The following is a 71,201-nucleotide window of genomic DNA, read 5'->3' as shown; positions in this document are numbered from 1 at the left end:
TCGGAGAAACTGACCTGGGCATTAAAATATTATTAAAAAAATTATTTAACATTTTTTAAATGCCAAAATTAAAAAAAAAATTAATTACTTAATTTTAATTAAAAAATAAAAAAACAAACAAAAAAATTTACTTCCTTTTAATTAAAATGATTTTTTTTATTCCATTTTTTTTTTCAGAAGAACATATTCTTTTTTTGATGAACTCAGAAGAACATATTCATGTTCTTTATGTTCTTCCCCGTATATGATTCATATTCTTACCAAACACAAAAAACACAAACTCAAATTTAAACGTTAACAAAAGATCACAAACACAAAGAACACAATAACAAACATAAACCAATTAAAAAGAGTAATTAAAATTTTTTTTTTCTTTTCATTATTTTCGGAAGAACAAAGTAACATGTTCTTCATGTTCTTCGGGAAAGAACATGAAGGTTGCCTAGAAAATTAAACATGCAAAAATTCATTCAAAATCCCTTTCCACCACTGAATCCTCCAACAAATCAAACCCATAAACCCATAAAAATAATTAAATCTACATGAAAAAAACAAACCCAGCAGCAACCCGAAACCACCAAACCCAATAAATCTCATCGGCCCTTCTTTTCACTCTCATCCATTTCTCTTTTTTCTCTCTAGACCATTCCCCAAAATCAAATCTCTCTCTCTCTCTCTCTCTCTCTCTCTGGTGAGACCCAAATTCCCAATCGATCTGCAAATGCTGTCTCGGAACAACAAATCGATGATGATGAACACTAGGCCAGGAAGAATCGGCGGCGACTTTGACGAATTGGAGATGCTGTCGAACAATCTCTGGGTCGGTAACCTAGCCAACGTCATTGCAAACTCAGATGTTATGGATCTCTTTGCCCAATACGGTGCACTCGATAACGTCACCTCCTACTCTTCTTCCAGCTATGCTTTCGTCTTCTTCAAGCGAATCGATAAAAGCTAAGGCCGCCAAGGATACCTTATAAGGCGTCGATCTCCATGGCCACCCTATCAAGAGTGAATCAAACTCCGAGGCGGGGAGTGGATTGGGTGGGGCCGAGGCGGAGGAGGAGGAGTTAGGTTCGAAGATCGGGCACCAGGAGCTAGGGTTGAGCTTGTCCTCGGACTTGTGAGGTGAGTGGGGCTCGGAGCCGAACTCATCCCACTCGAACGAGTCATGGGAAGTGGTGGGATCGGGGGGCGAGTCGTCGGAGGAGGATGAAGTGGTGTCTTTGAGATCGTGTTCTTTGATTGCTGGGTTGCTGGGTCTTTGAGATCGTGTTCTTTTGGTTGCTGGGTTTCGTGTTCTTTGATTCAGTGGGTTTCTATTCTTTCTACAGTAACATTAAATTGAGTAATTAATTAATTTTTTTTTTTTAATTTTGGCATTTAAAAAATGTTAAATAATTTTTTAACAATATTTTAATGCTCAGGTCAGTTTCTCTGTTAGTTGGCTGAGGAATAGTGCTTCAAGGACTTAAATGTCCCGCGTTAATTAGTTTAGGGACTAAAAGTAATAAAAATAAAATGTAGGGACTAAAATTGCATTTACGCTTTAATTTTTTTTAATTTAAATGCTGACGTGGCATTTTTTAATGCCAAAAAACATTTTTTATTATTAATTTATGCCACATAGATATTAATTTAGTATTATTTATTCCTGTTATTTGCCATGTCAGCTTTCTCCGTTTCTGATATAACGGCAGGGACTAAAACGGAAAGTGTTTTTCAGGATGGGAATTAAAAACGGTAAAAATAAAATGTAAAAACTAAAATAAGAATCACCTGAAAATGTAGGAACTAAAAAGTACTTTTTGCCTTCTTAAAATAGAGAAGGCCTAAAGACACCATCAAACTTGTTTCCCTCTGGACGACAAAGTCTTTTTGCATGGACACATCTGATTACAAGTTTAAAACTAGTTAAAAGTCAAAAGAGTTGCATTGCCCCCTTTTCCTAGTGTCATCTAAAAGAGTACAAAATGTGCAGTTAAATTGAATTACACTGTCGGAGTAGCCTTGTGCACAAGTCATTAGATCATTCACATCAAATTTCCTAAAAAATATTTACTCTTTAGCAACTCAAAAAGACATTTTATCTATTTTAACGACTCATTTTACAATATACCAAATATCAAAGGTTCTATTTTTACATTCATTCCATTAAAATAATGTAAAAAATTTATTAAAATAAAATAAAACTTCCCCACAAAAATTAGCCACTACATCCACTTGAATAAAAAATTTGTTTTTGTTTTGACTTTAAGTTACAGAGAGCTGCTATCTATAACTCAAATTCAAATTTTTTTAAGTTTGCCTTCTTTGCTGTAACACATTTTTTAGTATTGGTTGCTAAATTGAATTTTTAGTCAATTTAGCACCCTTATTGCGAATGCTCTAAAGGTTGTGGCTTCTGTCTAACCATACACCCATACTAGTGTTAATTTGGGACCATACAAATTGTTGCTTTATCACAGTTATAAATCTAGTTTGTAAATCTATATATACCAGTTGCTAATCTTTGTGATTTGCATTGTATTAGTTTTGTATCTAAAATTGACATATAGATGTTGTAGGGACTCAATTTGGAAAAGCCTTCTAAAATGAAAAGGACAAACGGTCCAACAAGCCCAAACAATAAATTTTTAGAGAGTGGGTGTAAGAACTAGCTCTAAATGATAGGAAAAGCCTCTCCTTCTCTGGTTCTTTTTTTTTTTTTTTTTTTTTTTTTTTCTGTCCCCCTACAATGTCGTTCATTTTCATGTTATATACTACGTTCCTCCCCTTACTTTCGCCGTACACGTGTAGGTTCTATCCTGAGAACTTCTTTCTGTCCCATCTCCCCCTCTCTAGAATCCTCAACCAACCATCATAAGGCTGCTTGATCACTGTTCAGGCATCACCTCCACATTAATGCGGCCAGAGAGTTAGCTGGGAAACATTTAATGTGGAGGTAGCAACGTCAGAAGATATTTGTTGCCTCCACTATCCTGTATCCGTTTCTCAATTATAATACAACCTTATGGACTACCTAGGGTAATCAGATAGTTACATCCACCTCAGACTATCGTTCTGAGGTGAATCTTCTCCTCGGACACATTTTGGATTCTCACGTGCAATCCTCGGCTCTTCTTCTTATATTAGTCGTATTATGCTTTTATTAAATCATCATCGGACGGATTGCTGTCCTCGGATTGGGCCATTGGGCCGCAGGCCCATTCCCTACAAACTTACCAATACCACCTTATATAGCTGGCCCCACAGATGTATTTATATATAAGGTTGACAATGTTTGGCACAACCCTTGAACATGACACACGTATTTGCAAGGTACTTATAGTGTAAATGGGTTCATGTCAAAATAGGTCGACTTGCTTTGATATGATTAATAATTGGATTAATTCCATAATGATATGCTTAACCCACAATCAATCTGAAATGTGCTAGTTCATTGTTTGTGTCAAGACAGGTTGATCAATTTTGACACACTCGTTTAACCTGGATAAATAAATGTCATTTTATCCAACATAAATTTGAATATTTAATATACAATTGAGTGATTAAAAGAATTTTAATGATCGTGTAGATATTCTTCATTGAAACTCTAAAATTCCAAACTTTTTTACCAGATGTTGCTTTCACACTTGCCTGTTGCTCGTGAAATGAATCAATTTAAGTGTTGCAAGCCTCGTGAACTTTGCTGTAAGGTTTCCTTTTGTTTAATGCATGTTTTCTCTGGTATCAAAGAAAAAAAAAGTGTTGCAAGCCTTCTTGTTAATCGCTGCAACTCTTTGGTGGTCTTAGGGGTTGTGTACTTGTGTCTATATAACAACTTGTTATCTTTTCGACGTTGGCTTTGATCCCTCTTTGCGAAACTATAAATATGAGAAATTACATGATAAGACCCTAGAGACAAACTTAGAAGGTTAAGCTTCTTATGATACCTCCTCAGTCTTCTAACTCTTAACTAAGATATCATGTACTTGTAGGCTTCTATATTCTTCCCAATCATAGTTATCAAAACTGAACCGAGTATAAAAAATCAAAATAGTGGGACTTTTTTTTGATAACTATGATTGGGACTTGTGAAGAGCAAACGAAATCAAAATAATATAGAAATTATGGAATCTGAAATTCAAATCCTGTGCAATTATTGTTGCATGCGATTACCATGTTGGTGTGGGATGTCAAAGTTTAAAAGTTAAAAAAAAAAAAAAGAGTAAAAGGTTGAAAAGTTAAATTTATTTTCTAACTAACTAACTCAACCACTTCCATTTGATAATTGATATCATCTACTCAAGTTTCAAAATTATGATTATAAATTGGATAAAAAGAATAATATTGATAGTTGCTCATATTATTCTTTTTTTTTTTTTTGAGAAGATGCTTATATTATTCAATGTGAAAGAAATTATATACGTTGTTTTCACACTTATCAACTTTATCAGCCAAATCTTATCGTCAAATATTGCTCCTCTTCTTTACAAGGAAAGAAAATGAGGTTCCAACTCTAAAAAAAAAAAAAAAAAAAAAAGAGGTTCCAGCTCTTCCCCCCGGTTAATTGTTATAACTTATAACCATCAAGCCATATCAAAAAAGAATTCAAGTTCTCAACCACCATGGTTCGGTTTATTGGATTCCTTGCCATTCTACCCAAAATATTCTTCCCATGGTGGCTTATACTATCGTATGTGTGTGTTTTGAAAGAGGTAAATATTGTCGGAAGAGAAGATGTGGAGTTCGAATAATAGATATAAGGAATTACAAAAAATGTCATTATCATTAGACTATTACCATAGTATCTATCCTATGCATCTATGTATTTAGTTTTAAATTTTTTTTAGATAAATAGATAGTGGGGAGAGGAAGATGGGGTTAAAATCATTTACAGAGAAAAAAAAAAAAAGCACAAGCATTATGAAGGATGCTATTACACATGAAAGTTAAGTACTATTTACTTTGTTACATATCCAATAAAAAATGATTTTTTTTCCCTAAATATATAGTATGATAATTATGATAGTTATTAATAGGTATTTTATATGATTGTGTTTGTATATTGAACCAGAATAACACTCCCTTTTTTTAACTATCGGTGGGAAAAAATTTAAATAGATGAAGAATGTGTAAATTTGGTCTTTTTACTTTTTAGTACAACACTGAAGTTTTTGGAGAAGAAAAAGTTAAGGATATTACTGCAACTGCAACAACATAAAAAGTTCAAGGGTCTTAATACATTTTATTTTTAAAATAAATTTTAGATTGATTTTCTACTTATTAATATTCATATTATAAATTAAAATTTTCCTTCATACAATAATTTGAAATAATAAGAAACATTAATAATGCTTTAGTTATGAAATAATAAGAAAATGGTTTTTATATATTCAATTTTTTTTCTTCTTTAAAATATCCTTGAAAATGCTCAACTTGCCAATTGATAATGATGTCGTATAGAGTATAGAGTAAAAGAGACCTGGTCGTTGGAATTTCAATTTCAATTGCAACAGCAGCTGCACCTGAAAGTTGTGCTCACACTCATAGTCACAGCTCACAGGCTCATAGCAAAAGCAGTGTATAGTGTACCCTTTATCAACAAAAACCCCAATTTCAAAAAGTACTTTTCTCATTTCCGCGCCCACATAAAAAAAAAAAAACAAACACAGACACAAAGGCACATAGTAAACTAAAAACCCTTCTCACACTCCTCACTCGCTCATAAGATTTGGAAAAAAAAAAAAAAACGAAAAATTTCACTATTTCCTTGAAAACCCATCTACAGCAATGGAAGAAGAAGACCATCAAAAGTGTCAGATCTGATAAAAGAGCTAGTCCTTCGCTTACTTTCCCAAAACCCCACCTCCGATTCCCAACCCGTTGACCCAAACACCACCGATTTCGCCAACTCTCTTCGCTACGCATTTCGCATTCTCTCCAGCCGAATGACACCTTCCATTGCTCGGACGCCGCCGCCATTGCTGAGTCCATCAAGCGCCGTCTCGCCACTCAAGGTAAGTCCTCCGAAGCCCTCACTTTCGCCGACCTTTACTCCAAATTCGCTTCAAAGACTGGACCTGGTAGTGTTAATAACAAATGGGCTGTCCTTTATTTGCTCAAAATCATTGCCCATGATAAGAATTCCGCGAGAACCCAGTTGTTGGATTCTTCGGTTTTATTGCCTAGTTTGTCTGATTCGAGGGTTTCAAGTAGAAAACAAAACGGTTGGGAAAATGGGGTTTTGTTGGTTTCTAAAGACCCCGAAAACCGGCGTGAAATTGCGTTTAGGGAGTTTGTGAACTTCGTTAAGGAAGAGAATGAGGTTCGTGAAGAGTTTTGGTGAGGGATGTGTTGTATGCTTGTCAAGGGATTGATGGGAAGTATGTGAAATTTGACAAAACTGCTGATGGGTATGTTTTGTCTGATTTAGTTAAGGTTCCTAGAGCAACCCGGATTATGGTCCGAAGCTTTGTGAATTGGGTTGGTTGTTTAGGAAGGTTAAAGGGTATATTTCGGAGAGTATGGATCGGTTTCCAGCTGAGGATGTGGGAACTGTAGGGCAGGCCTTTTGTGCCGCATTGCAAGATGAGCTTTCGGATTACTATAAGTTGTTGGCAGTGCTCGAAGCACAGTCGATGAATCCTGTTCCGTTGGTTTCTGAGAAGGTGAGCTCTGAGAATTATCTTTCGTTGAGGAGGTTGTCGGTATGGTTTGCTGAGCCGATGGTGAAAATGAGGTTGATGGCTGTTTTGGTTGATAAGTGTAGGGTTTTGAGGGGTGGGGCAATGGCTGGGGCTATTCATTTGCATGCCCAGCATGGTGATCCGCTGGTTCATGAGTTCATGAGGCGTTTGCTCCGGCGGGTTTGTTCTCCACTTTTTGAGATGGTGAGGAGTTGGGTTTTGGAAGGGGAGTTGGAGGATATTTTTGCTGAATTTTTTGTTGTGGGTCAGCCAGTGAAAGCGGAGTCTCTTTGGAGAGATGGTTACAGGCTCCATGCTGGGATGCTCCCATCTTTTATTTCACAATCTCTTGCTCAGCGCATTTTAAGGACTGGTAAGTCAATCAATTTTCTTCGTGTTTGTTGTGAGGATCGCGGTTGGGCTGATACTGCAACAGAAGCTGCTGCTGCTGCTGGGACCACAACAAGAAGAGGGAGCTTGGGATATGGTGAAACTGATGCCCTTGAGTCTTTGGTTGATGAAGCAGCAAAGAGGATTGATAAGCATTTGTTGGATGTTATGCACATACAGTATAAGTTCAAAGAACATTGTCTTGCAATCAAGCGGTATTTACTGCTTGGACAAGGTGATTTTGTTCAGTATCTAATGGATATTGTTGGGCCAGAACTTTCAGAGCCTGCTAACACCATTAGCACTTTTAAATTAGCTGGGTTGCTTGAAACTGCAATTCGGTCTTCAAATGCTCAATATGATGACCCAGACATATTGGATAGGTTGAGAGTTAAGATGATGCCACATGGAACTGGAGATAGAGGCTGGGATGTATTCTCATTGGAATATGATGCAAGAGTTCCACTAGATACTGTGTTTACGGAGTCTGTTATGGCAAGGTACTTAAAAATTTTCAATTTTCTGTGGAAGCTTAGGCGGGTGGAGCATGGGCTTATTGGTGCATGGAAGACAATGAAACCAAATTGTATTACTTCTCATTCTTTTAATAAGCTGCAACAGGCAGTTAAGTTGCAGTTGCTTTCAACATTGAGGCGATGTCAGGTTCTTTGGGTTGACATGAATCATTTTGTAACAAACTTGCAGTATTATATTATGTTTGAAGTCTTGGAGGTGTCATGGTCGAATTTTTTGAGCGAAATGGAAGTAGCAAAGGATCTTGATGATCTACTTGCTGCACATGAGAAATACCTACATTCAATTGTAGAGAAATCCCTCCTTGGAGAACGTTCCCAGAGCCTTTGCAAGTCACTCTTTGTCTTGTTTGATCTTATATTGCGCTTCCGAAGTCATGCTGATCGGTTATATGAAGGGATTCATGAGTTGCAAGCAAGGTATTGATCTTTCTGTATCATTGTTGTTATATTTGTAGACAAAATGATTAATAACTAAAGAATTTCATTTGATTAAGCTAGCATAAGTTGGATCACATCTTTTTTGCAGAACTATGGAATCCTCTTTGCCCTCTCGAGACAAGAGCAAATCACGGAGGCAAATAGGTGATAAATCTTCAGACCCTGGGTCCTGGATAGGTGAGGCAGGAAGGCCCTAACACAACGTGCTGGTGAATTTCTTCGCAATATGGGACTAGATTTGGATGCAATAGCGAAGGAATATTCATCACTGCTTGAGGGCTTCATTTCTCAGTTGCCTGTGCAGCAACATGTTGATCTAAAGTTCCTCCTGTTCCGGCTTGACTTCACTGAATTTTATACCCGGTCGGGTCCTAGTTTATAAGAAAAAATTGATGCATTTGAGTTCAAGGAAAGTTTCCACTGTCAAGGCATTAATAATGTGCTTCAATTTGCTAACGACTCCCAGCCATATCACTGAACAATTATGCAGGGCTGGCTGACATCAGGATGTACCAGTTTGTATATAATTTCTTGAACTTAGGTATGGAAACACTTAGCTCCTTTTTATTATGTAATTGTGTGTGTGACTGTGCGGTTTAAAAATATTTGTTGGGGGTTCTGATACAGGTATATCTTACTTTTCAGATGGTGTTGCTTTTCTGATGGCTTGTATGGAGGTTTAAATTGACTTGAAGGTATTTTGCTAATATTAGACCAGGGTGTGAAATGTGGTAGCGTATACGTTTTGTATCTGATATCTGAATGATTTTCTCTTGGTATTTTCTTGCGGCTTTTGTAAGCATTCCGTTCTGAGCTTGTATATTTGTACCATAATTTTTCTATTGGTTGAATGATAAGCAATGTCTGCTATCTAATGTTTCGCATGTTCATTTCTTCTATTCAATTACTTTTTCTTCTTATTCCTATTGTTATGCTGTGTAGGGAATTCATTTACTATTAGATTTTGTCAGTCAAGGACTTGCTAGTTAAGTTCTGTGCATTTTTATGTGTGAATCCATGAGTCTTGGAGAAGAAATAACATTTTATTAGGTAGAGTATTTCTGGATTTATTAAGGATGGAAATGGGGCTGGTTTTTTGTGGGAACCTTATTCCCCACCTGTCCCGTCCAATCAAGCCCGCTCCTACCCCCACCCTATGTGAGAGAGGAGAGAAGAGAGAGAGAGAGAGAGAGAGAGAGAGAGAGAGAGAGAGAGAGAGAGAGTTGATTGCATGACGTAGGATAGATTTGGAAGTCTATCTAAATGTGTATATGTGTATGTGATGGGTTTAAGGGTTAGGAGAATTTGTTGATTGAGGGTTTAGAGTTGTTGAAGAAAGTGTTAGGTCTCAAATTGGACTAGAGTTTGATAAGATGGGGAAAGGCAAGAATACTATTTCTTGAAGTTGACAAATTGCTAGAAAATTTTGGATAGCGATGGTGTTTAGGAATAAAGGAGTGGTTTGATGAGTCATTTGGTGGCTATTTAGGAGGGAGTACGTGGGCTTTCAAGCTTTTGATTGGTAAGGGAAATGGTTTGATTTAGGGTTATAAGAAAGAAGGAATGGAGATAATTTTATGATATTCATGGACTACTCAAATGTTACCGTGAGAAAGTGAAGAAAAAATAGAAAAAAAAAAAAAAAGAAAAAAAAAGAGAGGAGAAAGTTCACATTAGGGACTAGATCTTTCTTGTACTAGAAGTATTAGGACCAGGGGTGTATAGGTCATCAATATCACTGATCAAAGCCGATGTCACCAAGCCACACTGCCTACTTTAGGCAGTCACCGACATGCTTTAAAACTATTTGAATTTTCTCCAATTGGACTTCACACATTTGACCCAATAAAATAAATCTTAAGTGGACAAAATTCTGAAGTAGTGACAAATGAATCTTTCATATGGTGTAAGCCCTAGAGAAAGAGACTGAAAATGGTGGTTGGTGGTGGTGTGCTCCGAGAGGGGGGAGGGGCGGTTGGCAGCAATCTGAAAAATAAGGAATGGAGAATAAGAGTTTGAGTTTGATTCTTTTAAAATTATATAATGAAAATATTAAATATATATTTTTAGGATTAGTATCAAGATACACCTAGTCAATTTGTGTAACTCTTCTTAATATAACATCATTTAATAACTTTTTGTTGGATTAATATTTTATAAATCCTGCTGTTGGATTATATGTTCCCTAAGTTCTTAACTCACATTAAATTTTGTGTTAGTCAGGTGTTATTTGCATTTTGATCCATAGACTGATGTTGTGTATATTATTTTGAAGTTGAAAAAACTTTTTAACTTTAAATTATAGTCATTCATCTCAAATCGTCTTGATATTTTGTGCATTTTATCTATTTGAGTTAATAGGTAAAATATATTACTACCTTGAGTTCATTACATTTTGTCAATTCTATGTTATGAATCTTTCTATTAGAAGTCATTTTACATTATATTTGAAAAAAAATGTGTGGTTTACATTAATTAGGCACGCTTTTGTGATTTACACCTAGACTTTAGGAGGTCTATGCGCTAAATTGCACTTGACTCTTTTACCTATGTCAATTTAATTATATTTCATTAGCAGACAATCACATGACCTTAAAATATGGGATTGTTACATATATTGCCCTTCAACTTTGATGTGAAGTGTTAAAATATTCCATTCAGACATTTAGTATATTTTTCAGTTATCATACCATTAGCTTTGAAGGCTTGGTTTGTCAGAAAGGGGCTGTTCAAATTAAAAGTCCATGGACAGTCCAAAGATTAGATTTGTCAAAACTTCTTAAAATATTCTATTTGGGCATTTAGTTTATTTTTCAGCAATCTTACCATTGGCTTTGGAGAGGAAGTAGATGATCTATCTCTCTGCAGGATAGTTAGAAACGCTTTGAAGGGGTGGCTTTCTCTAGACCAGGTGGACCAAAATGTGTCTCTAGTGAACCTAACTGTCTTATTGACTATTGCATGAGATGTGTGAATCTAGCAATCAATTCTTTCGTCATTAATTATCTTCTTGTAATTGTCCCAAATCTTTTGACCATACTGCATTATCTAGGAGCATACCTCTCTCACTAGACATGAAGTGAGAGACTGGCTTTTTGGCTATCAATAAGATTCATTGTTATGCTCGGTTGGCTAATAAATTTGCATGGTTTGTTCATGCCCAGTTAAAGACCAGCTTCTCCATGCTGTATGAAAACAGGTTCTACCATATCTTCAGTTTGTTCCACAGAGAACACTTTTAGTTTCACTTTTCAGTTCATTTTAAAATTCTTAGATACTCATCTGAACTGCTTGTATTTCATACCAGCTAGATGTACAGTCCATTTAAGCTTTGGTCAATTTACTCTATAACTCGACTATTACTTATTCTCTAAATATTGATACACTGGTATTCAGATTACTTTCGTTTCTTTCTTTTAAAGAAACAAGTGTAGTAGTGACTTTACGGTTTTACTTTTATTTGTAAATATGTTTGTTTATGTAGCTTAGTCTGGGCATGCTTGGAGTTATCCAAAAAGAGCTTAGGATCGATCTGTTACCACTACTTATCATTTTTGTTTAGAAACCTTAACATTAAAAAAAAAAATAATAAAATAAAATAAAATAAAAAAGAAAAAAGAAAAAAGAAGAAGAGAGGCTAAAGTGCAAAACAAACTCTTGAAGTTTGAGGATATTTGGATTTTGCATTGTACTTCAATTGGGTAGCACCTCTTAGTGTTTTTCAAGACATCTAGGGTTCATATTCCATCTCTTCATTGTAACTATCAAATTATCAATAACAAAAAAAGCAATCTTACATTGATAAAATCTTTTTTTTTTAATAGAAAGTTTAGAAATTCCATTAATAGATAATGAGTTACATCACAGGGATTACATCATCAACCAATACAGAAGAAAACTTTAAAGGCAACTCCTCTAATCACACAGTGAAATCAGAATAAGCATCAGCAGATAAAGCCAAACTCTGGTACCCTATTTCCAGAACTAGCAACCAAACTAAATTGGGAATCTTCCAAAGAAGACATTAATTAAAATCAGAAGTTCTTCCACCAGGTCTGCAATAAAGGGCAAAAGAATTGCAACTATGCTGCATAAGTCTGTAAAAGCCAACTTCATCACACTCCATGATGCAATTATGAATGCCAACATCCCTAGTAAACCGGATAGCATTGCTCCAGTCAAATACGATTCAAGTTTGGAATTAAATCGGGTCTCCTTGAACAACAGCCCCACCATAACCTGACCAGCTGAGTCCCTTAATAATAACACCCAAACCAGAAATTCATATTGTGAAAATTGTGAAACACCAGTTCAACTCACTAAAATCTGAACCATTGCATTCTGAGATCACGTGGTTATGATTTAGCTGTACAAGAAAAGTGGGCACTACAGAACTTTAGTGGATGGGTGACTGATTCCTCAGTACTTGCCTTTCTTCATTCTGTGATGGTTTCTCATACTGTGACCAATCCATTAGTAAAAATTACCCATCTTCAAGTAAATTGTTCACCAAAGTTCTTGCAAGATGGGTGTTGAAGTTTGGCAGTTTATCTAAAACAAAAACTGTCATGCATACGGTCCTAGATGAATAATTAACTAATAGTGAAAAAATGTAGTTGGAACTTGGAACATAAACTTGCAAGAGCTGGTGCTGGATTGTGCTAATTGAATAACTTGAGTGAGTGATATGGTTTATGTGAAAAACGAGATAATAGAATCATTTTCAATTGAGCCAATAACAAACAAAATTTAAGGGGGGGAAAACGTCTCGAACCTGCTCAATAATTGGTACAACTTGTGAGTTGGTTAGATATAAGTATATAATCTTACTCACATAAATAGCTAAGATCAAATCAGTCAGTCAATTTATACTTCTTCCCTGTGAATGGCTGAAACTTTTGTTGATCTTTCTTTGATGTTTCTGCTTGAACAAAATCGTTTGAGATCTTCATTGGCTGGGTCTCATGAGAACCAAACACAATTTTTCCTGCACGATTATGCGAACTGAACTTTGGTTGAGTTGCCATCCTTGTATCTGCAGCACCCATTGGTTGCTCCTTCTCTTCAGATGATAATTCTGGCACAGCTGGTTCAGTAGAATTTGTCCCATCCAAGCGTCTTGCCAATCCTGTAAATGGTATAAACTTCCTTTCCTTATTGGCCTGCTCCCCTTGATCATTGGCCAATGCATTCTTTGTTGCTGGTTTCTGAGGTTCTTTGTAGTCTAGAGGAGGAGCAAACTCTGCCTCACAATCTGTATCAATAATATTTATAGCAGCAGAAGGCTTGGTCTCTAATATATCAATGTAAAACTTCTTACTGTTGTGGTTGATCATAATAGTATCTCCAATTGTCAGGCAAGAGAAGTTCCTCAATATGTCTTCCAGCATATCTTTCATGCATGGTAGATGAATGAAATCCGTGGTGTGAGGCTGCAACTTCATGTAAGTTCCTTTGTCAAGCTTCACATTCTTCATAATCACAGGGTCACCCTCTTGTAGCTTCATGTTCTCCATCATCCAAGTTGGTAAGTAGACACAATCCTCATTGCCAGTGAACTCCAAAACCCCACAGTGTGAAACTCGACCGGTAGATTGATTTTTGATTTCAAACTGCATAGGGTACCCTACATTCAACCGTAGGAGATGTGTGATAGCTGAAGTTGGCATTATGATCTTGTCACCATTGTCTGGGAGTGACTTTTCAATCTGAGAGAGAGGGTAACAATTGTAAACTTGATCAAATGAGCCTGCTGATGCATCATATTCATCAGCATAATCATCTGAATCAGAGTCATCACTGCTGCTTTCATAGTCTTCTTCTTCAGAAGAAGAATACTCATCAGTGTCATATCCAGAAGACTTATCAAAGAATTCACTGCCGAGTATTTCACATATTAGTGAAGACTGATCATCATCATCGCTGCTGCTGCTGCTGCTGCTGCTTTCATAGTCTTCTTCTTCTTCAGATGAATCATCAAAGAAGCCTCTGCCGACTAATACATGGAAAGACTGATCACAATTTTCTCTACCTCTTTCGTTGGATTCATCAGAAGACTTATCAGACAAGTCACTACTGCCTTCTTTTTTCAGATGAACCAAGTCAGTGATTTCCTTAGCCTGCTCTCTTTTTTCATCAGATTCTTGAGAAGTATGATCCTCCATGGTTATGGTGATTGAGGAAGGAGGCGCCTCTTTTGCACAAAACCTTTCTTTCTTTCTTTGTTATTCACAAGTCTTTCTTTATTTATTTTTTTGATGAGCGAGTCTTTTGACTTTCTTTATTTGTTCTCAAACTTTTAATGTACTGTTTCTTCTTTTTCACTCTTATTATATAAAAAAGTAAATAAATCCCCAATTTAGCTCCATCATACAAATGCGGAGTAGAGATTGGATTTACTTCCAGGAAAATCCGGTACTTAAACAGATATTCAATCTGTTATCTGTGGGTCTTTCTTCCATTCTCAAACACCTTTAATTAAGGTTATGGTTACCGATTTGGTTTAGAATCCATTTGCCTACACGGCTCCATCTATTATTATTTGCTAGGTACGAGGTATGAGGTATGAGCCTATCAGGTTATGTTACTTGCATGATTACCTACTGATTTAGTTATTTTAACGTGGAGCTCACTCATAATAGTTTTTTATTTTTATTTATTTTTTATTATTTGGATATTCACTGATAATAGTTTTTTTTTTAAATTATTTATTCTAGAAAAAGGACTTTTGACTAATTATGAAATATTCTTCTCAAAAAAAAAAAAAAACATCATGGCACATCCTTTTTTATAGACTAGAAGATTAGGAGACAATATAGTAGACAATATAGATTAGGACTTTTGACTAATTTTCTTATCGATAATAGTTATAAGATTATTAAATTGAGGAAAATATTAAAATTAATATTAAAAAAAAAAAAAAAAAAGAGATGAGAGTGTAACAACCATATCTATTGGGATAAAGGGGAAGTGAACATCAACGCGCTCACCAAAAAATGAGGAAAACTCGAACCAAAGGCAAAAGTCTTGTTGAGCAAGGCCTGACCACTAAACTATCTACCGAGTAGGTATTAATTTTTAATATAGATGGTATAAATTGGCATGACAATAATTAATGTCAGCAATGTCACTTCAACATCAAAATGAAAACATGGTTGAATTGTTTTTTTTGCAATTGGTGATACTTCGTTGGTTTGCAAGATTTATGTTAAAAAAAAAAAAAAAAAAAAAAAGGAAAAAGAAAAAAGAGACCAACTTAGGAAACAGCCTGACCTTCAATTTAGCTATACGCCCCAAGTGCATCTTGAATAGAGATTTACAGTATTAACGACCCACCACATTTTGATGTCAAGTTAGTGGCATATTATCAAGGCAAGTTGAGTGTTTAATGCTTACAAACGAATCTATTGACAACGACCGACCAACAAAAAAACCTTGAAATTTTGTCTGTCTTAGTACTATAGAGAAGAAACAACTAGTTTACGTTCCTGTGCAAAGGTAGGATGCACAATTTGGCCAAACCAAACATAAAAAGAAAGGAAGTACACAAACATATATCCAAAAGGCTGTATTCAGAATCAAGAAGGGGAAAAGAATGAGAACACAATTCTGCTTCCCCTGTTCTTTTCTATAAATATTTATATTTATACATTCTCACCATACAAGGTTTCATTTTTTCACTCTTTGGAGTCCAGTAAGAGCTTGTTGCTGCAATGGATAAAAGATGAGGGTGGCCTGAGAGTGTTTTTAGGAGCACTTATCCAAGGGGTACCTGCAATGGCAAATCTCCATAAAGCATTGACATGCTCAGGTAAAGCATATTCAATGCCAACACGTGGACCTATCAGTATCTTTTCAGGCTCTGGACCATCTAAGAGTTCTAAACCACCTGCGCCCACATGCTTTACTCATTTCAGAGCTGCATAAAATCTATTAATGAAGTTCAAAGCTCAAAAGGTATGTGTTGGTAGGCTTACCAGGAGTGTAAAGGCAATGGTTAGACCATTCTGTTGTAAGACCCAATGCCTGACCAACCTAAAAACAGGGAAATATAAATATTGAGTAACTGAAAAACCCAGTGACATGAAAGAGCAGTATATAAAGTCATCAAGAAGACTAATTTAGTTCTCTTCACCCCACAAGTATAAGTGTTTGTGGGGTGTTTTTTTTTTGGGGGGGGGGGGGGGAAAACGGCCAGGGTTCAAGTCTCCAACAGAGAGATTCATACACATATACGTTTAGATTAAGCTAAATTAGAATTTCTATCTTGTATCAAGAAAAAAAAAAAAAAAAAAAAAAGAACATGTCATCTATTCATGTTCAGTTTTTCTAAAGTATGTTATTGCAGCCAAATAATTTTAAGAAATGTAGTCATATTATTTTGGAATTTCTACATAGGCTCACTATCTTTTCTCTCAAAAAAGAAAAGAAAAGATATCATGTATCTAGCATACTGCATATGTAACCATCCTCTCCCATAGAGGTGAGTCTGTAGAAATTACAAAGTATGGTTTCGTGTTAAAGAAGAGCCAAGGCATTACCAGCAGCTATTACTATGGTTCCAGACCCATTTAACCAATAAAAACCTGAAATTTCCAATACTCATCATATTAAGTACAGAAATTATTTACATTGTTAATCATATTTGTCAATCTCAGCTACAAATTTGAAGTGAGGTAACTTTGGCACTTGTGAACTTAAATTATATAATTTATTCAGTTTATTAAACTGGTGAAGCTAATAATTTAGAAGTTCCAAGAAAAAGTGAAAAAGGACCAGACCACTTGATTAATAAAAGTATAATTTAAAAAGATAAAGAAGCTAATAAATATCATAATCTAGCCTTCTTATTGATGAATGTTCATATTAAACTACTGTTACTGAACATCATAATTCTTCTGTTTTAACTCACAACCACCCTGTTGTTGTGAAATTTTTGCAATTTCCAGGTTTTAATTTTTATTTTGTTTTTCTTTTTTTTGGTGTGCCATAAAAGTTTTATGGATCTGTTGTGTCAATTTTAAAATATGCAAGAAGTGAAATTACTTCCATCAGCTTCATTTCTCAACCGAATTCCTCAGCCTTTTGTCCCTTCTATATCAGGAAAATGTTTTGAAAGATGATTGTGTCATATGCACAACTGAAAGCATGGGTTAAATACATCATTTTTACCAAAAGCAAGTATTAAATAAAGTATATATAAAAATAAAAAAAGTAATTATCATAGATAGTTCCATTATATTATAATCATCAAATATTGCAAATGTGACAATTTAAATACTTTCTCTAATTAATGAGGCACTTCATTACATTTTCTATCACTATTTTACACAGACGGTGCTAATTTGAAGATTCTATATCGGTATATCCCTTTAATTCCAAATAAATATATTTACAGATTTCAGTTCTACTGAATGAAAATACTGGACTTGCTCATCTACAAGGTAAGAGCAAGAATTATCCATTACAAACTTGTTATGTGAAAAATAAAATGTAAGAACAGAACAATGCCTAGAAAGAAAAGACAAGAAATTTGACCTTCCCAGGCCCAGAAAGAAGAACTGGCTTGTCAGTTTTCTGACCTCGACGCTGCTGAATGGTCTCCAATCCTGTGGTGTTGTTAATGATGATAAGGAATTCTTTTAGAGGTAGTATGCAAGATCATTTAATGAAAAACCATAGACATAAAGATAGAATAAGGGTCCTTGTACAATCTTATGCAAGGTACAGCTAAGGAAAAACTAGGAGGAGAAAATTAATAAAAAAGGTAGTGGCTAGTGAATAGCTGAACTCTATGTAACAAGGGTCCTTTTTTCCTTCCCCCACCTTCCTTTCCCCCCCCCACCCCCTTCTTTACTTATGTAGGAAATTCTAATTCTCCATACTGTGGCAAAGAGTTGATGCGCTTATCCTATGTAAATTTTATTCAGGAGGGCATCATTACGAGCTATTTAATTAGTTCTACAATAAGTCATCAAGTAAATTTATGTGCAAAATTCATTTACAAAGAAAATTACTAAAAGATATGGGTAGCAATCTCCATATACAACAAATTTTGGGGATGAATAATCATTTCAGCACCTGATCAATCGAACTAATGGGTTTGGTTGGTTGGGGTATGCCCAAGAGAGAAATGGCTGATTACAACACAAGATTACATTAAACTCTGCCGATGATAATAATCATATTAGCTTTAAACATTTAGAAGGAAAAAAAAAAAATTACCACATATGGGAGAACAAGAACGAATTAAGACAGCAGCACCAACTCCTTCCTTGTCAGCCACAACATTCAGCATTGAATGGAGTCCATAACACAAATATACATATGCATGTCCCCCTGCTCCAAACTACACACATACCCAACAAAAAACCCATTTTCAATTACCAAATGCATTCATAACAAAGCGAGTAAAAGACAAAGACTTTCTTTCATATAATGAAAAAAATTTAAGAATTTAAAAATCCCAGAAAGCAAACAAGTTGTTGAAAGTAGTATCTTACAACTGGGGCTGTTCTTGCTGTAATGCCAAATCGACCATGACAAGCCGAATCATTTGGTCTATAAGCTTCTACCTATTAATATCAAAGTCCCAAATATTAAGAATTGAAAAGCAAAATCATGGGACAAAAGTTTTGGTCGGAATTAAGTTACCTCGGTAATCTGAAGAACAACATCGTCCTTCCGAAGAAGTTTGCCAAGCAAGCGTGGAGCAAGTTCTAGAGAGTCAATCTGACAGAACTCAGGGGGCAAGATTGTCAATTTGTCGATGGGTATGTCTAAGATTGGGAAGGGCTTTAGTCTGGGCTCGGGTTTGGGTTTGGCCCGAATGGTGACTGCTTTGGAGCGGAGACTCGGCCGAGTTTCGTGTTCGAGTTCGGTGGCGGAAATGGGTTGCTTGAGTTTTCCAACTCGTTTGAATCGCTGGGTTTTGCTCATTTTCGTGGCTGCGAAGTGTGAAGGAAGCAAAGTGGAGCTATCGAACGACGAGATGATGTTGACTTCTGGGGGGTTTTTGGCGCGGATTCGTTCATAGATGGGCATCTCATATCCTACTGATCCTGTATATTTTTTTATTTTATTTTTATAAAGAAAATAGGTAAACAAGTCTAATTGAGCCAAAACAACGCAATAACACTGTTTATTAATATATATATATATATATTAATTTACTATTGTTTCAAAAATATTTAAAAATGTACCACTTTTTAGAAAGTTTCTTGTAGTACTCGAGTTCAGTAGCGGAGGGAGGGAGGCAGTTGCCCCCCCTGACCTTCTCAGAAATTCTCTATATATTAGTAGTAAACTATTAATTATTAGGAAAAATTACACTTTACCACCTTAAATTATGCTTCAGATTACACTTTACACCCTAAACTATTCGAATGCACAGTTTGCACCCTAAAATATGACCCTTGTTACACTTTGCACCTCGACATTAGTTTTACCGTTAAGTTGAATGGAAATATGAAGCATGTGACTTGCACATGTGTATTGTTTAAGTAAGACAAACATAAAAGACCAAAAAACTCATCTTCCCAATCAATTAAAAACAAAACTTTTTCTTTCATCTCTCTCTCATGCGCATCAGCTCCTCTCCCCAAATCAAAATCCCTACAACCCTAAATTCCCAAAGCAAAATCATCTTCGGCACCACCATTGTTCCACCATTGCGATGAATTCCCTAAAACTATGTTTGTGTTCTTTATAAATCTTTGTAATAGGAAGTGAAATAAACGGAATTCACTACAAAGTTGAAGATTGTTGTTGGTCACCGTGCCATTAGAAGTGCTGGACATCACGTGATACAAAGGAACTTACAAAGTGGCTTGATGGATATAAAAAATCCGAGTGGGACTCACATAAGCAATTAAGATTTAAAAAAAAAACCCGAAACAACATATAGGTAATGTTCCATTTAAAATGAGACGCGTAAACCATTAAAGGACCAATTTCAATTTTCATGGCTACAACAAGTGAACAAAGTATAGTTCCCCATAAAGGTCCAAATCCAAAATCCAATCCCATTACCCAACACAAGTTAGAGATCTCGCGAAGACTAACCCAATATTGTTCCCATCTCCTTGTGTAGATTGTAGTCTACAAATTTTTATATTCTTTATGAATCTATGGTGGTGTTGAGAGAGAGATGGAAAACAAAAATGTTTTTAATTGATTGGGAAGAGGGATTTTTTGGTCTTTTACGTTGTCCCATTTCAGTAAGTCACATGTGCAAGTCACGTGTTTCATATTTCCATCCAATTTAATGGTAAAACTAACGTTAGGTGCAAAGTGTAACAAGAGTTATAGTTTAGGGTGCAAACTGTGCATCAAAATAGTTTATGGTGCAAAGTGTAATTTGAAGTATAGTTTAAGATGATAAAGTGTAGTATTAATAAACGTAGTAAAAGGTTATTTGCCCCTCCTAACATAAACAACTTTTTGGTTTTTACTATATAGTGACAGCTAACTTGTCAACAAGAAGACAATTTTACATTCGCAAAGCACTGAAGCAGCACTTTTATTAAATAATGGATCCCACCCACTAGTGTATTGGCTTTGCACACAACTTTCGCTGAATAGGATTGGGAAAAAAAAAATAGTGATACCAAACTGTAGCACCTCACCGGTCCACTTCTTATTTACAATTTTTTTTCTCTTGAAATCAACCATTTTCGATTTTCATTCTCAAAAAACAAAAAAAAAAAAAAAAAAAAAAATTGAGCTTGTATTGAAGTAGATTTTGCAATTGAGTAAATTTAATTAGAAATGAAAAAAATGAATTAAAGTAAAATTTTATATTAGATTTATGTATGACAATGACTTTGGCATATAGTCGTTTATTTATTTTGTTATTAGTATCAATTAATATTTCTTAGATTAATTTTACTTTCAATCTTGTCTTTTAATATTGCCCTCTCGACTTGAAGTCTTGCCTCCACCATTGCTTGAGTTCCATGGAAAAATTTTCCGGCAAATTTGAAAGCTATTTTTTCAAAGAACTCAAGTTTATGGAAAACTTGATTTCCCCAAACTTGAATACTTAAAAAGTGGTAGATCCTTTCATATTTCCGAAACAATGGTAGATTGATATATATTTCGGCAAACAATGGTATTTGGCCATTTTGCCAGTCTAATTGAATGAGAATTTAAAATTTCTCTGATTATTTATTTTATTTTATTTTGAACTTCAAACCCATGGTCAAATTAGATTACGTAATCAAGTTTTGTTTTTTTTATTTCTTAAATAAGTTTGAATTTGTTTATAAGTTACTCGATTAATTTATTCTCTTTCGATACATAATTAGCACTCTCATTAATATTTTTTTTTATCACTTCACAAATTTATGCTAAATAATTATTAACTAAAAATAGCTCAAATTATACCAAGAGCTATTTTCCCCAATCCTATTGATCAACCGGTACCTCTTAATATTTTCAAAAAAAATTCAAATTATATCATAACTTGATTTATTTACAACCCTAATTTTAAAACAACTATCCAATACATGAAATGATGAGGTAGAACGAGTTTTTACATTAATTATGGGGTATGAGTCTTCAATGATGTGCGTCAAATGAAAGCTAACATACAATTTAGTCAGTTTAAAATGTGGAGAAAAACTTATTCAATATTCCATGAGCAATGCTCACTCCTCATATTAATGGTGAGCCTCACTATGAACTAAACTAGTGAAACCCACAACATGAGAGAATGGAGCATTGCTAGTGTTTTTGAAGACATCTAGGGTCCATGGGTCAGCTTGAGTTTAGGCCTAACCTGTACTCGACTCGGTTGGGTCGGGTGATTGAAAATTTGACCAACACTCGATCGAACATACGAGTCAGACCCCGCGTTTTGGGTCATGGGTTGAGCGGGTCAGACTCATCGGTTAGGCAGGTCTGGGCTTCAGATTGTGCCAAGTTTGTAGATTTGCATGAGGTTTTTTTTTTTTAAAAAAAAAAAAAAAACCCGAAACAACATGTAGGTAATGTTCCATTTAAAATGAGACGATAAACCATTAAAGGACCAATTTCAATTTTCATGGCTACAACAAGTGAACAAAGTATAGTTCCCCATAAAGGTCCAAATCCAAAATCTAATCCCATTACCCAACACAAGTTAGAGATCTCGCGAAGACTAACCCAATATTGTTCCCATCTCCTTGTGTAGATTGTAGTCTACAAATTTTTATATTCTTTATGAATCTATGGTGGTGTTGAGAGAGAGATGGAAAAAAAAAATGTTTTTAATTGATTGGGAAGAGGGATTTTTTGGTCTTTTACGTTGTCCCCTTTGAGTAAGTCACATGTGCAAGTCACGTGTTTCATATTTCCATCCAATTTAATGGTAAAACTAATGTTAGGTGCAAAGTATAACAAGAGTTATAGTTTATGGTGCAAACTGTGCATCAAAATAGTTTATGGTGCAAAGTGTAATTTGAAGTATAGTTTAAGATGATAAAGTGTAGTATTAATAAACGTAGTAAAAGGTTATTTGCCCCTCCTAACATAAACAACTTTTTGGTTTTTACTATATAGTGACAGCTAACTTGTCAACAAGAAGATAATTTTACATTCGCAAAGCATTGAAGCAGCACTTTTATTAAATAATGGATCCCACCCACTAGTGCATTGGCTTTGCACACAACTTTCGCTGAATAGGATTGGGGAAAAAAAATAGTGATACCAAACTGTAGCACCTCACCGGTCCACTTCTTATTTACAATTTTTTTTTCTCTTGGAATCAACCATTTTCAATTTTCATTCTCAAAAAAAAGAAAAAAAAAAAAGAAAAAAAAAAAAACCCCAAAGTTTTTGCTATAAACTCAAATGTCTACATAACATTTTAAAAGCATTCATAGCATTAAGGAACATATACAACTTTATAGTAATATGTCTAAGTCAAATTCTAAATGAGCTTGTATTGAAGTAGATTTTGCAATTGAGTAAATTTAATTAGAAATGAAAAAAATGAATTAAAGTAAAATTTTATATTAGATTTATGTATGACAATGACTTTGGCATATAGTTGTTTATTTATTTTGTTATTAGTATCAATTAATATTTCTTAGATTAATTTTACTTTCAATCTTGTCTTTTAATATTGCCCCTCTTGACTTGAAGTCTTGCCTCCACCATTGCTCGAGTTCCATGGAAAAATTTCCCGGCAAATTTGAAAGCTATTTTTTCAAAGAACTCAAGTTTATGGAAAACTCGATTTCCCCAAACTTAAATACTTAAAAAGTGGTAGATCCTTATATATTTCCAAAACAATAGTAGATTGATATATATTTCGGCAAACAATGGTATTTGGCCATTTTGCCAGTCTAATTGAATGAGAATTTAAAATTTCTTTGATTATTTATTTTATTTTATTTTGAACTTCAAACCCATGGTCAAATTAGATTACGTAATCAAGTTTTGTTTTTTTTGTTTTTTATATTTTTTTATATTTTTTATATTTATTTCTTAAATAAGTTTGAATTTGTTTATAAGTTACTCGATTAATTTATTCTCTTTTGATACATAATTAGCACTCTCATTAATATTTTTTTTATCACTTCACAAATTTATGCTAAATAATTATTAACTAAAAATAGCTCAAATTATACCAAGAGCTATTTTCCCTAATGCTATTGATCAACCGGTACCTCTTAATATTTTCAAAAAAATTCAAATTATATCATAACTTGATTTATTTACAACCCTAATTTTAAAACAACTGTCCAATACATGAAATGATGAGGTAGAACGAGTTTTTACATTAATTATGGGGTATGAGTCTTCAATGATGTGCGTCAAATGAAAGCTAACATACAATTTAGTCAGTTTAAAATGTGGAGAAAAAATTATTCAATATTCCATGAGCAATGCTCACTCCTCATATTAATGGTGAGCCTCACTATGAACTAAACTAGTGAAACCCACAACATGAGAGAATGGAGCATTGCTAGTGTTTTTGAAGACATCTAGGGTCCATGGGTCAGCTTGAGTTTAGGCCTAACCTGTACTCAACTCGATTGGGTCGGGTGATTGAAAATTTGACCAACACTTGACCGAACATACGAGTCAGACCCCGCGTTTTGGGTCATGGGTTGAGCGGGTCAGACTCATCGGTTAGGCAGGTCTAGGCTTCAGATTGTGCCAAGTTTGTAGATTTGCATGAGTTTTTTTTTTTTTAAATTCTATTTTTTACGGGTCTTCTTGGCCCAAATTGATGGGCTTACTAAATTACAAGGATTTATAAGGTCCGTTTGGATACAACTTATTGTTGCTAAAAGTTGCTAAAAACTGATTGTTGCTGAAAACACTGTAGCAAAATAATTTTTAAATGTATAATAGTATCGTGGGACCCATTTTTAATATTTTTTAATAGATAAATAGTACATAAACAGTGCGTGAACAGTGCACGCATTGTCATGAACATTATTTTTTGTCCCACAAAGTCAGCAAAAGCGGGCAAAAAAAAGAAAAAAAGAAAAAAAAAGAGAAAACGCGCAGGAGAAAACGCATCGCAACTTTAAGTGCTATCCAAACCGGTACATAAATTTTTGAACCTTGTGTATATATCAAATGGGCCAATTTTTACATTATTTATTTTAAATTGGACTTTCAAGCTCAACTTGTATTAAGCCACTACACAACTTTGAATCTTTTGGGCCTTAGGTCATATCAATCCAAATTTAATGTTTCCTAGTTGCACATATTGACAAAAGACAACAAAAAATACACACAAAATAGCATGTAAAAACCTAGGCAAAATAGCAAACAAATAAAACACACAATAGCATTAAGCATTTTTTTACCACCTGTTAGAATACCATAAAAAACTCTTTATTTTTCCCGTCTTCTGTCCTCCATAGACTCTCTCTCTGAGAGAGAGAGAGAGAGAGAGAGAGAGAGAGAGAGAGAGAGAGAGAGAGTCTCTCTCTCTCTCTCTCTCTCAGGAAGTTAGATCTATCATCTATCTCTATAACACCATCATCGATTCCTCTCATTCCCCTCTTTCTCACTGAAGATCCGTAGATACCACTCCAAGATTCTAATTTCAATGCCAAGCAGGAACAATTTTCTCACTTTTTCAAGCATAGCCAATCTTAAGAAAAAAGATTTTATTGCAAAAATTTGTCCTCATCATCAGCAGATTTGAACAAATTTTCTTGGAAATCCTTCTATTCCATTTGGGAATAGAAAATTGTGACGATGTCTAAAATGCAGTGAACCCCTTGGGAAAATGTACTAACCTTATTGGAGATGAAAGATGCGGGATTTGGAGCAATGGTAGAGGAAGCCATGCTGTTCATTGTTGTGAAAGATCTTCTGTATTTTTCTAAGGAAAATATAACATACTAAAATAGAGTTCTTTTTTACTTCTGAGGAAATAGGAGGCGGCGCTCGATCACCTTTTTTTTTTTTGGGTAATTTTTTTTTTTTTTTGTTTTTATTTCATAACAACAAGATCTTTGTCTCTGTCTGTAAAAGAAGAATAAGAAGTAATGGTTCTATCAAGGAGGCGCTTGAAACTGTACTCCTACAACTCCATAACTCAAGCTCTTTCAAAACCCCATAACCTAAGCTCTTTCAAAAAATTCAAACCCTAACTTTTTGATTCGTGTTATGTTATGTTTTGGTGGTAAAAGCTGTTTTTTAACAGAAATGCCAAAAGGTAGGTAACAAAGACCAAACGGAGTTAAACACAGGTGGTCAAAATGTTAAGTTTTAAACCACGAGTAGGTAAATTGAAAACGGGCCAAACCATAGGTGGGTTTACTATAATTTTCCTTAATAAATATTTTCAAAATGCCATACCTTAAAAAGACATAAACAAATCAATAAAACTAAAATAGTCATAGGTATAAAAGCCCATCTCAACCTATTTAACCTGCCAACCATTTCACACAACAAGTAACAAATTCCAGCAAATAAATCACAACCACACAACAAGTATGGCAACAACAAATAAGAAGAGCACACACACACACACACGCACACACTTAGTAAGCCATAGAGGCCAAAGGAAGAAGGAAATTACTGCAAGTCTATAAGGCAGTAAACCACCAAGGTAGTAAACTAGTTACAATATTCCCAACAGTCTATATAATTAGTTACAATTATGAAATACCTAAGTATTTTCGAAAAATAGCTTTTCTAAAGCATTAAAGAACAACTACTTCGTTCTCTGTAGTTAGTTCCATGACGTATAGAAAAGAAAACTAAACTATATGTTTTCATTTTTATAAGCAAGAATTGATTTACAGTTAGAAAAACAATATATATGTCCAAAAGAGCTTCTAAATGTATCCAAAAGGCTGCCTCTTATACAAAATGTGACCTTCCTCTTACAATACAAGGGGCAAAAAGATATTTATCAATAATATATAAGGATAAGACCAAAAACTATAGAATAAGTGAATATAGTAAGGGCAGTAACCAAAATCAATAAAAAAGGTAGTAACCAAAATCAATAGAAATCATAGAAAAGGCAGAAACTTACCCTGTTAGTGATCAATCATCAACACTAATTGAGATACCTTTGCTTGAATTGGAACCTCCTACTATTGCTTTATTTATACTAGAAAAGAAAAATAAATGAAGGCAATATAATAAATTTTGTTTAAATATAAGACACATTCAATAACACTTAATAGAAAAGAAGTTTGGAAGTTAAACATATTACCATAGTCATGAAATTCATCCTCTAATGTCTCTACCTCATCTTTGATATGCGAAAAGAAATTGGGACCAAGGCTTGAAGCAAATTTTAAGCAAAAACAAGATTTTGAGTCATGAGAGGAGAGAGTGAACTCTGAAATGGATCAAGTATGCACCCTCCGCTACTAAATGCTGACTCAGAAGCAACAGTAGAAATAGGTATGGCTAGCACATCCCTAGCCATTTTGGATAGCACTTAATACCTATTTGAATTAGACTTCCACCACCCCAATATCTCAAATTTCACATCCCTTCTACCTTCACAATTTTCAGCCAAATATTTTCAATCTCATTACTACACCTTATGGATTGCTCAGCCTCCAAGAAACGCACATATTTAGACCATCACATATGGATTGGTACAACCAATTGCATCACCTTCTATATGTGTCGTCTTACTCCCACTTAGTACTTGCACATTTGGTAAATCAACATAAGAGTAATAATCATACTACTTGTCCAGAGGACCCTTCACCAAATTATTCATCTCATTAGACACTTCATCCCCATAAATTTCAGAAAAAGAAAATTTCAAAAACTTCATTTTCTTTCTTGGATCAAGAACCATAGCCACATACAAATGATGATTAATTTTATCCCCTTTCCCCTCAATGCTTATCAAATTTAGATTTCATTTTAATTGCCATATATTTCAAGAGGTGGTTTTGAAAGTAACATGCAAATAACCAGAGAACTTCTTTGTTGCATTGTAAAAAAACTTCAACAAACCCATAAATGTCCTAAAATTTTGAAAATCAATCCCATTAGGAGATTCCAAACCACCACTATTTTCCTTATTCATAAAGTATGATGAATAACTATCATCCTCAAAGTCCATTCGTATGAACATTTTCTCAAAATTTTTAGCATTTTCTAACATGAGGTAGGTAGAGTTCCACCTAGTGGATACATCTTGACAAAGCAGACACTTGGAATCAATACCTAACCTCCCCATAAAACTTTTAAAAGTTTAATTTCTATTTGGTGAGGGCTTCACATACCTTACAACTTTGCGCACCTTAGCAATGGATGTTTCTTTCAAACCATCCCCCACAATTAGATTTAGGATATGTGCACAACACCTCTTGTCTAAGAACTCAGGTTCTAAAACAGTCTCATTCCAATATTTAATTACTGTTTGCAAAAACTTAATGATGGCACCATTTGAGATAGCATTATCCATTATCAAAGTGAATATGCCATCAATACTCCATTCACGCAAACATAACTCAATCTTTCTACTTATAGTCTCCTCCTTGTGGTCTTCAACTTGACAAACATTTAGAATTCTCTTATGCAACTTTCAATCATCATCAATGAAATGACATGTGAAAGTTCAAATAGCGTTGAAAACACTATGAACGTTTAGACCCCCAAACAACAAAATACCAATTCAAGCTTTATATCAAACAATGTATGTGCGGAAAATGATAACAAACTTATAACAGAATTGATAACCAATCTAAACCAATTAAAATCACATCCACAACAGAAAACAAATGGTAAAGATTAAGGGAAGAGAGATGCAAACACAAGGACAACACAACAATGTGTTATTGAAGAGGAAACTAAAACTCTCGGCGTAAAACCTCTCCGCCGCCCTCTAAGCAGTCAATAATTCACTAGAAAATGAAGTTAGGATACATGAACAACAATAGACCCTCCAAGCCTAATCTACTCAGGTACCTAAGCCCTTTAAGCTTCTTGCTCCAATGAGGTTACGCCGAACCTTTGTCTTTTCTAGCTTGCCGAATTCTGCTATAAACTATAGTATCAACCAATAAACATTGGTCCCTTCCAAACTACTTCCCTTAGCACCAAAAGACCTTCTCACAGACGTGGGAATGGTGAGAAAATGATTTGGTCAAGAACCTCTCAAGGATGTATCAATAGAGAGAGTGAGAGTAGAGAAATTTGAAGAGTCTCTATGTGAAGATTGTGGATAATCAATCTTATTTTTCTCTAGAGTTTTTCTCTCAAAATTCTCTTTGAAAACTCCCTACATTTCGTAGGTATGAGGGGTATTTATATTAGGGTGAGATAGAAATGCAAAGAGTAAGGTTTTTCAAAACAGAGCTGGTTGGCAACTTGGCCTTGTGACTTGGCTAAGTCGCGAGTTCAAGCCGCGAGATAACAGAACGGCCAGGCTGAACTTTTTGTTCTGTAGTGCTCCAGCTGGCTTGACTGTTCATCTTCTCGCACGCTTCACTCGTGTGTTGCATTTGGCAGCTTGCCAGTCACAAGTCACTCACGAGTCCAGCCGTGAAGCCCTGTATTCTTGCACAATCTTAAGCATTTTTTCACATTCTCTCACTCATTACCCTTACATGAATCCTACCTAAATACAGGGTTTCTAAGTGCTGAAATATAAGCAAATTGGCACGGAATAAAGCTAACAAGATGGTTGATTAAATTCAACCTTACAATCTAGAATCTGTGAAGCTCTTGAACCATAAGACCAAAAAATCTCTTGAAACACAATAACACAATAAGTTCATTGTATGCAGAAAATTTGTAATGCATATGGAGCAAACACAATGCGATCAAGTAAAAATGTGATAAAACAATAAATCATGGCTTGACCAAAACAGTAATCACTATATACTAGTGATCACAATGCTCATTCACTCAAGGAATGAACATCCGGACATGCAAGCTAATAAGCTTATTTGCAAAGTATCATTTGCATGTCCAACACTAAACCAATGCACAAAACATATATGCTTCTAGGAACAAGATCCTATAAGGGCATAAGAGTGGTGTACTTAAAGAAAAATGCATGACATTTACCATCAAGTACAAAAGCTACATAGCATGGGTACAAAGACCTAAAAACCTTAAAAGCTTACAAATGCAACAGGTACAAACAGAGTAAATAAACACTAAATAAACATCATAAAATTATATAATAAGCCAAAGTTTCAAAATCAAACAAAACCATGAGTTTTAAACCAAAAAAACAACATATTAACCATAGTGTATCAAAAAACATTAAATATAAAGTAAACACTGTTTATAACATGCTCCCCCTCAAAATGGCACTCCCCCTCAAGAGTTGCCCCCTCAAAAATTCTCCCCCTTTTTGATCAGAATGGCCAAAGGGTCACTGTTGGGAGTTAAGATTGTCAAACTTGGCTGAAAGAACGTTGAGATGATCCTGAATTGCTGCTATCCTTTCAGTATACTCATTCTGAACTTCTCTGAGTCCATCAATCCTCTCCAGGATGATCTGAAGTGCATCTGGAGGTGTAGTTGATGAGGTTGAAACTCTGCTCCTCTTGCTTTTGCTTCTGGGTGTGACTGATTGTCCTGTAACTTCTGCTTTAGTTTCCATAGGATCACCTTCTCCTTGGTCACCCTCCTCTTTATCACCTGGAAGACGAACTTGTATCCTTGTGAGGGTTAGTTTGTTTATGGCTAATAAGGGAGCCATGAGACTGATATCTTAAGGGATTGCAACACCTTTTACTCTAAACAGTCTCATAAGAAGACTAAGAAAGATCAACTTGGGCTTGGAAGTGGTTCTGGTCTCTTCCACAATTGTGTCAAATATGTGAGAGCTAATGTCAATGAAAGTTTTCTTCTTGAGCTCCATGAGGAAGATAGCTCTGGCGTTAGTCAGTGTAGTCAGCTTCTTTATTAGATACAAGTTGAACATTATGATGGTGGTTAGACACCTCAAGTCAGTAGGAAAGTTAGTAGTGTTGAGACATCTCTTTTCTTTAACACCACCAATCCGAGCCTGGACAGTGTCTAAAGATAGTATCCTGTCTGTGTAGTTGGTGAACTCATGATCCTCTAATCCCTCAAGCCTCAGAATCTTATCAATATCATGAGCATCTATGGTAAACTCATGTCCTCTAATCCAGCAGTTCAGTTCATCCTCCCTTATGCTTACATATGCATAAAATTCCCTTATTAAAGGTTCACACACAACAGGTAGATCACCCAGTAACTTCTCCCATCCTCTGCCTTCAAAGCATTCTGGAATGAATGTATCTTTCAAGTTATTTAAATCCACAAACCTCTCCTGGATAATTGTTCTCTTCATGAAAGAATCTCTGTATCTTTCAAAGTGCTGAACAGACCTAAACAAATTATTGTCCATTTTTCAGCCTTTTGTCAGCCTTCTTTGCAGCAGTCTTCTTCTTTGTAGGTGTGGAAGCCATCTGTAATCACGTAGAAAAAGCCACAACAAGAGCAGAACACAATATGTGGAAATACACAACTATTAGTAACAAGGTAGTTGCAAAAGGGAGTAACATAAAGTCAAATCAACACATAGACTAAGCATAAATGAGAACTAAAGAGGGATAGCTCAAATAAGAACCCAGAAACTCAAACTAGTTTAGTCTGTATAGATGCAAACTGGAACAAGTATAAAACAGCTAAGTATGGACAATGGAAACCATATTCAGGCAAAAAGAACTATATGTCTATGAGACATGTCTAAGAGAATATGAAATGATAAAATTTTCAAAACAGAAGCACACACATGATAAGGACACTTAAAAACACAGCATAATTAGACAAATAATCCAAAAACTCAGACCTTTTGAAAACACTCAAACTCACATACATAGAGAAACACAGAAAAACCTCAAACCCATATTTCTAATGGATATGAAAGCTATCAAACGACAAAGCTCAGAACAAAGACTAGCACAATGAGACTAAATAAAGATAGCAAATGTATACAACAACAAAAGCAGCCATCCCCAAACAACCAAACCCAACATTTTAAGCACAAAAATATTCGAACACAGAATATCTCAAAAACACAGTGACAACTCATAAAACAAGAAAATAATGCTCAAAACATGAAATATGAAATGATAAGGAGAAAACCCATACCTTTTTCTTGAAGATTTGAGAAGAAATGGTGCTAAAATGGAGGATTTTCAAAGAGAAATACAGTGAGTTTAAAGGAGTGAAATGGGGAAGACAATGAATAGTCACAAAAATTCGAGGGAAAAACTAAAATTTTTTTAAAAACTGTCTTTAAAATGCAAAACACACGTTTTTTGCGACTGAGTCAAGTCACCAGGGTAAGCCACAAAACACTTTGAAATAAAGATTCCTGAAAATTTTTCTAAATGTTTTTCACAACTGAAAGGTCTACCCGCAAGACAATCACCAAGTGAGCCGCGAAAATCTCTGTATACCCCTCACGACTGGACCTTCCACCCACGAACAAGTTGTCACACTAAGCCACGAGAAGCAAAAAAACTCAAATTTTGAAAAATATTCTAAGTATTTTTTGCGACTAGGGCATTTACCTGCCAGTGAGTCGCCAATGAGCCGTGAAAACTTTTTGAGTAAAGTTCGCGACTAAGGCATGCTACTGGACCAACCCGCGACTGAGTTGCCAGAACAGGGCAACATTATTTTTGAAATTTTGACACTTTTGTAAAAACAAAATACTTTCCAAAAACAAGCTAAAGTACTCAAAAATATTTTTGTGTTTGATCAACAAAGATTGAGTTTGTGAAAACACATTTAAACGAGTACAATTACACAAATGAATTTGGCATTCATAAAACATAGACTTGTGTGATATGTGTGAATATAAAAAATGAGATAGTCCTTAGTCTAATGTGAAGCTTCAAAGATCAATTCAATCAAAGCATACACAACTAGCACTAGATAATGTGACCCATCTCAATTATAGAAATATGTATATATGACCTCCCACACAAACTTGAGTACATTTCTTTGAAATTTTTCATTTGGCTCCATATATATCATATCATTTGATCATTTTGAATTAATACATCTCATTGTGAGATCGATGCCTGAAATTTTTAATATTTCAATTTGATGAGTTAGCCTTTGGCTTTTTGGGCATCATACATTTTATTTTAGTCACTTTCCCTTTTTCTTAGTCAAATACTAGTATGTGCGACAGGCTTTTATAGCTCAATATCTCTTTTCATTTGGAGATTTACATTTGGTGAGCTCTTTAAACAAAAACAACAAAATAAAGAGTAGGAAGATATATAGGCACAGTCTATGGATGTCTCAAGATCAACAAAATCATTCACTAATAATTCATGACAAGATTGAAGATCTATTTACAACAGTCACATAGAAGTCAAGATTTCTCCCACAATGATATGAGTGCATATGAGACAAGCTAAGTTCGTAAATGCACAAAGCCATTAGTACAAAAGTACAAGGCAAAACATGCTTTGAGACAAAGCTCAATGACGTCGATCAAACTTTTTGGATTTTCTACTTTTTATGTGTTTTTGGATTTTTGACACAAAAGCAGTAAAAGGTTGATAAAAACCAAACAATATAAAAACATTTGAAAGCAAATAAACAGACAATATAAAAACTCAAACTCACAAGAAGTACACAACCAAGCATATACACAAAACATGGGAAGTATTAATGTATTGACATATTAAAATGCTTATGCATAAGTATGCTTTGTCACCCACACGTCACGTGCGTTTGGAGTGATATCCTTGACGGATTGGGTGCGAGAGTTAGGACTTTCAAACCTTCTTATAAAGCTTTCCAAACAAATGGTGAAGGCACCGATCATCTTCATCATGTCCATCATTTCGGAATCACGGTTTTGACTTCTAGGTTGCCCACTACCCCAAGACCTCTTGTCATTTCTTCTTCCTCGTAATTAAGGAGCGCTTGCATTATTTAACGCTTTCAGCTTATGACAGTTGGGTCTGGTATGTCCTTACAATCCGCAATAGTGACAAATATGATTCGTTCTAGGACCCCGTTGTGATCTTGGAAATGATCTTCATCTAGCTTCATGTCTGGCTTCTGATTGATTACGGAATATATTTAACACCCGTTGATCAGCCACATTTTTCTTCTTTTCAGTCTTAACTTTATCAGGAATAGACTCTTCTATAATTGGCTCTTTGGCCTTCACAAACCTCACTTCTTTGGTGACATTGGCTGATGAGCTACTCCCTCTGATATATCCCACTCCAAACTTGTCTGAGACTGATTTTTGATGAGCAAGCATTTCATTGAGTTTCTTGGAGGAGACACAGTCTACCTTAGCATTTGCTCGAAGCACTTCATGCTCAAGAAACTTTATCTTAGCATGTGCTTCGGTCAGCTCTCCATTCAACATCTTTATTTCACACTTGGCCTCCTTATGTCACGCTAGGAGATTTCGATAGTCCTCCTCTGCTTTCTTCATCTTCTTCACAGCCGCCTTGGCCACTCTTGTGTACTCTCCAGACTTCTCAAGAAGTGAGTTGTAGTTCTCTTGGAGACCAGCAGTGCTTTCATCTTCTTCAGCATCTGATTCTTCAACAACTCCCATTGATTCTTCATCACTGTGCTCCCCAAGTTCTTGTACAAGTTTATTCAGGTCTTCCTAAGACTCAACATGAGCAATGGTCATAAACGCAGAGTAGTTTCTTTCTCCATCACAGCTTTCCTTAGAATCAGAATTAGATGAGTCGGAGTCACTAAGAGTAGTGGCATAGACCTTGCCCTTCAATTTCAAATAATTGGGACATTCTTTCTTGAAATGTCCATGTTCGTTGCACTCAAAGCACGTGATTCCCTGCGAAGATTAGGATTCTCTACCATCTTTCCTTCTGAATTCCCTTTTCTCTTTCCCAGAATTCTAAAATTTCCCTTTGTCACCAGATTTCACACTGTTCTTAAGTTTTAAAAACTTCTGAAAGTTTTTCACAAGGTACGCCACATCTTTATCTATAGCATCTTCTTCCGAAGAATCATGAGATACTACCCTCTCATCAATTGTTTTAAGAGCAAGAGATTTGCTTTTCTTTTGTGTAAGCAGTGACAATTCATATATCTGCAATGAACTAACCAACTCTTGAACTTTAATGTTGTCAAGATCCTTGCTTTCTTCAATAGTTGTTACTTTGGCACGAAAGCTTTTCGACAGTGACCGAAGGATCTTCCTTACTATTTTACAATTCTCCGTCTTTTCTCCCAAATTGAATTTGCCGACGACCACCTCGTTCAACTTGCTATAAAAAGAGTCAAATGACTCATCCTCGCTTATCTTGAGCTCCTCAAAGCAAGTGGTCAACATCTTTAGTTTGGTATCTTTCACTTTCTTTGTTCCTTCATAAGTAGTCTCTATAATCTCCCATGCTTCCTTAGCAATAATGATATGTGAAATCCTGTGAAATCCTTCTGAAGAGACACCACAGAAAATAGCATTCAAGACTTTACTATTAGCATTAGCCGCCGCAAGAACTGCCTTAGCCCAAGTGGATTTGGCAGCCTTCGGCCTAGTCCAACCCACTTCAACTGCATCCCACACAGCATCATCAATAGAATACAAAAATGCCCCCATTCGGACTTTCCAAAATGCATAATTATTACATCGAAAAAAGGTGGCACATTTAGAGATTGAGACCTATCTATCTCAATGCGGGGTCAGGGATCACACTAAGGTGTTTAAACCACAACAAGTGCACCCGCTCTAATACCAAATGAAAGTTCAAATAGCATTGAAAACACTATGAACGTTTAGACCCCCAAACAACAAAATACCAATTCAAGCATTATATCAAATAATGTATGTGCGAAAAATGATAACAAGCTTATAACAGAATTGATAACCAATCTAAACAAATTAAAATCACATCCACAACAGAAAATAAATGGTAAAGATTAAGGGAAAAGAGATGCAAACATAAGAACAACAAAACAATTTGTTATCGAAGAGGAAACCGAAGTCTCGACGTAAAACCTCTCCGCCGCCTTCCAAGCGGTCAATAATCCACTAGAAAATGAAGTTGGGATACATGAACATCAATAGACCCTCCAAGCCTAATCTACCTAGGTGCCTAAGCCCTCCAATCTTCTTGCTCCAACGAGGTTACGCCAAACCTTTGTTTTTTCTAGCTTGCCAGATTCTGCTATAAACCATAGCATCAACCAATAACCATTGGTCCATTTCAAACTGCTTCCCTTAGCACCAAAAGACCTTCTTATAGAGGTAGGTATGGTGAGAAAAGGATTTGATCAAGAACCTCTCAAGGATGTATCAATACAGAGGGTGAGAGTAGAGAAATTTGAAGAGTCTCTATGTGAAGATTGTGGATGAATCAATCTTGTTTTTCTCTAGAGTTTTTCTCTCAAAATTCTCTTTGGAAGCTCTCTATATTTTGTGGGTATGAAGGGTATTTATACTAGGGTGAGATAGGAATGTGAAGAGTCAGGTTTTTCAAAACAGAACTAGTTGGCGGCTTGGCCTTGCGACTTGGCTGAGTCGCGAGTTCAAGCTGCGGGATAACAGAACGGCCAGACTGGACTTTTTGTCCTGTAGTGCTCTAGCTGGTGTGACTGTTCATATTCTTGCACACTTCACTTGTGTGCTGCATTTGGCGGCTTGCCAGTCACGAGTCACCTACGAGTCCTAGCCGTGAAGCCTTGCATCCTTGCACAATTTTGAGCATTTCTTCAACTCTCTCACTCACTACCTTTACATGAATCCCACCTAAATACAGGGTTTCTAAGTGTTGAAATACAAGCAAATTGGCACAGAATAAAACCAACAAGATAGTTGATTAAATTCAACCTTACAACATTTGAGAGACATATAATTCAAATTTTGAATGCTAGTCCATGCATCTATAGTAAGGCACACTCTACAACCCTTCAAGGCCTCCCTTAGTTTCTCTCTCTCAACACTATAAATTTCAATCACATCCTTAGCCACAGTTTTACAAGATAGGATATCCCTAATATGCAACTTAGATTTTAAGGTTGTCAAAAATATTTGAAACCCATACCCTTCAACAAACCTAAAATGCAACTCATCTATTATAATCATTTCATCAAGTGCCTTTCTAGAAGCCTCAACAATAGAGGCTATGGCACAAGCTAAAACCCTTCATCTCCATCCATTTTGGGTTCAATTGCTAAGGTTTTTTTGCCCTTTAAGTGCATCTTTATTAGGGTTCTTAAGACAATTTGACATATAAGCCAATAAATTAGTAGTATTGTGCTCCTTACTGTCAACAAGATGGTTTTTTAGCAATAATTGCAGACAGCCTTAAAATTCACTAATCTTTTTTTTTTTTTTTTCAAAATGATCCCAAGCAGTAGACTTTTTCCTATTATTTTACCACAACTATTTGCTTTCTCACTCACCTTGCCTTTACCTTTAGGTGGAAGTGGGGGAACCTCAACAGTAGTTGGAGTGGTAGCAGGTTCAACTTGGATAGTAGGTGTTATTCTTTGGAAAAGGGGTGCATCACTAAAGGGTTCCATAACCTAACAACATCAAATTTAGAATTAGCAAACCACAACAATAATGATACTATTATCATTTACAACAACAACAACAACAACTACTACTTCTACTACTATTACTACTACTAATCATAATAATCATTCAAATAAAACATAATAAATAAAGATTAAGATTTGGTGCACACAATAATATGCCAAAAGAAACCAATGAAAATCAACAAGCAGAAATACAAAAAATTCCATATACATTTGTCCCATATCCTACCATAAATTTAGGGAAAAATAAATAAAATAAAATAAAGCAGTTTTATTTCATTTACAATATCAGATTCACCTATGAATCCTTCATATTTTAACAATGCATTTCAAGTGACCACTAAAGCATGCCTTAAATCTAGATATTACAACAAACAAGGAGACCTACAAGCAATAAATCATAGAAACAAACAAGTGAACAACATAAAACTAACAAATTAATTATTACAAGAGCCACAAGTTTTACATTAGATGGCAAACCCAAAATCATACAAACATTCAATTTAACTACCCTAACTTTGTTGACAATTTGTCCCTCCTATTAGGTTCCATTAAGAAGGTATCCAGTATTGTCCAAAATAGCTAGGGATGTGTTGGCTGTATCGATTTCTATTGTTGCTTTTAAGTCAACATTTAGTACTAGAGGGTGCGTACTTGATCCATTTCAAAGTTCACTCTCTCCTCTCATGGCTCAATAGCTTGTTTGTGCTCAAAATTGGCTTCAAGCCTTGGTCCCAATTTCTTTTTGCATATCAAAGGATGAGGTAGAGGCATTAGAGGATGAATTTCATGACTTTGATAATATGTTTAACGTCCAAATTTCTTGTCTATTAAGTGTTATTAAATGTGTCTTATATTCAAACAAAATTTAATCTGTTGCTTTCATTTCTTTTTCTTTTCTAGTTATAAATCAAGTAGTAGCAGAAGGTTCTAGTTCAAGCAAAGATATCTCAATTAGTGTTGATGGCTGATCACTGACCAGGTAAATTTTTGCCCTTACTATTATTTCTATTGATTTTGGTTACTGCCCTTATTGTTATTCACTTATTTTATAGTTTTTGGTCTTGTTTTTATACATTATTGATAAATATCCTTTTTGCCCCTTGTATTGTAGGAGGAAGGTCACATTTTGTACATGAAGTAGCCTTTTGAATACATTCTGGAAGCTCTTTTTGGACATATATATATATATATATATATATATATTCCTTTTTTAACTGTAAATCAACTCTTGCTTATAGAAAAGAAAACTTATAATCTATAGATTTTTTTTTTTCTATAAGTCATGGACTTAACTATAGAGAATATAATAGTTGTTCTTTAATGCTCTAGAAAAACTATTTTTTGGAAATACTTAGGTATTTCATACTACCCTGGTGATAAACTACCTTCTAGCCTACTGCCTTGGTGGTAAACTACCTTATAGACTTGTAGTAATTGCCTTATGCCTTCTCTACCTCTATATTTTACTATGTATATATATATTGTAGTATGCTCTTCTTATCTGTTTTTGCCATACTTGTTGTGTGGAATGGTTGGCAGGTTTAATTAGTTGAAATGGGCTTTTATGCCTATGACTATTTGAGTTTTCTTGATTTGTTTATGCCTTTTTAAGCTATTGCCCAGGTCCTAAGGCAAAGGCATTTTGAAAATATTTATTACTTGTATTGTGTTTGTGTGATTTAACAGGTGCTAAAAAAATTCTTAATGCTATTGTGTGTTTTTATTTGTTTTCTATTTTGCTCAAGTTTTTACATGCTATTTAATGTGTATTTTTTCTTGTCATTTGTTAATGTGGAAACTAGGAAAAACTAAATTTGGACTGATAAGGATTGAGGCCCAAAATATTCAAATTGTGTAGTGGCTTAATACAAGCTGAACTTGAAGGCCCAATTTAAAATAAATAATGTAAAACCAGGCCCATCTGATATATATATATATATACAAGGTTCAAAATTTTATAAATCTTTGTAATTTAGCAAGCCCATTAATTTGGGCTAAAAATGCCCTTAAAAAATAGAATTAAAAAAAAAAATTCCATGCAAATCTACAAACTTGGCCCAATTTGAAGGCCAAACCTAACAAATGAGTCTGACCTACTCAACCGATGACTCGAAACGTTGATCTAACCTGTATGTTCAGTGGAGTGTGGGTCAAATTTTCAGTCACCCAACCCAATCGAATTGAGTATAGGTCAGGCTCAAACTTGAGCTGACTTGACCCGTGGACAATCTTAGTTTCCACTCTTGGTCTGCTCACTCTTTCTTTATAAATAAATTATTTTTATGTTTAACACTAGGGTTGTCCATGGGGTTGGTTTGTGCCCAACTTGGACTTGACTTGCTCAAGTCGGGTGGGAGAGAATTAGACCCGCAACCGACCGCTGATCACCACGGGTCGAGTCGGATCGAATTTTAAAAAACGATCAGTTGGTTCAGTTGAAATTGACAAATGGCAGCGATGAGCGGAGGAGAATGAAATGTCGTTGGATCTGGTTGGAGGAGAATGAAACGTCACCGATCTGAGATTAAACATCGTTGGATCTAAGCCAAACTTACCGATCTTAGCTTACATGTCACCGATCCGAGCTTAAACGTCACCGATTCGAGCGATTTTTTGAAAAATATTGCCAGATTTGAGCCAAAATCATTGGATCTAAGTAGATTTGAGAAAAATCATCGTCGAATTTAAGCGAGAGATGGCTAATCGTTGCCGGATTTGAACGGAGGAGGCTTTTATCTGAAGTGGTGGTCGGGTGGGTCGGGTGGCTGCGGTTTTAGAGGAGAAAACCTACCACTTGACCTGTCAAAATCGAGTTTGGAGGGTTGAGACCCACCGCTGACCGCTAGAGTCATCGGATTGGGCAGCGAGTGGGTCGGTCTGGACGAGTTTCTCGATTAGGCCGGATAAATGGGTCACATGGACACCCCTATTTAACACTGTTAGTTATGATAAAGAACTTGAAAAATATAAAAAATCATCAAAAAATTAATTATTTTTTCTTTTTCCAAAAAAAATTTTAAAAAATATTTCCGAATACGATGCGTTTCATATATATATATATATATATATATCATTAGATCTGCAGTAACTTTTGTAGGCCTGAATAAGCTAGCCCAAGTTTCTTGCCGAAAGGTTGATTCACTCGTACTTGAATCCAGCGATGGAAAATGAATCCCCCAATAGGCGGACCCACACTCTCATCAGGCCCAAAGTCACCTAAAATAAACGAGCCGTAGTGTAAACTCAAAACAGTATATAAAGCGTTCTAGATCCTTCCAAAGAAGACCCGTTATTTCCCATTCTATTTCCAATAAATTGGGTCACTTTTTATTTTATTTTATTTTATAAACCAAAAAAGAAGTCATTCTAGACCCTTCCTCCCTCCAAACTCATCATAGAACCCTCCGGACTCAAGACTCCACGTCTTTAGTCTTCTTTATAAGAACCCTTATTTTCCTTCTCCCTCTCACTTTACTCTCTGTTCCATAGCTTCCTTATTATTAACTCTATATTTTGTCTCTTTAGCATTTGATCAATGGCGAAGTAGGGAGGGAGACAAGCGTTGGATCGTGGAGGAGAGACCCGACGGCGCCAATGTCCACAACTGGCACTGGGCCGAGACCGACTGTCTCGAATGGTCTCGAAACCTCTTCTCCAAACACCTCTCCAATCTCACAATCCTCGATGGCGAAGGCAACCTCCACATCAAGACCAAGAAGGTCGAGAAAGTCGAGGGCGAGGCGTACGTGAATGTGCGAAAGGGAAAGATCATACCTGGGTACGAGATCAGCCTCACGCTTTCGTGGGAAGGAGAAGCTAAAGACTCGGAAGGTACTTCTTTGCTCAAAGCCGAAGGTCTTGTTGAGATCCCCTATATCTCTGATGAGAATGCTGGTGAAGACCCAGAATTCAAGGTCTCGGTTAAGGACGAGGGACCCATTGGGAAGACGCTCAAGGACGCGGTGTTTGCGAAAGGGAAGCGTTTGATTTTGGATAAAGTTCGAGTCTTTGAGGAAACTATGGCTAAGGGTGGACCTGCCAAGGATGAATTGGAGGTCAAGAAGGTTGCGCCCAAAGCTCAATCGGGTTCGAATTCGAATTCGAATTCAGCTGCTGCTGCTGCTGCTTCCGGGAAGGCGGCTGCGGCGGTGGCGAATTCGGCTGCAAAGCCGAAGGAGGAGGGGAAGAAGAAGAAGAAGAAGGAAGGGTTTAAGACCATAACTATGACAGAGAAGTTTAGCTGTAGAGCTAAGGATTTGTATGAGATTTTGATGGATGAGAATAGGTGGAAGGGTTTTACTCAGAGCAATGCGAGGATTAGTAAAGAGGTGGGTGGGGAGTTTAGTATTTTTGATGGGTCTGTTACTGGGGTCAATGTGGAGTTGCAGGAAGCTAAGTTGATTGTGCAGAAATGGAGGTTTGGAAGCTGGCCTGATGGGATTCAATCAACAGTGAGCTTCGATTCCTTTTGGTTTTTATTAGGTTTGTGACTGATGGGAATTTGTGTACTCACTGGTTTTTGAATGAATGTGGCAGGTGAGACTAACTTTGGAAGAGCCTGAACCTGGAGTTACCATTGTCAAGCTGACGCATATTGATGTTCCCGATGAAGATAGGTGAGTTTTCGTTGATGGGTTTCTTTCTTTCTTTATTTTTTGGTTAAATTATATTTTAAGGGTTTTTAAGTAACAAATTAAACACTATAGTTTCAATGGAAATATTAAACCTTGACTTTCAAAAAAGTCACTAAGTAAATCTTGAGGTTCAAAAACGTAACAAATTAAACTTCATTCCATTTAAATGGAATGATATTGTGTTTGTGTTTGGAGCTCAACAGGGATTGAGATTTTGGAGTTTAATACAGACTGAGGGTTTAATTTGTCACTTATAGGGTTTATACTGTATATATATATATTTTTTTTTCATTGCTGCGTTGTGTGAGACTTTTATTGTTTTCTTGGATGGTGAGGCAGGTGAGCTGATTGGGTTGTGTTTGGATTGTTTTTGATTGCAGATATGGGAATTCGACTGTGGTGGAGAATACTGAGAGGGGATGGCGGGATCTTATTTTCCATAAGATACGGGCAGTTTTTGGTTTTGGAATGTGATTTTTTTTTAAGATAGTATCCCTCTGAACTGTAGGATTTTAATCAATGTCTCTCTTTTTCAAATATGAATGAAATATTGACATTGTTCAATGTTGTGGAATGTCTTGATAACGTGATTTTTGTACTGTATTTCAAACTTAATTATCACCCCTTTCAGTGTTTTCAATAGCAAAAATTTGTTGTTGAAACTTAAAGAAGTTTGGTCTGTCATGAAATATGTGTCCTGTTAAGATTATGTCTCTAGCCTACTTAGGATGTACTTCATGTTTTCATTCCTATACTGCATTCATGATGTTGGAACTCATTACTGCCTTTTTCAATTTCTGCCTCTTGTGGGGTGAGAAACTGTTGTTCAAATGCTATATATAAGCTTGTAGTTCTATGTTAAATGTAATTTCTTATGTTGTTGGCAATTGCCGATGGTGTTGCTGAGCAATTTCAGGAATCATAATTTATGCAGAAGTTTTTTTATTAGCTGGTTGGAGGCTTTTTTTGGGTGCTCTAGCATCTTTTAATGCTTATTAGTTGGTAGCAAAGCCAGATTCTGCTATAAAGGAATGGAGTTTTTCTTGGCTTGCTTTATTTAACTATGCAGGAAACTTCTTAGGTCTATGGTAAAAACCTTTAGTTAAGTCTATCCAATGTCAGTAGACCTTAGTCTCAATTTGAGATGAACTTTTAATAACAGATTGGCTTAAGTATTGCTTGATAATTCATAAAGATTTTGAGGAGGTTGTTCAAATCCTGTGTGTTTGATTTCGGCAATTGGCTTAGGGTGATGGATTATGAGTTGAGATGGAGATAATCGGAAGATATCTTTCCATTAAGAGAAGGGTTTCCATTAATCTAGATTGTCTTTTTGCCTCAAATTTTCAGTGAGGGAATTGGGTTTAAGACTTTGTTTGAGTGGAAAATATGTATTGTTGTAGGTTTTGGTGGTACATTACATATGTTGTAGTTGGAGGGGCTCTTGTGTGGCTGTGGATAGTCCTCTCTGTTTTTGGCTTGAGACTTGTTAGGGAAACCTTTGAGGGTACTGTTGGTGACCCTTGTTTTAGAATTTGACTGTTCAATTTAAAAACTATGGTGTTGTCTATCTTTTAGGGTTTCCATCATGCGTGCAGTCTTGGGTCATTTGTCTATAGCAGGGCAAAAGTTTTTAGCTTTGAAGTTCTAGGTAGGTTGAAGTGATAGGTATGTGATTGAGTACTTAAAAAAGGCATGAGATTGATGCTTTAATGAAGTTAGGGAGTATATGGATAATGATGGTATAGTGTGTTGACTAAATTTATGAATCTTAATTTGTATAAATAGAACTATGAATGGTGGTGTTTACTTGTGAGGAGAGTCTATGTGGGAAGGCACTTCGGTTATCATGGTTTTAAAATTGTTAGTCTAGTCATTAAAATGGAGGGAGGTTGGTTGAGAGATTTTTTGACGTGATCAAATAGTAGCTAGACAAAGGTTGAGAATATGGGAGTTTTATCTGATCGTATAAACTAGGAATTTTTTATTTTTTGAGAAGCCAAAGGTTGGACTGGTTGAACACAAAAGAGAAATATTGATCTACCATGCAACAAAGACTGATGATTCTGCTTGAGGCTTCTGTTATGATCCTAATGTCCCACATTTCTTAATTATAAGCTTAAACATGAGCTTATAAGCTCCTGGGTTTTCAAGGGTGAGTTCTACCCATGAGTTTGTAACAGCTTCATCTTTTGGTTCAATCGGAAGCAGCAGTGAAAAAGAGAAACGGAACTCATGACATTGCATTGAAAGTTTTTACGGAACTGTGTCAATATGCCTTTCGCGACCTGAGTTTTTGTTGTTGTTATAGAGTGAGAAGAATTATCTTATGTCTTGTGCCTTGGTTTTAAATGCGCAACCTGTGTACATTATCATTTTGTTCATGTTTTTCTTGTCTCGAGCCTTTTTAACTGAAAATTGAAGATATTTCTACATAGGTAAAAGACCTGATCTAGGGTAAGATATTGCTTAGGAGTCTGGACGTGATAAAATATGGTAAGCAGCTGTTCTTTAGTACAGCATTTATGGATGTTTGAGGTGACTACGGGTATACTAGTTGTCTTAGAAAGACACGGTGGGAATTGGTTTGATGGAGAATTTATTTAATGATTTGCTGTTCATATGTGACCAAGTTGGTTTGCATAGGAAGCTCTCACTATTAACCGGGGAGTGTTTGAACGCACAATTTGTGTGTTCATGCTGTGTTCCTCTGTTGACTGTACCTTGTACCTAGTGGAGCAGGTGCAACCAAACATTCATGAATCTAATAATTCTGATATTTGGTTCCTCCCCTCTGGCAATGTTTGGAGTATTTCAGCTTTTCTTTAACTAAGTAGGTTGAGATTCTCAGAATATATACTGTTCTAGTTCAAGGCAATTTAACTATGATAATTTCAGAGTATATTTGGGGTTAAATGTGATTAGAGGTTAGATTGATTTTTCTTAGGGAAATGTTAATAGGTGCTCAAAGTGCATTTGTTGGTAAACCATTTTAGGAAAGTTACCAAGTTGTGTTGCATAGGAAGCTCTCACTATTAACCGGGGAGTGTTTGAACGCATAATTTGTGCGTTCATTCTGTGTACCACTGTTGACTGTACCTTGTACCTAGTGGAGCAGGTGCAAGCAAACATTCATGAATCAAATAATTCTGATATTTTGTTCCTCCCCCTGGCAATGTTTGGAGTATTTCAGCTTTTCTATAACTAAGTAGGTTGAGATTCTCATAATATATTCTGTTCTAGTTCGAGGCAACTTAACTATGATAATTTCAGAGTATATTTAGGGTTAAATGTGATTAGAGGTTAGACTGATTCTTCTTAGGGAAACTATTTTAGAAAAGTTATTATAGGAAACGAGAAAAAAGTAATTAATATTTTGATAGCTTTTTTTCTTTCCTATAAAAGTAAATATAAAATTTTTTTAAAATGATTTGTTAACAATTGCTCTAAGCATGATCCTTTTTCTTATGCTACCTGATTTTATTGCTTCCAGTCAGCATGAAAGATACTCATGATCCAACATAATGGATGCACGCCTGCATGGTGTATTTTTTGCCAGGTAAAGATGGCTAGTATTGAAAACTATGGCTCTCTTGGGAATATGGCGATTATGTGAAGTGCTAAACTGACATTGTTGTCTAAATCAAGTAGATTTTAAATTCTGATGATTAGAGCATTCATAGTGGAAAATGTTATCTTATTCTATTTTACTATCTCAAAAAGTTATTTTATTAATTATACTATATCATTTTACAATACACCCAACATCACATTTCTTATTTATCTCATCTATTCATTAAAATATTAATTTCACCACCTATTTCGCTCTTTTCCTCTCCTCTCTCCTTTTTCTCTCAGTCTTTCCTCATCTTCATAAAAAATAATTAATAAAAATTAAGCCGCCACAGGAAAACTCAGCTACCACCGTCACCAAGCAAACCTTGCCTAGCTACCATCACCAAGCAAACCTAGTCACGACACCAAGCAAACCCAGCCACAGCACCAAGCGAAAAAACCCAACCACCATCACACAACCCAACATAGCACTAGCTAGCAACCACCACCATAATCACAGTACCCACCACCATGCCACCAACATTCTAGCCACTAAAACCCACGCCGACAACCTTAGATGAAACCCACGCCAACAACCACCGAGAGAAATCCACCGCAAGAACCACAAAAAAACCACCACCAATCTTGCCGACAACCATTGTAATGCCCTTCCCAAATCAGTCAGAAAAAAAAAAAAAAAAAAAAAAAGAAAAAAAAAAAAGAAAAAAAAAAAAGCCAGAAGTCAGATTTCTTTTAAGGAGTCACACGGGTGACCCACCTACCCCTTATTTCCTCGCCACACATTCACAAATATCTTCCTCTAAGCTTTTACAAGTCTGGGTGTTGGGTGGTTTTTGGGCTTTAATGCCAAATCATCCTACATATTTCATCTGGCAATCTCAATGGGAATGCTCTTAGTAGACCAAAACGTCATTAATGTCATTGACAACAGCGGAGTCCGCTTGTGTTGCGGAGTCCGCTTGTGTTGCCTACTTTGGCGATGGCCAAAAGCCTACCGTTGTCACTATTTAATGCCTTGCCACCGAAGTTGCAGTGTAGCACAAGAGAGAAGATAGAAGTTGATTGAGACGGAATTACTAGTTCTGCTGCTTCTACATAGATGCCTCTTGCAAGGATTTTGAGAAAGGCAAAGAGTCTTGAGTGATTGATGTAGTAAGTTTCTTTTAGAGAAGGTGGCCACCATTCTCATGGTTGGATGGTGGTTCTGCATTCAAAACAACTAGTCCTTACAATGATTTTGAGAAAGCAGGGGTCTTTTGAGTTGCTTTCAGAGAAGTTAACCAATAACCACCATTATCATGGCTAGATTGTGGGAAAAGGGCAAAGATTATCATCAATAACAATGAGGTAATCTTCTCATTACAAGTATTAGTCAGGGAGGAGGTGTTTCAAGCCATGGTCCAAACTACAGTTTGAAAAGATCATTTAGCATGTGTATATATATATATATATATATACACCTTCCTAATAGCTTCCATATAAATAATCTTGGTTTGAGATGCCAAGATTTTTAATTGTTTTGGCATCTCAAATCAAGATTTTTAATATGGAAGCTATCAGGAAGGGACTTCCTCTAAACTATGTGCAATTAGGGGGACAACGTTAAACAGTTAATCGCATAACCTGTGCCATTGCTATAGTTATGTGCTTCTCACTCTTGATTCGTTGAATGCCTCGTCCTTTTCTGTTTTTCATATCCATGAGACAACCAGAGCGAGCACAAATACTAATGATAGGAGTGCTAGTTATTGACTGCACATTGTTTTTTCTTGTAAAATGTTGGGGAGGGGATTCAAACGCATATTCTCATTGAAGAGAGAAATGTATTGTGTCATTGAAGCAAAAGGTTCTTGATACTCGTTGACAACACATTACAAGATGGTTTGTGTGGGAGTTGCTTGGGATTTCTGGAATACTGTGATTTCCTCTTTTATGTTGTGAGCTTTTCTGGGTGGTGTGCATCTTTTATAGCTTGAATGAATTTTCTTCTTCTTCTTCTTCTTATTTATTTTTTAAAATTTTTTAAAATTTTTAATTTTTAATTAATTAATTATATATTCTTCTTATTTATTTTTTAAAATTTTTTAAAATTTTTAATTTTTAATTAATTAATTATATATTTATTTTAATTTGAATGATGAAAGCAATAAGATGGGGTAGAAGAAAATATTTCATCCCTTAAGTTTATTCCCAGAAAATAAAGGTATATATATATATATATTTTAGCTTGAAGAGATATATGGCCTGTATATTTACTTCAATCTTTAGTTAAATCATTCAAAATCCATTATTTTGGAATTTCAAGACCATTTCAATTAATTATTCTAGGACTGATCTTTGTATCAAGAGGTCTAGGTTTAAGGATTTCTACAAAATCCTTGTCTAGATAAGTTATAGTTGTTTGAGGTAATTTTTACAAACTCCCAAAAGAAGTAGATTTTTTTGGTACAGATGGATTGCAAGGTCTGATGACCACTAATTAAGAGATAAACTATTTAAAAGAGAGTTTATATGGAGCAGAAAACTATATTTACATTTGTTGGCCTTCTTACAAATGAATTGCATCTCTTGTATAGAAGAAGGGAGACCCACAAAGATAAATTACAAAAATAAAAAGGAATGACTAACAATTGCGTTTGGTTGGTTGGGATCATTGGGGAAATGGAAAATGGGAGAAATAAGGTTTGGTTACTTGGGGTCATTGGGGAAATGGAAAATGGGAGAAATAAGGGGGAGAGAAAATAATGTTTATGTTTATTTGGAAAATGCAATCTCTCCAATTTGGAAAGAAAACATGGGAGAAAAAGATTTTGGTTGGTTCAATTACTGTTCTATCTTCCTCATAGCTTTCAATTATCCACTCCAACCATATTTTATATATTATGTAATAAGAGTATGAGAATAAATTTATATAAATTTATCTTCTCTGTCCTCTCACTTTTCTCCTGAATCAAACTAATGAGTTTTTCATTTCTTTACTTTTCCATCCTTACAGTCAAACAAAGCAACAACTAGTACAATATACAGGGCTGGCCCTTTCACTAGGCCAATTAGGCAGTTGCCTAAGGCCCCCAAGTAGAAGGAAGGTCCCAAAATTTTAGAAAAGAAGGGGTAGAAGGGAAAAAAGAAGAAGAAGAAGAAGAAGGTTTTAGATGAATCTGAAAAAAATCCGGCATATCCTTTTGACCAAAAAACAAAATTAAGTCAATTGTCCATGAGAACAGTTGGAAGGCACATGAGAAGGTGACAAATGATTATGTTGCCAAAAGGGTGTGTGCAAAGAGGGCTATCATTTTATGCCGAGTAATTGCAGGCCGCGTTGGTGGTTACCATAGACATGAGCTCATGGATATAGGGGAAGATTGTCGGTTTGAATCCAAGGGCTGTGCTTCCATGCTTTGTGGTCATATATGAAGTCAATTGTCTTCAATGATTGTTTAACAGTAGGTAATGACTTTTTTTTTTTTCTTTTTCTTTTGTTGGGAAAGGGGAGTCGTAGGAAATCTAGTTTTCTTTGCAGCAAAATATCAGTGATAACAACAGTCTATTTCAATTTACTCTTATATACCATTCTCTGATCTGAGTTTTACTGAAGAATAGTGCCTCTTGTCTCTCTTTTCTTTTTTCCCCCCCGGATAAATGAGCAATTTTTATTGAGAACCAAGACTAGACTACATGCATTCCAATGGCGGCCAAAATGGCCCAATACCACTTATTTTTGAAATTTTTAGGAAAAAAACACTGTTTCGGAAATAAATAGGTAACTACCACTTTTTCAAGAACTCGAGTTTCAGAAACTCGAGTTCCTCTCAATTTTGCCACCGTGGCGCTGCTGAGCTGGAATTTGGGCGATTAAAAAAATTATGTGGTACTCGAGCTTGGTAAACTCGAGTTCCATGCAACACAATACTCGAGTATACCAGGCTCGAGTATGTTTTATAAATAAAATGGAAAAAAAAAATTTACACAGTACTCGAGTTTACCAAACTCGAGTACTGTGTAAATTTTTTTTTTTTTTTGTTTTGTTTTTTGTTTGGGGATAATCAACAAATAAACATAAAGATAAAAGTAAGTGGCTTTTTTTTTATGTTTTTATTTATTTAAACAAAGCATTGTAAAATATAGAGATTTTAATTTCAAAATATGAATTTAATTTCTACATTAATTAAAATTGTTCATTGTTTTCTCATAAAAATTATTCACTATTTTCTGTATAAACTATTTATACGATTTTGCATAAAATTATTTTCTGTTTAGCATTATTTAAGAAATTTTTCACTCTCTTTTCTGCATAAATTATTTTGTGTTTACTTTTTAAAAAATTGTTCACTGTTTTCTCATAAAACACCTAGTGAAGTCGTGTTTTCAAATTTAAACGCCAAATCTAAATGCTTTTTCATGTTTGAATTTCACAATAATCGAATATATTTTTCTGCATTGATAAAATCTGTTTCTACATTAATAAAATTTGCTCTTGCACATCATATTTACTGTATATTCAAATCTATTTACTGCATTCATAAAATCTGTTTTTTGCATTAATTAAAACTGTTCACTGTTTTCTCATAGAAATTGTTCACTGTTTTCTGCATAAACTATTTCTAGCATTCTGCATAAAATTATTTTCTGTTCAGCATTATTTAAAAAATTGTTCACTCTCTTTTATGCGTATATTATTTTCTGTTCACTATTTAAAAAATTGTTCATTGTTTTCTCATAAAACACCTAGTGAAATCGTGTTTTTTAAATTTAAAAGCCAAATCTGAATGCTTTTTCATGTTTAAATTTCACAATAATCAAATTGTTTTTCTACATTGATAAAATTTGTTTCTAGGTTGATAAAATTTGCTCTCTACACATCATGTTTATTATATATTCGAAGCTGCTTACCGCATTCATAAAAATCTGTTTTTTGCATTAATTAAAACTGTTCACTGTTTTCTCATAAAAATTGTTCACTGTTTTCTACATAAACTGTTTTTAGCATTGGCGCAGTTATTGCACTTAAATAGTTTTGTGTTTTTTTAAATATGTAACCATATGAATAATGGACAAACTCCATGAAAGAAAAATGAATGATTCGTATAAATCACCTAACGGTAAATGCCTCGAAAAATTCGAATTTGTAAAAAAGTTCAAATTAGTTGAATGTAGAACTGTTCATTAAGTAAAACTGTTTTCTACATTAAGTAAAATTGTTCACTATTTTCTCATGAAAATTGTTCATATTTTCTGCATAAACTATTTCTAGTATTCTGCATAAAATTATTTTTTATTTAGCATTATTTAAAAATTGTTCACTCTCTTTTCTGCATAAATTATTTTCTGTTTACTGTTTAAAAAATTGTTCACTGTTTTCTCATAAAACACCTAGTGAAATCATGTTTTATAAGAAAACAGTGAACAGTTTTAATTAATGCAAAAAAATGGATTTTATAAATGTGGTAAGCAGCTTCGAATATACAGTAAACATGATGTGTAGAGAGAAAATTTTATTAACGTAGAAACAGATTTTATCAATGCAGAAAAACAAATTCGATTATTGTGAAATTTAAACATGAAAAATTATTCAGATTTGGCTTTTAAATTTAGAAAAAACGATTTCACTAGGTGTTTTATGAGAAAACAGTGTACAATTTTTTAAATAGTGAACAGAGAATAATTTACACAAAAAAGAAAGTGAACAATTTTCTAAATAATGCTGAATAGAAAATAATTTTATGCAGAATACTAGAAATAGTTTATGCAGAAAATAGTGAACAATTTTCATGAGAAAACAGTGAACAGTTTTACTTAATGTAGAAAACAGTTTTACTTAATGAACAGTTCTACATTCATAATTCANATGCAAAGTATCAATCTTATGTTCAAAATATGCAATGGTTGCCAGTTTGAACCACCATAGTCCATAAAATAAAATAAATATATGGAAGAAAGAATTTTAATCTAGCTTTCCCATATATTGATGAGTGTGTTTAGATGAGCTTATTTTTATTGGATTCTCCTATTTAAAAATGTGTAAAATACAGTTTTACCTAAAATAAGCAAGTCTTTAAATAAGCTGTACATAAGTTGATGATGAAAATAATTGGGATTTAAGCTAAAACAAACAGACCTAACTGCAATATGACACACCAATACATCGAAAATATCATGTTTGAACAACCAAGAGACTAAATTTTCCAGAGAAATTTCCAATTTATGCATTTTGCCCATTTGGAATTAGGTACTTGAAGCCTAGTACTGGCACTGTACAAAAAACTCCTTCCCAACAGAATAAATTCAAGCATTCTGCCCATTTGCAATTTGGAGTTAGGTATCTGAAGCCTAGTACTAGCACTGTCCAAAACATTTCCCATACCAATGAGTTCTAGCTCAACGGCAATTCCTCCCTTTATAAGAGCTAGGTGGAGGGTCATCGTGAGTTCAAAACTTATCAGGTGTGTGTGTGTGACTTGCTAAAGGAGGGAGAGGGGGGGGGGGGGGGTAACTATTTACAAAGAAACATGAAATTTATGCAAAGAAATGGAAAATTTGAGTGTGCCACCAACAAATAGCACATCTTATCTGTATTCACAGCCAAAAATAAGTAAGAATACAAGTTCTTGATCATTTGTGGCAAAATCCTATATAATGAAAAAAAAATCACCTTGGTGCAATGATGAATATCAAGATCACAAGCCCAAATTTCTTGAAGTGAGTTTGTCCCCATGCAATGTAACTTTCCAGCAATCAACTTGGAAAATAAAGACAGAAATCTTTTTGGGCACAACTGCAAAATATATTTAAAAAATTAAAGCTTTAACTATCAGCATCCTCCAATATGAAGTCAGATGACAAGAAGAGAATGTAAATGTACGTAGAGCAATTACTGATCCAATCTATCAAAAAAAAATTATTGATCCAATAAATATAGAAATAGTGTCTCTTTAGTTTCAGATGTCTTTTACAGCTTCTAGCTCAGGGGCACACTCAATTTGTTTTACTTTCTACTATGCATGAAAGTGTAAGGCTTTGTGAAGCATGGAAATTAAACCCTAATTAAGACATGGTGTAAATGAACCACCCAAAATCTGGTGACTTTCATTGCATATTTAGGCATTAAAATATACCTTGTGTTTCTTTTTTTCTTTTTTTTCTTTTTTTCTGGGGGGGGTCGGGGGTTATTGGGTGAGGAGGAGGGATAGGTAGATAGTGGGGGCCTTGGTGTGATGGCAAGTACCTTCCACCAAAGGTGAGAAGTCACGGGTTTGAGTTAGGATATCAGTCTCCAAAAAAAAATTGAGGGTAAGGCTGCCTACCTTCACCTTTTCAAGACCCCGCAAAAGTGAGAGCTTTGTGTATTGGATACAACCTTTTAGATAGTGGGGAAGATGGGAGGTGGAGTTCGAACCACAAACATGGAGCACCACAAAGGACGCCATTACTGTTAGGCTATCATTTGAACCACCTGTATTTCTTACTTTTACTAAATAGTAAGGCATACTCCTTTGGTTTTGCTAAATAGTTAGAGATTTCCCTGATTAAGATAATTACTTCACTTCCTTGTCAATTTACAAATACTGCAAAATCATGGACAGAAAATATACCAGTCAAACATTTTATTTTGCCAGCTGTAGAGCTCCATTACTTCATATAAGAAAAATTGTATAAAAGGCTACACAAGAGCATATACACAATGCATTCAATCTAAATCTTCCTCATGCATGCATGTTTAGTATGAGACTATAAGAATATCAAAACTATAACTAATTATGGTTAAATTAGTTTGAAGTTGGGGCTGGTGGATGAATTACCTCGGAAGACATCATCTTGTGTAATTATCCCAAATGTTTCTGCAGTTTCACGGATCATGATGCCGCTCACTCCAGTGAAAGAAGTTGCTTTACACTCAGCAACTGCCAGAAATTTGGAAGGAAACTGTAGTAAGTAATTAAATATAAAAAAACAAAAAATAATAATAAATAAAAAAAGGAGAGAGAGAGAGAGAGAGAGAGAGAGAGATAACTGCAAGACTTTCGAATTTTTTTATGGGAGTCTTCAGAGGAGTGTTTCAAACATTCTTTGGTGGCTTGGGAGAAGGTGCGTTGACCATTAGAGATGGGTGGTTTGGGGATTAGGAAGTTAGTTCACTTCAATCAAGCCCTATTAGGAAAATGGTTACAGAGGTTTGGCCAAGAAGGAACTCATCTCTGATGGAGGGTTATTGCCACCAAATATGGAGAGGGTCAAGGGGGGTGGAATACTAAAGTTCGCAGAAGGGCCCACGGGTGTGGTCTTTGGCGTGGTATTAATGACGGTTGGAAGAAGTTCTCCAAACATTTGGCCCTCATGGTGGGTGATGGCTCTCGCATTCTTTTTTGGCATGATAGGTGGATTGGGGATACCTCACTTAAAATGCTCTATCCTCAATTATATGTATGTTCAAATGACAAGGAAGTTTACATTTTTGATGTATTGTGTCATCAGGAGGGTGGGAATAATAGATTTTGGAATTTGAGATTTTATAGGAATTTTCATGAGAGCGAATTAGGAGCTGCCTTCTTCTTCTAGGATTTCATTCAATCTCGGATTCCGAGAGGCATTGGGTGTGATAGTCCCCATTGGTGTCTTAATGGGAATGATAAGTTTGATATTCAGTCCTTTTATAATAAGATCAAGGGTACCTCTCTCTCTAGCTTCCCTTGGAAGGGGATTTGGGAAGTCAAGGTTCCTAAAAGGGTGGCTTTCTTTGTGTGGACTGCAGCTCATGGTTGGATACTTACCTTGGATAATTTGATGCTCCGGGGTCTCCCTTTGGCGAATAGGTGTTGTATATGTTGTTGTAATGAGGAATCTATGGACCATCTTCTCCTACATTGTCCTGTAGCTCATTCTTTGTGGGTGCAAATGTTACAAGTTTTTAGGATCCAAAGGGTCATGCTAGGTTCAGTGGAGAGTTTGGTGTTTTATTAGAGTAATTGGTTGGGGAAATTTTCTTCGGACGTATGGAATATGGTTCCTGGCTGTTTGATGTGGGTTGTTTGGATGGAAAGAAATCGGCGCTCTTTTGACGCTAAAGAGAAATCACTTATTCAGTTACAAGTTCTATGCCAGAGTAATCTTTTTGATTGGGCTAGGTGCTGGGGTTCTTCAAATTGTTCTTCTACTTTGGAGTTTCTTACTTCCCTTAGAATTGACCCTTAAGTTGCTTTTCATATCTTTGTTGTTTTTTTGTTGCTGATTCTTGTGTTCACCATCATGAACACCTTGTATTTGCTGTTTTTGCTTTTTCTTCATGATTAATATGATTCTTATTATTTATCCAAAAAAAAAAAAAAAAATTTTATTAATCTCTTTTACTGCAGTTGACACTGCTGATTAGTGTGCAGATTAAGTTAATAAGCTGGTGAACATTTAATAGACTATACATGGCCCTCAGACGCACAGACAAGATATCATTAAACATTCCTTTCGAAGTGAAATGACTCAAAAGGAAAAAAAGAAACAAGGGAGGAGGGGGCGACTTAAAGGCTTGTGCCCTTTCGGTAAGGAGGTTTCAAAACACTTTTTCAACTACAAATTTATTAAAACTCCACTTTTTTGTAGGTACAGCTTTTTCAAACAACCCTGTTATTAAAAGGCTGAAAAATAAGCTGTACCAAACAGGCAAAAAGGATATCCCCATGAACTTGAAGAGTCATACAGTGTACCTCTCTGTGAATTTTGGACTTCTTGCCAGTAACAACTCATCAAAGGACACTGGCGGGGGAACTACCCATGTATCTTTTTCCAACCAGGGTTTGCTTTTATATTCTCACTATCTTATATTTGTTCCGTAGGACAATTTTTGCAGTTCTTTCCAAAGGCATAGTACTGCGCGCACAGGTAAACGTTTGGTATCCATTGGGTTATGCCATACAAAGTTATTGAGCTGTTAGATTCTTGGCAGAGCAAGTTCGGTAGACATCAAAATATAGATTTCTAGAGGTTTGCGCTGCATTGTTTGTTTTGGTGCTTATGGCGGGAGCAGAATGCTAAATGCTTTGAGGATTGTGAATGGTCCATCCTTGATATAAAGTCTTTCTTCTTCAGTACTCTCCTTGATTGGAGTTTATTTTTACCATCTTGTTCTTGTTTGTCCCTCCCTGATCTTATTGATCACTGTAATTGGGTTATTGATTTTTGCCACTATAGTACATTTCCAGTGTATTTGGTTGGCTTTTTATTCTTAATAAATTTTTTTATGTTATTTATAAAAGAAAAAGTCTCCCACAAGTGACAGGAAATTTAAATGCAACCCAGCAATAACAAAAGTAGTAGGCTGTTGCCATTGTAGACCAGTCCATCATGGCATGATGTAGAAAGTAATAGGGACAGTAAAAGGCGGACAACAAGATTACACATCAAAATTACTTCTACGTTCTCTAGAAGCAAACAGCTACTATAGGTTCCACAGGCACTCTTATTGCAAAGATTTCTGTAAAAGGAGTATAGTGTTACCTAGAATGAAAGCACCGTGTAGATCTGCACTGAGAAGACACTGAGCCAACTGATTTTTCCTGTAAGATCAAACAAAATTATAAACCTGTATACTGAATGATAATAAGCACGTAAAAGAAAGATAAAAAATGCAAAAAAAATTATAATAATAATGAAGGATAAGAAAAGATAGCATAGAAGGACAATATTCCTACCCGACAGTTTTAAGCAGTTGCATCATGTAGCCTTTCCACATTTCATGCATAGGCCTAAAAACAGCAAACCTGTTATCCAAACACATCAATAATAATTAGAACATACTGTTGTTTGAGAAAATTTAAAGGCAGAATCAACTTTGAAATAAAACACATTATTCTTCGGATTACATCATATACAGAAGTAAACTTTAATTTCATCTGTATTCTCTCATCATCTAAACATTCAAGAGTAAGTCAATTGTTATTTTCCTAATTTCTTCCTCCAAATTGTTGGACAAACTACAGCTGAAAATTCAAAACAATTGGCAAGCATCAAACTAGTTAAGAGTGGAACAGGGGAAACAGATCCCTCATGTAAAGCCTCTCATAAAACACCAACCCTCTGAAGAGTAAAACCAGTTCAACCAGCAGGATGGGATTATTTCTTGAAATTATTGCTTACATAGGTTTGACCCAACTACTTATAGGATAAACCAATAAAGTCATGGTACCAGTTCAAACAACTAAAGCAATGCAAATTACAAGCTTGCAACCCAACTGTCTGAGTGAGCAGTTTGGGCTCAACATTCGATAGAGATAGATGATCAACTTGATACAGCCTTCCCCAGATTCCCAGTCCAGCTCAGTATGCTTTCCAAAAAATGAGGCTATGTCCTTTTGAGAAGGTTAGCCTAAATACTTAGTCGTTCATGAAATAAAGTAGCCACCAGATATACAGTGAGAATAATAATATCAGATTGCAAGTATAGAAGAAGGAGTAAGGATCAACGGCACACCAACAAGAAGAGAAGCATTAAATTAACTTAGAAGAAGAAGGAGAAAAATCATTAAGTCACAACCATGAACAAATCAGAGAAGTATTAAAACTCACTTATGAGCTCTTGGGGCAAATCAAATGATCCACATTTTTTATGCTGTTTCATGGACATGTGCTTTTTAGAACGCTTCGAATGCATCCGCAAAGCCCTGATATGAGAACCAGTAGTAACGCCACGTCCTTGTACATAATTATCAAGAAGGATGAAATGGTCAATATGTATTTTTCTGGACTTCTGCGTGTACTTCTGAGCCATATCACCATTCTGAAGAAGCTCGTGTAAAATCTTATCGACCATGTCTCCTTTTCTACTAGAAAGCTGCAGATGAGCCAAGGAGCTGAGAATATATCAACTCTTAATTCTGTAAAGTCAACTCACTAATTGAAGCAGCTCCAATGATCAAAGGCTCATGGTTCAGAAAGAAAAGATGTACCTTACTATATTGGATGCCAGAGATTCATGTACAGCTTGAGAGAGCTGCAAATATGCTGGAGCATTTTCTTCAGGATCTGCAAAAAACAAAATCAAAAAAACAAAAAATTTGACTTCCATCTAATCAATTAGAATATATATAAGCCCAAGGATATAAGAACACATTACATTCCTTTTTTAAAATAAATTTTACTTAAAAAAACTAAAACAAGTATATGCATGCCTAAAGCAATACATTGTGAGTTGTGACACACAGTACATATAGAACCACGTTACATTCCTTTTTTTAATACAGTTCATAAAACTAAAACTATATGCAATTTCGCATGCCTAGAGCAGTACCTTGTTAAGCAGGGTGACTCCAGAAAGAACAAACGCATTCCTTTATAACAGAACTACAAAGTTTGGTTCTAGAACAACTAACTAGACAAAAACCAAAAATGTGTATGGTATTTAAAAAAAAAAAATGGGAGCCAATCTGGACACCCGAGTAGCCAAACTATTTATAACGGTTGTCTGTTGGACATTGGACATACAAAAATGAAGAATTTGAGACTGTTCTGAGACAGCCTTACAAGATGATATTTATTTCTTACTGAAATTTTTTTCCCCTAATAGAAGGGAGATCCTCAAAACCAAAGTTAGGCATACAAGAATTTTGTTTTTAATTAAAAAAAAAAAAAAANAATTATAATAATAATGAAGGATAAGAAACTGCATGATTGCAAGATCAGCATAGAAGGACAATATTCCTACCCGACAGTTTTAAGCAGTTGCATCATGTAGCCTTTCCACATTTCATGCATAGGCCTAAAAACAGCAAACCTGTTATCCAAACACATCCAATAATAATTAGAACATACTGTTGTTTGAGAAAATTTAAAGGCAGAATCAACTTTGAAATAAAAACAATTATTCTTCGGATTACATCATATACAGAAGTAAACTTTAATTTCCTATCTGTATTCTCTCATCATCTAAACATTCAAGAGTAAGTCAATTGTTATTTTCCTAATTTCTTCCTCCAAATTGTTGGACAAACTACAGCTGAAAATTCAAAACAATTGGCAAGCATCAAACTAGTTAAGAGTGGAACAGGGGAAACAGATCCCTCATGTAAAGCCTCTCATAAAACACCAACCCTCTGAAGAGTAAAACCAGTTCAACCAGCAGGATGGGATTATTTCTTGAAATTATTGCTTACATAGGTTTGACCCAACTACTTATAGGATAAACCAATAAAGTCATGGTACCAGTTCAAACAACTAAAGCAATGCAATTACAAGCTTGCAACCCAACTGTCTGAGTGAGCAGTTTTGGCTCAACATTCGATAGAGATAGATGATCAACTTGATACAGCCTTCCCCAGATTCCCAGTCCAGCTCAGTATGCTTTCCAAAAAATGAGGCTATGTCCTTTTGAGAAGGTTAGCCTAAATACTTAGTCGTTCATGAAATAAAGTAGCCACCAGATATACAGTGAGAATAATAATTCAGATTGCAAGTATAGAAGAGGAGATAAGGACAACGCACACCATGAACAAAGAAAGAAGCATTAAAGTTAAAGAAGAAGAAGCGAGAAAAATCAGGAAGTTCACAACCATGAACAAATAGGTAACTCACAATAGTTGAGCTTATGCATTATATGGATAGTTTTTTAGAAAAGCGAGAATAAGTTGTAATACCTTTCTTGTGTTGAGCATCAAATGAGGGAGTGACTGCTGCATCAGTTTTATCTGCTAAAGAAGTTGTCCTATGAGGTTCTTTTCTATCTCCTTCTTTTATACTCTTTTTGTTCTTTTGTTGTAGCAGATCAGCCTCGACAAAGGCAAACCTCCGCTTCAATGCCTCCAAAGCATGTTTTCTTGGATCTTGAATAGCTGTTTCAGTAGCCATGGAAACTAGAATAGTTCACAGCCTTCCTCCTCGCGATATAAAGAAAAAGGAACCACCTAAAAGGATGTGGAAAATGAGCCTGTTCAGAAACTTAAAATTAAAGATTTGGAAATTAAAAAAATTTCAAGATTTGAACAATGTAGTTATGGGTCTCTCTCTCTCTCTCGTAAGACTCGTAAGAAAGCTACCATCTCAACCTATAGACACAATCACACATCTCAATAACAATCTTCTTCTATAATCAATGGCTCAAGTCAATGGTTCAAATTACTCTCGAAGCCAGAGCCAATCTAGAGCTAAGCATGACCAGATAGCTCCTTGTGTTTAGAATTTACCGGTTTATGGTGAAAGAATATCATCACTAAAGCTATTATAATTTTAAACAAAAAAAATAATTAAAACTTCAAAGTCAGATGAGAATCATTGCATTATCACTGAAATTTTGATCAAACACCTTCACGCATACTCAAATCAAGTCTAAGAGAGAGAGAGAAACCCACATAGACAAACACTTAGGAGAGACACTCATGGAAACTCTTGGCAACTTTGGATTATTGCCTAAGCCACATTGCAAAACTGGGTTATGGTTTTTGAGGTGAAATTGCTAGAGAAGACGTTTGAACTGTGAATATTGAATTCTTCAGCAATTTTTTTTATTTTTTTATTTTTATAAATCAAATCCTAAAAGTAACCACTTTTGAAACATATTGGCAAACAAATGGTCGTTAACATTAAATTAGCCAATACCTTCTAAATCTCAAACACATACGCAAAGTCTAACAACGGCGAAATCAACAAGGTCCATGAAAATCAACGAATTTTAGAGCATTATCACACGAGAGGTTTAACTTTATGCCGAAGCAACAAAGTATTGATTGAAGCAGAGGAGGAGAATCCGAAAAGAAGAAGAAGAAGAAAAAAAAAAAAAAAAAAAGATTCACAGCAACTACATGAAATTTAATTTTCTTACCGAACAGAAGATCTGAGCGGAAAAACCCGAAAAGAAATCTGCACCCAATGATATCAGTGATGGCGGTGGACTAGGCTAACAACGCTAGGCTTTCTCTAATTTTAGTATTTGTTAAGACTGGCCTGTTTATATTGAGTTATGGACGTTTGGGCTTTCAAGGTTTTTGTTTTTTGTTTTTTTTTTTTTTTGTTAATAGTGTAAGAGTAATGCTACAGACACAGACTATTTTACAAAAATTTTACAAACTGCTGATGTGGCTTTAGTAATTTTCAAATAATTATTGGTAAATATAAATGTGATGTTAGTAGTATTATAAAATTTTACAAACTGTTAAGTTTGTAAAAGTATTATAAAATAGTTTGTGGTTATAGCATTACTCATATTGTAATAGGATTTGTTTTGTGTTTTTTGTGGGTGAGTCTTATTAATAAGACTTGTGTGGCCATCTTGGCATATTCTTGGCTGGGCTTGCACTTTTGTTATGGCTGTACTTTTTTTTTTTCCCTTTAATTTTATCCTTGTGTTTATACATATATATATATATATATATTAGATATTGGTAATATAATAAATAAATCTTTATTTATGCAGGTTGAGATTCTAAAACATGTTATTGTTTAGTGAAATTACACAATACTTTTTATATAAATCATGTTTTATTTCTCATTTACTCTACACTTGAGAGTTATTTTTTATTTTAGCTTTTATAATATATTTGTTTGATTAAAAATGTCTACTAGAAAATATGCATTTGGATATGAAAAACTTAAAAAAAAAAGAAAAAAAAAAGAAAAGAAAAACTAATCGAGTCTCAAAAATGATTAGTGGATAAATTTTTATTAGTAATAAACAAAATATAACACAAAATTTAGATGAAAATATCACAAATGAGCAAGAAATTCACCAAAAATAGATTTTAAATGAAATATATTATAATATAAAAATATTAAATAAATATTAATTTAATTAATACATAAGTATAAAAAAGACCCCATTTTAGTTCTCGCCTTAGGCCTCAAAATGTTTAGGGCCAGTCCTGACAATATGTGTCTTGGATTTATAGATGCATAAGTGTAAGTGTTATGGGAAGCATAAGAAGAAAGAATAAAGGCATATATGTATATATATATGAACAATAAAAGAAGATAGATACATATATTGATATATTAGGTGTCTCGATAATAATCTTTTATAATTTGTTGATGTATAAAGGTCGTATGGCATTGAGAAGGTCATCTGTCCTTAATCGAATTAGCCTTACCTTCAGCGGCATGGCAGAAGCATTTTAGCTTACTGATTTGTAATGATTTTTAAGCTTCATGGCATTCACAGCTTGACGTGGATCAGAGAAAAGCGAAAAGAAAGAAATGAAATAAAAAAATACTCGTCGCCTGAGAGATTCGAACTCTCGCGGGGAAACCCCATGTACTTAGCAGGCACACGCCTTAACCACTCGGCCAAAGCGACTCGGTGATGCTATGGCTTATGAGCTTCATTTTATTATATTGTATGTAGGATAGTGTTGTGCACCAATCGATGCTGTCAACTCAAAAGGGTGAGTCGTTGAAGTTGAACACCTGCTTAAACGGGTGTAAAATGCAAACTGCACATTTGTCCTTGCAACTTAAAGGTTAAAATACGTTGGTTAGCTTTGGCCCTTAAAATTTTGTCCAAAGATTTTAATTAAAATTTTAAAACCCCTCTAATAGTAGCTTTTAAGCATAGAATTTTCTTATTAAAATTCAAACACATGATTATATTCGCCAATGAAACATAAGTAATATATATATATATATTATAATAACAATTAAATTCAATACAATATGCTTGAATTTAATTGGGAAACTAAATTTTATATAAAAAAATTAATTAGGAAACTTAATGCACTTCACCTAGGATACTTTACCTTTTTACCTTTTTTTTTTTTTTTTGAGAAACCTTTACCTTTTTACCTAAATATATAATGGTGGATTTTAGTTAGTTGGAAAATTATTGGTAATATAGTATCTTTACAACTTATTATACATTTGTTGAGGTGAAATGTAACACATGTTGTCATTGATGGACATTAATAGTGGTGTTAGCGGTGAGCTGGTAAATACTATGTAAAAATGATATTGAACTCGTTATTTATTATCACTTCAATATATTATGAAATAAGTTGAGATAAAAAAAGTTGTCCATATAATTGCTCTTGGTATCATTTTTTAAACCAATTGAAAGTTATAACATGCCAAAAGGTGACCCTTTTAAATTTCTCAAAGAAGCTTAACGAATATTTTATGAAGTTTGGAAGAGAAAATCATTCAAGCAACCCAAATATGGTTCACTTCATACTTTAATTGTACCATTCCAATTTTCATCGTGTGTTCAATATCCCTAAATGAACGGGGATAAGACAATCCTATAAATTATATCCAACTTCTTTTTAACTTTTTAAACCTTCTTAATAATGAACAAGTTCCTACTATTACATCTCTTCTTTTTTTCTTTTTTTAAATAATAATAATTGATAAGTTGTACATACATTTAATGAGTCTTAAACCTATGATGTCATCTTTCACCTAGAACTTATAAGATGAGAAGGTGCCAATTGTCTCAAATTTGAAACATCCAAGGTGGTGACAGGGAATGCAATGGGCAAAAAAGTTAGATTTCATCCCTCAAAGTACCCGTTATAGACTATAGGGAAGGAAATATTACTGTACTATATGATATACGCATGACTGCAATATAAGAGGGAAAAAATATAAACAAGAATTTGTAAAAAGAGAGAAGTGCCAAGAGTAAGTTAGACAAACTTTTGGATCATTTCTCTCACTTCATCAACCACAAGCCAGGCCTTATGCCCTCCTATTACTTCTGCTTTCATCTCTCCATCTTTCCATAGCTGCAATAAATTTTTACAATCCGTTTGTAAGTTTTCCTTAGGATCACTCTCACTAAAATCAAGAAAATTTTGAAAAATAAAAAACTTAGATGGACAGACAGACCTGAATTGTTGGCATCTTCTGAGAAAAAAGAACACAAGAAAGCATCATTAAAAGCGTCCAGGGAAAACATGTGTGTATTATACATATTTAAGAAGACAAATTAGAGAACGCAGCACATATCATACATACAGAGATGTTTCCCCGCTTGACTAGAGTTTGAGGTACCTTGTTGACATCCACCCAATAAAATTTGGCCCTGTTATAAACAAAGAATCAGAAGAAAAAAATTAAATTGGAATTATAATAACCACCAATAACTGAAAAGGATATTCAAATTTTGATACATTAGTATCGGTTAATGCATGACAAGGAGCTCTCACATTAGATTATGACCGACTTCCAAAAAGGAAATGAAAGATTTGTGCTTAGGCTCAAGTCCAGTGAGCTAAGCTTGATGACAAGCCTTGATTAGATTAGTCTAAATTAATAAAAGAGGGAACAGAGCGAAAACTTTGATCTTTTCTTTTTAAATTATTTTTTATATATATTTTTCGGTTGACTAAAACTTCTGAACTAGTAACCATTCTCAACATATCCTTCAACTCAGTGACTCAAGCACGAGTTAGTCATTGATGTCCAGATTTTGGACAAAACAGTGACGGCACATGTTTAATATTCATAGTCTAAAAGCAAAAGAATTGTAAAGAAAGCTGCTTTCAAGTCTTAATGTCACAAGAGCGTTCACTACTCTCATCACCAGAATCGATGAATCAGCATGAAAATTCATACTCATTGATGTCAACACACCAAATGTTTAGTTTGTCCTTTTATTTATGCATATGTTATTTGAAAGAGATAAGAAAACATTTAACACCTTAAAGTCTTAAATATTGGTAGATGTCAAATTGGAATATCTGACTCAATTCTAGTCAACAATACCAATGTAAGCAAACCAGGGAGGAAATAAGAGAGAAGAGACCATATGTGAACTGATGGAAGCTTATTTGGTGCTCTAAAGATATTCCTAAATACACATTCTTAAGCTGGCTGGGAGAGACTAAGAACCAGAGAGAGATTTGCTAAATGGGGCTATCAAGGAGACATGAGCAGAGTTGAAACTAGAGATTATTTGTTTCTTTGAATACAATTCTCCAAAAGAATATGGAAGGATGTTCTAGAGGTGTACAAATCACAGGCAAACTGGAGGTTGGGAGGAAGAACTCAGTTGGGCAATTCAATAGCTGAAAGGCAAGAGTTTTTAGAGGACGATATGCAGATTAGCTTGGGCTGCAGTGATAAACCATGTGTGGATTGATTGAAATGCAAGCATTTATAAGTGTAAAGTTTGAATGGAGGCTGATATCTTGAGGGCTACAATCTATTTTGTAAGATAGACATTGTCATTTGTCAAGCTGTAAAAGAATTAGAAACTCAATCCAAGATAGAGTTCTATGCTATTTGTGAGGAATAACATTTTATGTACTAGAGTAGTAGTAGGAGATATCCTCGGTAGCCTGAATGGCAAGTATGCAGTCAGCTGCTTATGTTTGAAATGATTTTGTAACATTTTTCTTGAATAAAAGCTCTCATTTATCAAAGAAGAAGAAAAAATTCTAGTCACCCAACTTTTTTTTATAAAAATAATTCAAATGTAAAAACAAGTGGAGGAGGGTGATTCGAACACTGATTCTTTTCACAAAGGAGACTGGGCAATACAGCTATAAGGTTCTTAGCCCACCAGTCACTCAAACCTTGGCACTGATGAAATATGAACATTTTCACATACCACTAACTTCATGAGTGGCATGCTATATATTGTGAGAATGTGGGAACTTTAAGAGTGGTAAAACTATATAATGTGAGAATGTGGTGCCTTGAAGTTGAAGGCTATAGTCATGTGGGGTTCAAATAATATTAAAGAAAGAACAACTAAGTTATTCAATAACGCTTGTATTGTCAAACCATGATACAGGTAACAAATGGTGAAGAAAACAACAATTGATACCTAATTTAGATATGCTTGTTTCACACGCGAGAGAGAGAGAGAGAGAGAGAGAGAGAGAGAGAGAGAGAGAGAGAGAGAGAGGTTACTTGGTATCAAACTCAGCAGCCAATTTCTCCAACTTAGGCTTCAAGTAGATGCATTTGCGGCACCAAGTAGCCATCCTGGCAATAACAGAAAACCAGCCTTTGTAAAATTAGAATTTTGGAAGAAAAAGAATCCAAGAACCAACCAATAAAAGCATTTTGACTGCTTTTATAATTTTTTTTTTTTTTTTTTGGGAGAAGATGCTTTATAAGGAAAAAAAAAAAAAAAACTCGTTTTCCATCTTTATTATTTTATATTTTGGTCTAAACCTTGATGCAATGTCAGCCTCTAAAAAAAAAAAAAAAAAAAGACTGTCTATCAATCCTTCCAAAAAAAAAAAAAAATCAATCACTATTCACTAGCTCTCCTCTTGTCCCCAAAAAAAAATCACTTGATCCAAATTTAGGCCAGATTCGGGCTACGTGTTTCAAAACCCGACCCGGCCTGGGAATAGCTATTTAAAATTTTAAACTACAAGTCGTTTGCACTGGCTTGGTCTATGCGACACCATTCCATAACTTTTTATAAAAATTAAAGAGTAAATTACAAATTATAATTCTAAAGTTGGTAAATGATTAAATTTTAAAAAATTACAAATTACACCCCTAAAATTTAGATAAAATTAAATTTTACACTTTAAAGTTTCAAAATTTAAATTTTACTCCTAAAATTTGGTTATACCGTCACATTTTAGAATTTAAATTTTACCTCTTATATTTTAAAAGTTTTTAAATTTTACTTTCTAAAATTTTAGATTGTTTATATTTTTAAACCTAAAAATTTTAAAATTTAGAGGGTAAAATTTATACAATATAAATTTTAGAGTTAAAATTTAAATTCTGCAACGTTAAGATGTGAAATCTAAACTTTAGAGATAAAATTCAAATTCTATAATTTCAAGGTATAAAATCTAATCATCTTCAAAGTGTAAAATTTAATCATCCTCAAGTTAGGAGTGTAAATTACAATTTATCTTTAGATTTTACAATATAAAATTTTAAAATTTAAATTTTACTAGAGATGTTTGGATTTTAAACTTACATTTCAAAACTTGATATTAACCCCCAAAAAATTTAGGATTATTTAGATTTTACAACTCAAATTCTGAACTTTAACGTGTAAAATTTAAACAATCTAAAACTTAAAACTTTCTCTTAGGAACAAAATCTAAAACTTTAAACAATCAGTCAAAAGAAAACAACTATTAAAAATTTAAAACAAAAAACCAGGTGCGCTCCAAAACAGCATCGTTTTGCAGAAATCCACTGAGAGCAGAACACACACACCCACCCACACAGAGTGAGAGAGAGAGAGAGAGATACCAGTCGATGATAATGGGTTCGGAGTGCTTTTGTGCTAGGAGTAGAATCTGATCAAGATGATCACTATCGTTGATGTGTTCCATCTCAACAGTTGTGGGTCTTGACAAGTCTGGCCAAAACGCATCCGCTCTAATGTCTCTTCTCAAACTCTTCTTGCACTCTCTGTTTCTTCTGTCAAACCAATACCCAGATGAACTTCTTTGCAAAATAAAAAATCTCCTACTGCTTATTGAATCCTGCTGCTGTTGGTCTCGGTGGTGAAATTCCCTGTACAGAATTTGAGCATTCGCTGCTATTACAGACATTTTTCCTGTGTCTCTGTCTCAGTCTCTCTCCCCACCACTTTTTGTTTAAGAAGAAAAGGAATAAAAAGGGATTAAGGTGGTATTTATTAGGTTGATTGGTGATGAGAAAGCTTGAGCAAAATCATTCCTTGGTGATAGTTGTGGGGCTTTGAATTGAAGATTGGAGTTAGTATTGGGGGCTAAGTCTAACTCACTAGAGTTGGGACTTGGGAGGGGTGTTTCATGGAGTGGATATTTTATTTTACTTTCCTCTCCTCAAAAAAAAAGAAGAAGATATTTTATTTTACAAAATACTGTTTTTTTTTTTTTTTTTTTTTTTTAAGGCTTTTGCTTGGTTCGAAAATAAGAGAATCGGACAACGGTTGAATAGAAAGCTTATCCGCAAGGAGAGTTGGGGATGGGAAGGCAAAATGAGCGTGGGGCCCACCAATGGAGAGCATAAATTGAATATTCTTGTCCTGCTTGCTCTGCTCACTTTTCTTTTGTTTTAATTTCATTTTTTAAGGATATTTACGTAAAGAAACCTTATAATTTTAGGGGCGTCTTTGGGTCAAATCGGCCTGGGTTTGCCCTAAGCCCAAAGGAGGCCAATCATTGCCGACTGACCAATATCAAATTACCAATTGATCAGGTCATCGATTTTCACTATTGGAGTTGTCTAGCTATCGGTTGGATATCTCGACGAGGGGAACAACGAGTAAGGGTTTATTTAGATATTATTTATTGTTAAAAATTAAAAATTTAAAAAATTGTAATAAAATAATTTTTAAATGTGTTAATAGTGTCGTGAGATTCAATTTTAAAGAAAAATTTATTGAAATTTGTATTTGCAAGTCTCGTGAACAGTGCACGAAACTTACACAAAAAATGCCAACACGAGCACAAACACAAACATGTTTGTATCTAGACGATCACTAAGTGTGTTGAGAAATGACAACAAACAACGAGAATTTTGACCTTTATGGTTAGATCTAGACTTTGATGGCCATATCTTGACCTTGATAGGTTAAGAGATGCCAAGTCTCGGGCTTAATTTCTGTAACTTCGGCAAATTAAAAAAAAAAAAAAACGGAAGAGGGAAAGACCAGTTTGGTGGTAAGGAAATTTGAGAGAGAGAGAGAGAGATAGAGAGTAACAAAGGATTCGGTTGGTTCAATTTTGACTTGTCATGAATTAAGGGACCTAAGATGCAAATCAAAACCTAGCTTTTTTTTAACATTCAAGACCAACCTATGCAAATGGAGCCAACCATGGGTTGTCAAATCGGTTTAAATTGACCAAGTGGGCTGGGTTTGCGTAAGAGTGGCAATTCGGGTTCGTATTGTATCAACTCATGAGTATTCGACTATAAATGTCAACATTAACCTGATATGTTTATTAAACAGGTAAAGATTCCACAATCCTAATACAACCCATTTATTAATCGGGTCAGTCGTATCAACTTGTTTATTAGATTTTATCAAAATGAAAAAAAAAAATTATTAAAAAAAAATAAATATTTTTAATATAAAATTCAGAACTAACGAGTAACTGCATCACAAATAATCATTTAAAACTAAAATATATCTCAATATCACAAATAAAAATAAAAATATGTCAAAGAAAATAAACCACAACAATTATAAGTTTATATACTAAAGTTTGAAGGGTATATTAAAATGTTATTTAATTAAATAGGTCAAACGGGTCAAATGGGTTCTATGTGTTCAACAATAACTTAACCCATGTATTAAACGGGTCAGTCGTGTCAACCCGACTATGACACAAACCCGTTAAGGCTCAACTCATAATTTACTAATTTCGTATCATGTCGTGTCGGGTTCGCAGGTTGTGCCCCCTAGTTTTTTGCAGGCAATGGACAACCTATATTTGATCATATCTTTAAAATTTAGATCTTTAATAAATCTCTTTCAACTAAAATAATGGAAAACCACGAAAATTTTACTTACATTTTATATGTCAAAAAACGATGTTATTTACGTTCAGTCTTGTGACGACACCTACCTAGTTTTAACATTGTTGTTTCATTTAATCCTAACCTGTATGAGTTGGTTACAACTAGGGGTGGCAATTTTTATCCATATCCATGAATCCGCTCATTATCTACCTTATTTGGATAAGTCTTAACCCAACTCATTTGAGTATTTGGGTTAAATGAATAAAAACCCATTTGGTTATTTAATTAGATGGGTCTAAATGNACGAAAATTTTACTTACATTTTATATGAACAAAATATCTCTCCATGTGAATTCTTTTTGACACACAAAATTTTTAAAAACTCATAAATAAACAAAGTTTAGTAATAATTAAAAGTCATATTTTAGAGATTTTTTTTTTTTTTTTTGGCAACAAAGTAATGTTGACCTCTTCTTAAAAAAAAAAAAAATGTAGTGTTTGACTTCTATATAACGTGTCCTTATTTATTTATTTATTTTTACACACATAAGAGGAAGGAAATGGGGTGTCATTTTGTACCTATATAAGGAATAAGTACATTCACTTTAAGGGTTTATTTTATAATAAGTAAGAAGGTGTTGGTAGGTCCATGTGGGGACATCCCTCCACCAACTATAACTCCCCATATGGGTGAGTTGTGCCACAACTTGTGCCTCAAACCTTTTTCAATTCTTAAATTAGACCAACGTCATGTTATTGCCTCTATTAATTAGAACTCAAGCCCCATCCTATAAATACTCTACCCATTCGGTCACTACCTTAGATGGTTACTTGTGGTTCTGATATTTTTAAATAATAATCAAAGGGATGAATTGAAACGATTTTTATTTGAATAATTTGTGTCAAAAATTTAAATTTATGTTTATGAAATATCATTTCTTATCAATTTGTATCAATTAACTCCCTCACAACCATTTAAAATATAATAAAAAACTTCATAAAAAAAAAAAGTAATTACTAACCATTCAATGGAAGCAATATTATCCATATAGCAAGGAGGTGAGATTGACAAATCTATATATATATATATATATATATATATATAAACAGAGATCTCATGCGGAAAAACATAAAGTTCTACCAAGCGGCGTATTCTTTACAAAGAAAATTGGAATATTCTCAAATGTCATATCAGATATAAGAACAAATTAAATAAGAGCAAATTATATATATAAATATATATATATTATATATATATATATATATATATATATAACAGAGATCTTATATGGAAAAGTATGAGGTTCTGCCGAGTGACATATTCTTTTAAAAAAGAATTGGAATATTCTTAAATGCCATATCAGAGATAAGAACAAATTAAATTTAGACTTTTTGTTTCATTTGGTTTAATATTTCAAGACTTTTATAATTAAAAAATAAATATAATTTGTATCATTTGGTTCAATATTTCAAGACTCTTCATTTCTCACACATACACACAAAACCCTTCCATTTTAATTCAGAATTTTGACCTCTTTCACTTCTATCCTTTTATGTATGCTACCATAGCCATTCATGCCATCTCATGTCAAATACACAGAGACAAAAAACGATGTTATTTACGTTCAGTCTTGTGACGACACCTACCTAGTTTTAACATTGTTGTTTCATTTAATCCTAACCTGTATGAGTTGGATAAATCCACTAAAACCCACTAAACCCATTTAGAATTTAAAATTAAATAACCAACTAAACCCTTCTAAAATCTAAAACTTAAATAAACAAATTTTCTCAGTAACCAAACACTCCCAAACACTTTAACTTCTAGATTTCTAAACATTTTCTCAGACAGAGAGAGAGAGAGAGACCAATTCTTTTAAGCCCAGAAATTTTCAAAGAACGAAGAGAAACCCAAGCTTTTTCAGAGTCAGCCATGGACAACGAGAATCGAGCAACGTCGTCGTCTTCTTCTTCGTCGAATTCGAGTGCGTTCTCCTTCATATCCAAAGGTTGGTGAGAGGTTCATGACTCGGCGAACGTGGATATCCAACTCATGTGCCACCAAGCCAACACGTTCAAGAACTTAGCGACATCGTTGGATCGAGAGCTCAAGAATTTCTTCAACTCAGCTACGACTTCGTTTTCTGTGCCAGCGATTCGATCCCCTCCGGTGGAGATCAATTTCGTGAAGAGGCTCTAACCGAAACTTTCAGAGTTTCAACAAGTGTACTCGTTGTCAAATTTCAGCAAGAAGGTTCTGGAAAAGTGGACTCTGAGGTCGTGGCTTCGGATCGATTTGTCAGCAATAAGGAACGCGATTGTGGCGGAGGTAGAGGATGTGGATGGAGTTGTTGATTTCGATAGGGTTAGGAAGAGTTGTTTGTGACGATGGAGATGGAGTTGTTGAGTTTCAGAGTTTTGGGTTGAAAGAGACGAAGCAGCACAGAGAAGAAAAAAGTCCTTTTTTTTTATTTTTTTTTTATACTGTGGCTTTGTTTGGTTACTGAGAAATGAAATTTTGTGAAGGGAAAATGAAGGGAAAGAACATGAAAATTGATTTTTGAACTTTTTAATTTTTGTTTTTAAAGTTTTTAACAAGTTATTTATTTATTTGGGTTAAATGGACGGGTTACTAA

The 71,201-nt window shown here is 34.7% G+C and overlaps 6 protein-coding genes and 1 non-coding gene across 8 annotated transcripts; 2 read left to right on the top strand and 5 right to left on the bottom strand.

Moving 5' to 3' along the window:
- Nucleotides 1–5,485: 5,485 nt before the first annotated feature.
- On the top strand, nucleotides 5,486–8,932 carry LOC112038362 (gamma-tubulin complex component 3). Its single transcript, XM_065773276.1, is given in 8 exon segments — nucleotides 5,486–5,797; nucleotides 5,800–5,946; nucleotides 5,949–6,320; nucleotides 6,323–6,451; nucleotides 6,454–8,014; nucleotides 8,124–8,212; nucleotides 8,215–8,576; nucleotides 8,681–8,932. Coding segments are annotated over 7 exon segments (2,523 nt in total). The 5' UTR covers nucleotides 5,486–5,775; the 3' UTR covers nucleotides 8,418–8,576; nucleotides 8,681–8,932.
- Nucleotides 8,933–12,726: 3,794 nt separating this feature from the next.
- On the bottom strand, nucleotides 12,727–14,333 carry LOC112038363 (uncharacterized). Its single transcript, XM_024071171.2, has one exon. The coding sequence runs from the start codon at nucleotides 14,197–14,199 to the stop codon at nucleotides 12,889–12,891; it is 1,311 nt and encodes a 436-aa protein (XP_023926939.1). The 5' UTR covers nucleotides 14,200–14,333; the 3' UTR covers nucleotides 12,727–12,888.
- A 1,256-nt stretch (nucleotides 14,334–15,589) lies between these two features.
- Nucleotides 15,590–19,274, bottom strand: LOC112038359 (DNA-3-methyladenine glycosylase). Its single transcript, XM_065773190.1, has 7 exons — nucleotides 19,237–19,274; nucleotides 18,689–19,095; nucleotides 18,538–18,609; nucleotides 18,260–18,383; nucleotides 17,573–17,643; nucleotides 16,012–16,069; nucleotides 15,590–15,923 (listed from the first exon to the last, which is right to left on the bottom strand). Exons 2-7 carry the CDS (start codon nucleotides 19,076–19,078, stop codon nucleotides 15,712–15,714), a joined length of 927 nt encoding a protein of 308 aa, XP_065629262.1. The 5' UTR covers nucleotides 19,079–19,095; nucleotides 19,237–19,274; the 3' UTR covers nucleotides 15,590–15,711.
- Nucleotides 19,275–39,491: 20,217 nt separating this feature from the next.
- Nucleotides 39,492–42,320, top strand: LOC112038351 (uncharacterized). The gene is made up of 4 exons (XM_024071159.2): nucleotides 39,492–39,506; nucleotides 40,414–41,466; nucleotides 41,552–41,631; nucleotides 42,030–42,320. The coding sequence occupies exons 1-4, from the start codon at nucleotides 39,492–39,494 to the stop codon at nucleotides 42,121–42,123; spliced, it is 1,242 nt and encodes a 413-aa protein (XP_023926927.2). The 3' UTR covers nucleotides 42,124–42,320.
- A 9,538-nt stretch (nucleotides 42,321–51,858) lies between these two features.
- Nucleotides 51,859–60,143, bottom strand: LOC112028356 (ribonuclease MRP protein subunit POP4). Its single transcript, XM_065773138.1, has 8 exons — nucleotides 60,020–60,143; nucleotides 58,839–59,105; nucleotides 57,161–57,231; nucleotides 56,772–57,040; nucleotides 55,902–55,970; nucleotides 55,708–55,766; nucleotides 53,022–53,123; nucleotides 51,859–51,997 (listed from the first exon to the last, which is right to left on the bottom strand). The coding sequence occupies exons 2-8, from the start codon at nucleotides 59,047–59,049 to the stop codon at nucleotides 51,900–51,902; spliced, it is 879 nt and encodes a 292-aa protein (XP_065629210.1). The 5' UTR covers nucleotides 59,050–59,105; nucleotides 60,020–60,143; the 3' UTR covers nucleotides 51,859–51,899.
- A 1,261-nt stretch (nucleotides 60,144–61,404) lies between these two features.
- On the bottom strand, nucleotides 61,405–61,486 carry TRNAS-GCU (transfer RNA serine (anticodon GCU)). Its single transcript has one exon. It is a non-coding gene; the product is annotated as a tRNA-Ser (tRNA).
- Nucleotides 61,487–62,656: 1,170 nt separating this feature from the next.
- LOC112028352 (thioredoxin-like 3-1, chloroplastic) lies at nucleotides 62,657–66,938 on the bottom strand. Of its 2 annotated transcripts, none has more exons than XM_024061037.2 (5): nucleotides 66,364–66,937; nucleotides 65,044–65,118; nucleotides 63,142–63,208; nucleotides 63,013–63,030; nucleotides 62,657–62,909 (listed from the first exon to the last, which is right to left on the bottom strand). In XM_024061037.2, exons 1-5 carry the CDS (start codon nucleotides 66,666–66,668, stop codon nucleotides 62,811–62,813), a joined length of 564 nt encoding a protein of 187 aa, XP_023916805.2. In that variant the 5' UTR covers nucleotides 66,669–66,937; the 3' UTR covers nucleotides 62,657–62,810. The 2 variants fall into 2 exon arrangements, with proteins under 2 accessions (XP_023916805.2, XP_023916807.2); XM_024061039.2 differs by having other exon boundaries at nucleotides 62,826–62,909; nucleotides 63,138–63,208; nucleotides 66,364–66,938.
- Nucleotides 66,939–71,201: the final 4,263 nt, after the last annotated feature.

Source organism: Quercus suber, unplaced genomic scaffold (assembly GCF_002906115.3).
Source record: "Quercus suber isolate HL8 unplaced genomic scaffold, Cork oak 2.0 scaffold_1, whole genome shotgun sequence".
Taxonomy (NCBI): Eukaryota; Viridiplantae; Streptophyta; class Magnoliopsida; order Fagales; family Fagaceae; genus Quercus; species Quercus suber.
Note: the sequence above shows the minus strand (reverse complement) of the source record. Positions and strands in the feature narration are given on the sequence as shown.

Excerpts from the sequence above, each read along its gene's own strand:
- LOC112038359 (XM_065773190.1), bottom strand. The coding sequence starts at position 19,078 with ATGCCCATCTATGAACGAATCCGCGCCAAAAACCCCCCAGAAGTCAAC. Across the intron at positions 18,610-18,688 it reads TTGTTCTTCAGATTACCGAG|GTAGAAGCTTATAGACCAAA; the intron begins GTAACTTAATTC and ends TGATATTAATAG. Across the intron at positions 17,644-18,259 it reads TTCTTGTTCTCCCATATGTG|GATTGGAGACCATTCAGCAG; the intron begins GTAATTTTTTTT and ends ACAACACCACAG.
- LOC112028352 (XM_024061037.2), bottom strand. The coding sequence starts at position 66,668 with ATGTCTGTAATAGCAGCGAATGCTCAAATTCTGTACAGGGAATTTCAC. Across the intron at positions 65,119-66,363 it reads GAACCCATTATCATCGACTG|GATGGCTACTTGGTGCCGCA; the intron begins GTATCTCTCTCT and ends TGTTATTGCCAG. Across the intron at positions 63,209-65,043 it reads GCTGCTGAGTTTGATACCAA|GGCCAAATTTTATTGGGTGG; the intron begins GTAACCTCTCTC and ends TGTTTATAACAG.
- LOC112038363 (XM_024071171.2), bottom strand. The coding sequence starts at position 14,199 with ATGGAGGATCATACTTCTCAAGAATCTGATGAAAAAAGAGAGCAGGCT.
- LOC112028356 (XM_065773138.1), bottom strand. The coding sequence starts at position 59,049 with ATGGCTACTGAAACAGCTATTCAAGATCCAAGAAAACATGCTTTGGAG. Across the intron at positions 55,971-56,771 it reads CCCCAAGAGCTCATAAGTGA|GTTTGCTGTTTTTAGGCCTA; the intron begins GTTTTAATACTT and ends TTTGGATAACAG. Across the intron at positions 51,998-53,021 it reads ACAAGATGATGTCTTCCGAG|TTGTGCCCAAAAAGATTTCT; the intron begins GTAATTCATCCA and ends TATATTTTGCAG.
- LOC112038351 (XM_024071159.2), top strand. Across the intron at positions 41,467-41,551 it reads CTGATGGGATTCAATCAACA|GTGAGACTAACTTTGGAAGA; the intron begins GTGAGCTTCGAT and ends TGAATGTGGCAG. Across the intron at positions 41,632-42,029 it reads GATGTTCCCGATGAAGATAG|ATATGGGAATTCGACTGTGG; the intron begins GTGAGTTTTCGT and ends TTTTGATTGCAG.